At 33.0% G+C, this 70,094-nt stretch overlaps 11 protein-coding genes across 32 annotated transcripts; 6 read left to right on the forward strand and 5 right to left on the reverse strand.

Moving 5' to 3' along the window:
* Positions 1-2,987: 2,987 nt before the first annotated feature.
* Positions 2,988-16,046, reverse strand: LOC100808380 (pentatricopeptide repeat-containing protein At2g16880). Of its 4 annotated transcripts, none has more exons than XM_041005880.1 (3): positions 13,438-16,046; positions 11,556-12,061; positions 2,988-3,423 (listed from the first exon to the last, which is right to left on the reverse strand). In XM_041005880.1, the coding sequence occupies exon 1, from the start codon at positions 15,826-15,828 to the stop codon at positions 13,543-13,545; it is 2,286 nt and encodes a 761-aa protein (XP_040861814.1). In that variant the 5' UTR covers positions 15,829-16,046; the 3' UTR covers positions 2,988-3,423; positions 11,556-12,061; positions 13,438-13,542. The 4 variants fall into 4 exon arrangements, with proteins under 4 accessions (XP_040861814.1, XP_040861813.1, XP_040861812.1 ...); XM_041005879.1 differs by having other exon boundaries at positions 11,498-12,061; XM_041005878.1 differs by lacking the exon at positions 11,556-12,061.
* Positions 9,301-10,084, forward strand: LOC102663210 (uncharacterized). The gene is made up of 2 exons (XM_006590134.1): positions 9,301-9,647; positions 9,760-10,084. Exons 1-2 carry the CDS (start codon positions 9,301-9,303, stop codon positions 10,082-10,084), a joined length of 672 nt encoding a protein of 223 aa, XP_006590197.1.
* A 510-nt stretch (positions 16,047-16,556) lies between the features above and the next one.
* On the forward strand, positions 16,557-18,915 carry LOC100526980 (uncharacterized). The gene is given in 3 exon segments (NM_001249878.2): positions 16,557-16,768; positions 18,097-18,439; positions 18,746-18,915. Coding segments are annotated over 3 exon segments (558 nt in total). The 5' UTR covers positions 16,557-16,619; the 3' UTR covers positions 18,812-18,915.
* A 925-nt stretch (positions 18,916-19,840) lies between these two features.
* On the forward strand, positions 19,841-22,235 carry LOC100306085 (uncharacterized). Its single transcript, NM_001250366.2, has 3 exons — positions 19,841-20,164; positions 21,277-21,619; positions 21,937-22,235. Exons 1-3 carry the CDS (start codon positions 20,010-20,012, stop codon positions 22,000-22,002), a joined length of 564 nt encoding a protein of 187 aa, NP_001237295.2. The 5' UTR covers positions 19,841-20,009; the 3' UTR covers positions 22,003-22,235.
* A 1,264-nt stretch (positions 22,236-23,499) lies between these two features.
* LOC100780059 (Golgi to ER traffic protein 4 homolog) lies at positions 23,500-29,612 on the reverse strand. Its single transcript, NM_001252843.3, has 12 exons — positions 29,515-29,612; positions 29,132-29,211; positions 28,115-28,193; positions 27,778-27,859; positions 27,405-27,555; positions 26,914-27,004; positions 25,741-25,824; positions 25,451-25,497; positions 24,741-24,869; positions 24,193-24,277; positions 23,897-23,974; positions 23,500-23,762 (listed from the first exon to the last, which is right to left on the reverse strand). The coding sequence occupies exons 1-12, from the start codon at positions 29,560-29,562 to the stop codon at positions 23,745-23,747; spliced, it is 972 nt and encodes a 323-aa protein (NP_001239772.1). The 5' UTR covers positions 29,563-29,612; the 3' UTR covers positions 23,500-23,744.
* Positions 29,613-29,645: 33 nt separating this feature from the next.
* Positions 29,646-34,590, forward strand: LOC100781674 (glutamyl-tRNA(Gln) amidotransferase subunit C, chloroplastic/mitochondrial). The gene is made up of 6 exons (XM_003536325.5): positions 29,646-29,954; positions 30,055-30,095; positions 30,398-30,453; positions 31,664-31,712; positions 31,796-33,856; positions 34,228-34,590. The coding sequence occupies exons 1-5, from the start codon at positions 29,745-29,747 to the stop codon at positions 31,869-31,871; spliced, it is 432 nt and encodes a 143-aa protein (XP_003536373.1). The 5' UTR covers positions 29,646-29,744; the 3' UTR covers positions 31,872-33,856; positions 34,228-34,590.
* Positions 33,831-34,590, forward strand: ADR12 (auxin down regulated). Its single transcript, NM_001249296.1, is given in 2 exon segments — positions 33,831-33,856; positions 34,228-34,590. A coding segment is annotated over 1 exon segment (126 nt). The 5' UTR covers positions 33,831-33,856; positions 34,228-34,256; the 3' UTR covers positions 34,383-34,590.
* A 669-nt stretch (positions 34,591-35,259) lies between these two features.
* On the reverse strand, positions 35,260-43,803 carry LOC100782210 (uncharacterized). Of its 13 annotated transcripts, none has more exons than XR_005886706.1 (10): positions 43,642-43,803; positions 43,296-43,459; positions 42,570-42,679; positions 41,943-42,075; positions 41,385-41,558; positions 40,349-40,510; positions 40,149-40,197; positions 39,842-40,067; positions 38,672-38,772; positions 35,260-35,460 (listed from the first exon to the last, which is right to left on the reverse strand). XR_005886706.1 is itself a non-coding variant. In XM_041005882.1 (5 exons), exons 2-5 carry the CDS (start codon positions 43,404-43,406, stop codon positions 40,483-40,485), a joined length of 423 nt encoding a protein of 140 aa, XP_040861816.1. In that variant the 5' UTR covers positions 43,407-43,459; positions 43,642-43,803; the 3' UTR covers positions 40,348-40,482. The 13 variants fall into 13 exon arrangements, 1 of the variants encoding a protein (XP_040861816.1); XR_005886705.1 differs by lacking the exon at positions 35,260-35,460 and adding an exon at positions 37,867-37,885 and having other exon boundaries at positions 38,672-38,769; XR_005886707.1 differs by lacking the exon at positions 35,260-35,460 and adding an exon at positions 37,871-37,885.
* A 2,466-nt stretch (positions 43,804-46,269) lies between these two features.
* On the forward strand, positions 46,270-47,155 carry LOC100101848 (auxin down-regulated protein). The gene is made up of 2 exons (NM_001251196.2): positions 46,270-46,323; positions 46,696-47,155. Exon 2 carries the CDS (start codon positions 46,725-46,727, stop codon positions 46,848-46,850), a length of 126 nt encoding a protein of 41 aa, NP_001238125.2. The 5' UTR covers positions 46,270-46,323; positions 46,696-46,724; the 3' UTR covers positions 46,851-47,155.
* Positions 47,156-55,404: 8,249 nt separating this feature from the next.
* On the reverse strand, positions 55,405-56,402 carry LOC102663467 (glycine-rich cell wall structural protein 2). The gene has a single exon (XM_006589380.4). The coding sequence runs from the start codon at positions 56,209-56,211 to the stop codon at positions 55,606-55,608; it is 606 nt and encodes a 201-aa protein (XP_006589443.3). The 5' UTR covers positions 56,212-56,402; the 3' UTR covers positions 55,405-55,605.
* Positions 56,403-63,602: 7,200 nt separating this feature from the next.
* Positions 63,603-68,751, reverse strand: LOC100781129 (probable alkaline/neutral invertase D). 7 transcript variants are annotated; one of them, XM_006589381.4, is made up of 5 exons: positions 68,308-68,751; positions 67,337-67,764; positions 65,961-66,392; positions 65,013-65,574; positions 63,603-64,334 (listed from the first exon to the last, which is right to left on the reverse strand). In XM_006589381.4, the coding sequence occupies exons 2-5, from the start codon at positions 67,712-67,714 to the stop codon at positions 64,039-64,041; spliced, it is 1,668 nt and encodes a 555-aa protein (XP_006589444.1). In that variant the 5' UTR covers positions 67,715-67,764; positions 68,308-68,751; the 3' UTR covers positions 63,603-64,038. The 7 variants fall into 7 exon arrangements, with proteins under 7 accessions (XP_006589444.1, XP_006589445.1, XP_014618806.1 ...); XM_006589382.4 differs by having other exon boundaries at positions 68,612-68,750; XM_014763320.3 differs by having other exon boundaries at positions 67,337-67,727; positions 68,308-68,748.
* Positions 68,752-70,094: the final 1,343 nt, after the last annotated feature.

Consider the following 70,094-nt stretch of genomic DNA (forward strand, 5'->3'; position numbering starts at 1 on the left):
CACAGAGAGAGAAATGAGTAATTCCAACCACAAGTTTATAAATGATTACCGACATTAAGTACCTTTTTTTCCCTTTCTTACAAAGGAAGTGAACCTAAATCATTGAAGGTTATAAAAAGAGGTTAAAGTTTTATAAATTTGCAAGCCAGAAAGCCCAATATTCTGGGTTTGTGATTGCTTGCAAATGCTAAAATGATTCAAGATTTGTGTCTGATTACTGGGTCCAAAAATTATATTCCATGGGAATCTAATAATAGTAATTTAAGCCCCAAATAAAGCATCTTACATAAAATTTCCCCACTTTTTTCCTATTAAAGGTTACCATACCTCATCAAAGGCCCAAACTAGTCCAACTTTTCTATGTAATGAAAATCATTAAGACAAACAATTAAATAAGTAGAAAAATTATAACAAAGTCTAGCTTTCGGATGGCAATGGACTATCATGCAGGAAGCGTAAAAAAAAGTACCTCATGGATGATGCTCTCTTATAACTAATTTTGTCACATCAAATAAAAACACTTGACTACATAAAGGGAAAGCTAGGGAGTTAAGATTCCAAATGAAGTGTTCTTGGCATAAATGAGGGAAAACTTTATATGTAAAGAGCAGAAAAAAGAATAAAGATTCTTTTGATCCGTTGTTTCAATATCTATTTTTTCTTGTCCATTCTATGATAAGCATGAATGAAATATATATATATATATATATACATATCAGATTGATTTAATGTGTAAATATATGTAAAAGATTTTCCTTTTTATCTACCTCTTTAAAATATATATTTATCGTCTGCATCTTTTTCCTTTATATCATATAACAATGGTACATGGCTATGTAAATTTGGGTTCAACTTATTCTTGGCCCAATTATAATCAGGCCTGATATGATATCATGCTACACAGACACAAATTAGGGCTATTGGTGAGGCGGGAAACCGATCATTAGGAGTAACAATTGTATAGTGGATTCAAATTCAATAGTCAATTTGCGTATTTGATTTGGCCTATTCTCGAGACGTAACAACTTTTCTGTGCTGGCTTCTAGAAAGAACTTAACAAAATTAATCCTAACCTAACATGCTAGTTACCTCTTTTATCGTCTACAGTTCCATTTCACAATAACATGCAACTTTACTAGAAGAGAAGAATGATTATCCATAATTCATTCCTCCATAAAGCACTAAACTGGTAGCTCCTACCTTTTCTCTTTCAACCTCGACAATTCCCAAGGAATCCAAATTTTTACCAACCACCTAAACAATGTTTTAGGATCCAAACCCTACCGACAACTGAGTTAAGCAGTTAAAAAGCAAAGTTAGAGGAAAAATAATAACGTCCACAAAAATAATATGCATATACTTTTACATTTAATTTTAACTGAGTTTAAGATATGGCTCCACTCACATTTTTAAACCTTCTCAGGTTCTACGTATCATAGTACATTCACATTAGAATAAATTTGCAGGGTTTATGACTCACTTGGTTTTACCTGGGAATCTAATAATCATTTTTGTGGTTTTGAGACGATTTACCGTTGATGAAATTCTTTAGTCAATATGTAAGAGCCTGTGCTGCTAGTCCATATGCATATGCCTACTAAGAAGGAATGGAGACAGCAAAAAAATAGTTTTAAAAAAATCACTTGGGCATTTCCAAGACATTACCCAATATAAAAAAGAAATTGTCCCATTCAAATTGCTCTTGGCTCCTAGGAACTGAATTTTTTATATTTCAAAATTACCCTTATGATAGAATCATGCTTTCATTGAATAAAATACATAATAAAATTATGATTTTATTGTTATACGATTTTCACATCCCCTTATTATAATTAAATTGTGATTTCATTGTATATTTTTTTCCGTCCAAGATATAATTGTGTAAAAAGGGGTGCAAATAAATTACAAACAAAAATATGTTTTTGTGTAATTTTTTTCACCCCTTTTTATGCAATGGAAAAGTGTTTCCGTTAGGTATTTTTTCATAAAAAATTAATTACAAAATTAAGTTACTTTTTTACTTGAATTAATTTTGATAAAAATCACATTAATGACAACATAAATTGCTTTTTTAACCCTGGTCAAATTATTTGTTACATAAATTAATTTTTTATTTAAATTTAAATTAATAATAACATAAATTACTCTTTTTAATTATAATTAAAATAATATCATGAATTGATTTATTTATGATTAATAAAGATAATTCTTATAATATCTAAAAAAAGGTAATTTTTATAATAATTAATTTGATTACCTTTATAAATGATAACTTGTATCCAATTAATTTAATTTTAGTTTAAAAAGCTATTGAGTACTATTAAAAATGATAAGTTATATCATAATTAATTTGATTATTTTATAAAAGCTAACTTATATTTATAATTAATAAAAAAATCATTAAAAAACACAACAAAAATACAATTTTGTTAGATTTATTTTTCTGCCGTCCAAGATGCATTACAGAATCATGTTTCCTTTCCCAATGAAATTATGATTTTGTTACATGAGTATACAATGGAATCATGAGGAGAAGGCATGAGGAGAAGGCATTGGGACCAATAGCAACTCCCAAAAAGAAATGATCCATTAGGTTATGGTTATACTGTAATCGACTTTACTGCAAAATTGTTGAATGAACAAACCGAATATAAACTTTGCATCGAAATCAATCAAATCTTCTTTCCACCACAGCACTTAACAGAACCCGAGTTATATTATGTAGAATAGAGCAATCTCATGTCATAGTACAATTATGATTTAAGCATAATAATTTAATTAAACAATTCAGTGTAAAAAAAAAAACTGTTATCTAATAATCAATTGTGGTATGATTAAAAAATATCAACTTTAACAGCAATTATTTTAAAAATTGTTAGGACAAGTTTTTTCTATTACTAATGCATCAAAATTAAACTCCAAAATCCAAGTTAATTTAATTGTGGTACAAGACCAGTCGACGTAATGAATTTTTGGAGCTCAACTCATAACAAGAACTTGGGAATCCAAATCATAACAAAACTAGGTACATTTTAGTTTCACAAAAAGGTAAAAACCCCAAAGATCTAAACCGAACAGGTTGTCCCATTCCGTTCTATTCATATGCCAACACCATCTTAAATCTTACATTGATAACAAATGAATCACACCATCGAAAGCTTAAAGTACCCCTTTCTCCTCTCGGAATCTTGTAGCATTACACTTATTATCCTGGTCATAGTAAAAGCTGATTTCATGTTATAAAATCATCATTATCACCCAGATAGTCAGATCATGAATCAGCCACAGATGTAGCCTTCAAGTGATTGCTTGTTACGTCAGTAAGGATGGTTGCATGAACTGCCCTTTTATCAATCACCAGTCAAGTTTTCCCCCGAGCAAAAACTCACTCGAGCTTCTTTCACCTCACTTTGCAGGAGAGACCTGTAATGTTTTTATGTCAAAATGACCAGGCTAACTTATCAATAGGATATATTTCAACATAAAAATAATGTTTAACCAAAATGTTCAAAACATCTACAGCAGAAAATATCAAATCAAGAATCCTCCAAGCCTTGTCTATTAGTTGCTGCAAATATTTACCAACCATTTTTATAAAGTTTACATGGACAGTTAATTGTTAAAAGAACAATCAGGGTGACAAATAAAATAAGAAACTTCAGATTTATAATCACAACAAACAAACACAGTGACCTTCCGGTATGCATAATAGAATGCTGGAACAATGAATACTGTAAGTACATTATGATGTATACTCTCATAATAATTAAACAACCATCTTTTGAATTACCAAAATGGTTTTTTACAATTATATCTTTTGAATCAATAATATTTTGAATTGGCACCAACATATTAAGAGTTCACTGATGATCCAATGCAGCTAGAGAATCGTTCTATTAAAGCAATTCCGTGCTGCCGCATATTATAAAGCATAATCATATCTCAGACATGTACAAGTTCATTTAAACTTGAACTACAGCATCCCCATCTAAAATTCCCAAAAAGACATGAACAAGGCAGGCAAATACACATATAAAGTATGTTGGCTAAACAGTGAAAAAAGCTGAAAATTTCTCTTAAATATTTCTTCCAAAACCCCACCTCCTGTTAATTGCAATTTAAGAAGGTGAGCATAGATGGAGACCCTGACATACCTTAGCAATTCGACAAAACATAAGAATCAAAATCCTAGAAGGGGGGATATATATAGAGATAGACAAACAAACACTGAAGATAAAAAGGCATTCCGTTCTGTGCAAACTTAGAAAACCATAAATAGTTCATTTTAATTAGGTAAAAACCATATAATGATTAAACACTAATATTTCACCTAATGACAGTAGATTACAATTGGTATTATGATTAAAAAGTGGGTAGATAAGTACATGTTTCAAAGAAAGAAGTTTAGGCTACAAAGAAAGTAAGACAAAAGACAGACCATTTTAGTCACTGAGGAAATCAAATTTAGAAACATTGGATCAGGCAGTCTGTGACATAAATCAGTGGAAGGGTAAAAGCATGTGAATTTAAAACGGGCAAAATTATTAACTTATAACCCAACAAAATTGTCAATGACCACAAATGGAAAAAAAATAAAAGAAATGCTTGATATATCAAGCAGCAGTTCAAAGAAAACCATATGTTGAACCATTTCAAATAACTGCAATCAGACAAAAAAAAGTGTTCAACATGCACCTTGTGGTTTAGAGATGAAGTACTAAAGTGAAAACAAAAAAAACTGAGTCTAACAGGAAATCATGTCAATTTTTACGTAATTACATAAATTGGATCCGAGTATGGGAGTGTTTGGAAGAACTTATATGGAGTTTATTTGGGCTTATAAAAGTAGGCTATGACCATATAAAATCTTTTTTTAGCTCATGTCAGTAAGCTTCACGGTTAAACTATGATATAAGTTCTCGTGTAATATGCTTATTGAAAAAGTACCAAGTTGTATACCTAAATGCACCCTTTGTCTTATTAACTTCTTGCAGGAGTATGAGTAGTACAGTGAAACCAATAAACTTAATCCATATCCAAAATGCTGCACAAAATCAGATGCATAAACTACTAAAACAATGCCCTGTTCAGCATTTTATTCACATGTGAATATCATAATTAGTAAACAAATTCATTTTATGCGAGAAAAAGAGATAGATAGATAGATGAGAGAGAGAGAGATAGTGAGTGGGTCACTGTTACGACCAGAGGGAGAGGTAGAGAGAGAGAAGGGGCGAGAGAGAGAGAGGATCCCCGACGGAGCTATGTAGGAACAAGGCGTGGACAACATCTCAGGTACTCTCATGCAAACTGGAGGGAGAGATCCGCTATTTCATCTTTCTACTTCACAAGGTTCCCCGAAGATGCAACGGAGAAAGATCTTTGGGCCCAGTTCAAAAAATGGGGGGATGTGAGAGAAATTTTCATCTCCAAACAAAGGAACAAAGCCGGTAGGAAATACAGTTTTGTGAGGTTCAGAGGGGTGTCCGACGTGCGTAGATTGGAAAGACAGCTAGACAACATCATTGAAGTTGTACGTGAACATTTCAAAATATGGGAGAGAAAAGGCGAGGTATGAAGAACTCAGATTAAAACCCAGGCCACAAGTGGATGGTGACAACAATGAAGTGGCAGCAGCTCGACAAACAGCACCGCAGTGCAGGGTACCTTCAGTGTCATACGCGAAGGTGGTGGCCACAAACACAACGAATGCAGGGCAATGGAGGAACCCACAGATTACGACATTCAAACCTGATGGATCATATTCATCGGTCCAGCTTGAGATCCCGACAGGGGAGAAGAAATGGAACAGTGACGAATGGGTGGGCCGGCTGAAGAAACTGAGGATATTCAACAGAGTTGAGGACGAAATCCCTTGGGATGTAGGAACAAACGTGGTGCCAAAATACCTAGGAGATGACATGATACTCCTTCTTGGCCTCACCGATACCAAAGCAGAAGAGCTGGTCAACGAAGAAACTAGGCATGGCTTGTCTCCGTTTCACTCGTTAGAGAAATGGAATCCGACATTGAGACCAGGACACGGACTGGTCTGGGTTCAATGCTGGGGCATTCCATTAGTAGCATGGGATATTGCGCAACTTCGCAAAATCGTGGCAGCAATAAGGGACCTGGTGGAGGTGGATGACGACGGAGAAGAGTTGCGGAGGTTAGACAGGGCAAGGGTTCTCATCAGAACCCCATGGAGGCCTATACTCCAACACACATTTGACATTCACATGGCGGGGAGGTCCACAAAGTTCACATCGTCAAAGAAAACGGGAACAACACCGGAAAGTGTTTTTGCCATTTTCAGAGCGCCCTTTGGTCGTCGGATGAAATCGATTCAGACGACAGCGACACCGGCACCCTGCTGTCGAAGATGATCAGAGCATTTGGAACTGAGTACATGCCCAGAAGTTTCACCGGCGACTGCATCGGCAGATTCACGAACCAGGACAACGCGACGATACCCAATGGACCACGAGACGAGGAAGATCCAATGAGTAAGGATCGTGGTAGGTGGGCACACTGCCCCAACCACAAAACACGCGTCGCAAAACTGGAAGCTGGAAAAGGGTTAGAACCTACAGCGTGGTCCATGCCAAACGCAGAGGTATGTTTTGGCGAAGAGGAAACTCGTAGAGCACAAAAACAGCAACATCACGGGAGCAGAGGCACAACAGTCATGGTACATTGGTGCACTGAAATAGAAAAGGCTAACTCTGCCTAGGGCCAAAAGGTGGATGACAAGGATTGCCCCAACAGGTCACAACTGCAAACTAACAAAGAGAAACATGACATGAGAGTGGATGATAAGGGGCCCACAAATACTATGGGCCTTACTATTCACACCACCGCTGAAAAGCCACACCAGGATAGCAACAGCCCACAATACCACAAAATGGAAAACACAAGCGCTTTGAAAGTGTATTCGAGGAATGGGGGGTGCAGAAAGCAGGAGGCCCATCTTAGTGGAAACGAGAAATTAACAGAAGCAAATATAAATTTAAATAAACAGCAGCAGCCCATCGTGCTCATCGAGACAACAAATATATGCTACGAAGGACACAAACCACCCACGGACATAGCACCACTGCAACCTGGAATGTAAACTGAAAATGGGGAGACACCACCAATCATCACTGGAGTCAGCACATACCAGCTAGAGGAGGCAACATCTCAATGGGAGTTGGCAAAAGAATTGGGGGTGACATGTGAAACAGAGCATGTTAAAATCGTTGACAGAATCAGAGCAATGGAGAACAGAGACAGGAAAGTGGCAGAGATACTGGGAAATAGGAATATTCTCTCAAAAATATCATATCCTACAATATCAGAGGGCCAGGGAGGGGGGTGAAGTGGACAGCAATTAGGAGATTGGTCAAGAAACACTAAGTAGACATGCTATGCATTCAGGAGACTAAGAAGGAGCAAATTGACAAGACCATGTGCCAGGCTTTGTGGGGAGACCCTGAAGTTAGCTAGTAATTACAACCTGCATCAAACACAATAGGAGGACTATTGTGCCAATGGAACGAGCAAGCTTTCAAAGTGGAAAGAAAGGTCACTGGAAGGGGGTTCATCTTACTGGAAGGAGTGTGGACTCAAGAGGCTCAAAAAGTTTTTATAGTTAACATATATGCTCCATGTGATGTTCATAGCAAGGGTGCTTTGTGGGACTCTGTCAGGCAGCTGAAAAACCTAAATCCTGCTGGCCTTTGGTGTTTACTAGGAGATTTCAATAGCATCAGACATCCATCAGAAAGAGTGGCGTGTCTCAGAGGGGGGTGGATGACAACACCGTCAGTGAGTTCAATGACTGGATAGCAAAGCTAGAAGTAGAAGAGATACCATGTGTAAGGAGAAAATTTACGTGGTTCAGCCCAAATAGGGCTGCTAAGAACAAATTAGATAGAATATTTGTTTCTGATGCTTGGCTCACTAAATGGCCTAGAAGCACCCAATTCATCTTGGACAGAAACTTTTCGGATCATTGTCCTGTCCTGCTTAGATCTAAAAATGTGGACTAGGGGCTCAAACCTTTCAGGGTTCTTGATTGCTGGCTAAAAGATAAGTCATTTGGGAATATAGTCAAGGAGTGCTGGACAAACACACAACCAAGGGGTTGGAGGGGGTTTCGCACTCAAAGAAAAAATCAAAAGACTTAAGGAGAGGATGAAATTATGGAACAAGGAGCAGTTTGGTGACACACTTAAGAAGGTCCAAGAGATTGAGGCTGACCTAAACAAGCTGGAAGATGCTAGCACTGATAGACAATTGTCCTCCCAAGAACTGGCGATCCGTAAAAAGCTACAGGAAGATCCATGGATAGCTGCTCAATCACATGAGTCCTTATTGAGACAGAAGGCGAGATCAAGATAGATCAGAGAAGGGGATTGTAATTCACACTATTTCCAGCTGCTGATGAATTCTAACAGCAGAAAAAATGCAATCAAAGAAGCGTTTATTGATGGTTCATGGGTAGAGGAACCGATAAGATTGAAGGAGGAAGTTCGTAATTTCTTCTTGCATAGATTCCGTGAACCCGAGCAGGACAGACCAGAATTTAATGGAATCAGATTTCCTAGTATTGGGCAGCAACAAAACGATATGCTGGTTGGGCGTTACCATGAGGATGAAATAAAGATGGCTGTATGGGATTGTGGAAGTGAGAAAAGCCCAGGACCTGATGGATTAAACTTCAAGTTCATTAAGCAATTTTGGAAGTTACTAAAACCTGATATCATTCGGTTCCTTGATGAATTTCATGTCAACGGGATTTTTCCAAAGGACTGCAATGAATCTTTTATCGCCCTAATCTCTAAGGTGAACGATCCACAAAATCTTAATGAATACAGACCTATTTCACTAATAGGCTGTGCGTATAAGATTGTGGCCAAGCTTCTAGCAAACAAAATGAAAAAGGTAATGCCAGACATAATAGATAAAAGACAGTCTGCATTCATAGGTGGAAGACACTTGTTGCATAGTGTATTGATAGCCAATGAAGCGGAGGAGGAAGTAAAGAGATGCCAAAAGCCAAGCATGGTGTTTAAAGTAGACTATGAAAGGGCATACGACTTCGTCTCGTGGGATTTCTTATCATACATGATGCGGAGATTGGGCTTTTGTCCCAAGTGGATACATTGGATCGAGGGATGCCTTAATTCTGCCTCGGTTTCAATATTGGTAAATGGTAGCCCCACCACTTAAATCATTCCACAAAGAGGCCTTAGACAAGGTAATCCCCTAGCGCCTCTACTGTTCAATATTGTTGCGGAAGCTCTAACCGAACTGATGAGAGAAGCAGTGGATAAGAAGTTGTTTAGCGGGTTCCTAATGGGGAAAAACAATGAGGCAGTCAGCATCCTACAATATGCTGATGACACCATATTTTTTGGTGAAGCTACAATGCAGAATATGAAGGCAATCAAAATCATTCTGAGGAGTTTTGAACTTGCATCAAGCCTCAAAATCAATTTTGCAAAAAACTGTTTTGGGGCAATTGGGAAATCAGATCAGTGGAGGAAGGAGGATGTTGAGTATCTAAATTGTAGCATGCTGTCCATGTCATTCATGTATTTGGGTATCCCCATTGGTGCAAACCCAAGACGTAACGAGTTGTGGGATCCTATCATTAGAAAGTGTGAGAGAAAATTAGTCAGATGGAAACAAAGACACATATCTTTTGGGGGGAGAGTGACCCTTATACATGTAGTCGTTAATCTATTCTCATTTATTTTTTCTCATTTTTAGGGTACCCACCAAAGTAGTGAACAAGTTGGTCAGTATTCAACGTAGATTTCTATGGGGCGGTGGAATGGAGCAAAGGAAGATTGCGTGGGTCAAATGGGAAACGGTGTGTCTCCCAAAAGACAAAGGGGGTCTAGGCATAAAGGATCTCAAGACATTCAACACAACATTGCTTGGGAAGTGGAGATGGGATCTATTTCAGCAGCATGGGGAACTGTGGGCCAAAATTATGGATTCTAAATATGGTGGATGGAGATCCCTGGATGAAGGAATAAGAGGCAGCAATGAATCTCCATGGTGGAAGGATCTAATGATGGTGATTCACTAACAGCAACGGAGTACTGTACTTAAAAATGAAACAACATGGAGGGTGGGATGTGGAGACAAGATTAGGTTCTGGGAAGATTGCTGGATTGGCACTGATGTACCATTAATGGTAAAATATCCTAGATTGTACCAAATTTCATGCCAGCAACAACAATTCATCAAGCAAATGGGGAGCCACACAGATGCAGGTTGGGAATGGAATTACATTTGGAGGAGACCCTTATTTGATAATGAAGTTGACATGGCTGATGGATTTTTAGGGGAGACAGCACAGACAGCAATCCAACCACATAAAGCAGATACTTGGGTTTGGAAACCTGATCCAAGTGGACAATATACAACAAAAAGCGTGTATGATCTGCTCTTGGGAGAATCATTGGGGGAGAACCGGGATGGAGGTTTTTTGGAACTATGGAAACTTAAGATCCCAGCCAAATCAGCAGTGTTTGCATGGACGCTAATCAGAGACCGATTACCAACGAAGTCTAATTTGAGAAGGAGACAAGTTGAGGTAAATGACATGTTGTGCCCATTTTGCAGAAATAAGGAGGAGGATGCAGCCCATTTATTCTTCAATTGCAGCAAAATCCTACCTTTATGGTGGGAGTCATTGTCTTGGGTGAACATAGCAGATACCACAAAATCCGAGGGATCATTTTTGCAACATGACAGTGGGAATGTTGATGGGATAAAATCCAAAAGATGGAAGTGTTGGTGGGTAGCTTTAACATGGATCATCTGGCAGCAAAGAAATATGATAGTTTTTTAAAATGAAACCTTCAATGGAAGCAAGTTGTTGGATGATGCAATACTCCTAGTTTGGACATGGCTCAGATCCATGGAGAAAGATTTTGCATTGCACTTCAACCAATGGTCCACTAACCTAAGAGAAGGTTTTTGTACTTAGGAAAGGATAGTAGTTGCTGGACATGTGTAATATTTTATAGAGTGGCTAGCTCGGTTCCTTATCAGCATAGTTGTCAATACCCGCGGAGCAGCAGACCCCAAAAGTGGGATAGCGGGATAGCGGATAGCGGGATGACTGCTATTATAATGTTTTTTATATATGTTAAATAATTAATAATATGTATATATATAAGTTCAAAAACAGAAAAATAACCGAAAACATAATTACTTAAACAAAAGTTACAAAACATAAAGTAAAAAGTCAAGCTAATAAACATTGATTATTATGAACTACTGATTGACTGTGGAAATTAAAACAAGTGGATAGCATCAAAACAATACTAAATAAAAATAATAATAAAACATGAGAGGGCAATATTAATTAATATCTAAATATAATGAATTGAAAACTGATTATATGCACACATATCCCAGCTCATGGCACCCACACTGAAAAAAAAAAGGCAATTAAATAATTAGGAAAAAAAAGAAACAATAAATAGAAAACCTCAAGCAAGGAAACGATGTCGCAGACTCATAGCGTATTGGGAAAGAAAGGTACGAACAATGTCGCAGACTCGCAGCGTGCTCCTGGGTGTGGAGGAGGTAGCGGCGCTCGCCGGTGTCGCAGGGGTCACATCCTTGCCGGGGTGTTGCAGCCTCGCAGGTGTGAAGAGCAGCAACATGCTAGGGTTTTCGACTTCCAGCTATGGAGCCCTGAGTAGGTAATACAAAAACGAAAATACCAAAAATACCCTCACTTTCCCGCATTAAGTGAGGGCATTTTCGGAATTTCCACAGCTTCAGTGTAGCGGCACGAAAATCCGGTCCAGATCCCGCGCCACTCTGCCACGCTCCGCCGTGATAGCAGCCGCGCCAACCGTGATGTTGAACCACGCCGCTACGTCCATCCCCGTCGCAGATGGGAGCCGCGACGCCCGCAATTGACAACATAGCTTATCAGATTTTCTAGTCTGACCAAAGGAACCAGCTGTCTGCATACTCTCATCATGTATCTTTAGTACCACTGGTACTCTTAATATATATATATATATATATATACCTATTTTTGCTGAGCAAAAAATAAAATAATTAGTAAACATTTTCCAATAACATTGTATATAAGCTCTCTCATTTAACTTCCCAAAACACTTAGTTGCATAAGTTGATTTCAGCTTATGGAAGAAACTAATTTCACCTTATTTTCTTCTCTTATACGTATAAATGAAGAACTTCATCCAAATAGGGCCTATGACCTTCTCATAAGCTCTTTTTAGCTTATGTCAGCAACCTTTTAAACTTAAAATACAAGCTCTTATGTGATAATCTCATAAAAAAAGTACTAATTAAATTGTTTACCTAACCACACCATATGTTATGTCTTATTAACCTCTTCTTGTCACAGATTTGACAGGAAAGCAGGAGACAGTTGAATAGTACAGTGAAACTGATAAACCTAATTCGTATCCAAAATACTGGACAAAATGAGATGCACAAACTACAACAGGAATGCCCTGTTCAGCATTTTATTCACATGTAAACATAATTAGAACTCAGTTTTCAAACTCCCACAACAACAGCAATACCCAAAACTTATCCCACTAGGTTGGGTTGACTACATGGATCAATCACGGCGTTGACAGATTTGATGAAAAGTAATAATCATATGCCTATGATTTGGGAAGTTAGAAACTTTTATTTCATTCTCATATGTCCTGCATCAATTTATAAATATAATAAAAATTTATTAATTGTATGCATCAATTCTGCTCACAGATCAAGAACAAAAACCAAGAAGTCCGCATCACTACAGCATATAAAAAAAGAAATGGAATGTCACCACTATAAACACTAGATTGATACCAAAATAGAGTTGAAGGATATTTACACGTGTCTGAAATTACATAATAACATAATCCAGCAATATTTTATCAGCAAGTTATCTAAGTTTCAGCACAGTGTATTATAGTTTGGCATGAATACTGAATTCTTACTGGTACTAGTACAAATAAAACCAGGAACTAAATCAACAAGAAGAACAAAGTCGAAGGGAGGACCTTGATATAAAATATAGTATGAGCCTACGACAATTACAATCTCCACTAATGTATGGATAATTCTACACTCTTAACTCACACAAGAAACTCCTTGTACTGATTAGCTAATTCTAGGAACAAACAAAATAAAGCAAATGCATGTGTTGGCAGAACAAATTGGATGCCTTCTCTCACACCCCCTCTCGTATGACTCAACTCTGATTGTTCTCTCATATTTACACCCTGGGCCCACAATTTAACTCCCTCTTCCTTCTACATACTAACCCTATTATGTTCAAATAAAACCCTACTACGAGTGCTCTGAAAAAAAAAAATCAGAAATACATGAACTGGTAGCAAATAAGACATATGGCATGTTGGCTAAATAAGCAAATTGGAAGATGGAACTTACATGAAATCATTGAATGTCATCATAACTGCACCTCTACAACATGTTTCAGCATCATGGGCATCCCAAATCCATATGCCAAGATAAATACCTAGCCAATTTATTGTTTCAATTTGCATGGTCAACTTTCGATATGCTTTTGCGCCTCTTCAAAAACCCATCCATTAGCTTGATATATGTATATTTATTTAAACTAACTCCCTTCTGTTCTGACTCTTGAAATAGTTTCATTGCCTCCTTGTACTTCCCCTGGGTACACAAATCACTTATTTGCTGAGAGTACATAATATCACTTGAAGCATCAAGCTCTTGGGAAGTGTCATGAGTTTTCACAGCTTGCCCTGTCTCTGAAAGTTTTGACATGAATTTCTCTGCTTCCTCGGTCCTACCAGCATGAGTAAGTGCCCTAACAATGGCATTGTAAGTATACTGGTCAGGCTCAAATTTTTTAACCTCCATATCAGTCATAAGATCAAACGCTTCGTCCAATCTCCCTTCTTTGCAAAGGTATGAAATCATTGTGTTGTATGTAACTACATCAACAGAATTCTGTTTAGAGATCCATGAGTTAAAGAGTTTAAAAGCTTTCTCCAGCATGTCCACTCTGCAAAGTCCTCGAAGGAGAATGTTACGTGTAAAGATATCTGGTTTGAATGAGTTCCCTACCATTTTGTTATGGAACTGAAATGCTTTATCCACCATTCCCTCCCAGCAGTAACCATGAATAATTATGTTACATGAAACCTCATCAGGGACCAAACCCTTCTCCAAAAGCTCATTCAATTTATCCACTGCTTGGTCAGTTTTCCCAGACAGGCATAACCCTCTGATTAGAGGGTTATAACTGACAACACTAGGAACAATCCCTCTCTTCTTCATCTCTTCCCAAAGCTTCAAAGCTTTGTCTTCTTGCTTACCCTTAAAGTATCCCATGATCAGAGTTCCATAGGTCACCTCATCAAGAATATAACCTCGCTTCCTGGCCTTCACAGTCAACTCATATGCCTCTTCAGGCTTCTTCTCCATACACAAAGTGTGTAACATGGTGTTAAGAGTACAAATATCTGGTTTCAACCCCTTCCTTGCCATCTCATCCATCATCCTAAATGCCTCTCCCAGCTTCCCAGCTTTACAAAAACCATTAATCATAGTATTATAAGTAAAACAATCGGGAGAAACCCCACTCTCGACCATCTTCACCACAGCATCACTCGCTTCATTGATCTTACCTTCCTTACCGAACCACTTAACCATTATATTGTGAGTCACCGCATTCGGCTCAACACCCCCCCTCGACTTCATTTCCTCCAACAACCTAAACCCCTCCGTGCTGCCACGCCACTTAAAACACCCATCAATCAAAGTATTATAAGTAACAACATCCGGAATCAACTTCAAACTCTCCATCTCGTCTCTAACCCTAATCGCCTCATCAATCTTCCCCTCATCACACAGCCCTTTCACCAAGGTATTATAAGTCCAAACATCGGGCAGCATACCATCTTTGGTCATCAAGTCAATAACCACAGAAGCCTCCTTCAACCACTTCAACCTGCAATACCCATGAACAAGGATATTATAAGTATTCTTATTAGGAACCAACCCGGCATTCTTCATTTCCTGAAGCACATCCCTTACTTTAGTCAACTGACCCTTCTTACACAAGGCATCCAAGATAGTGTTGTAAGTGATGTTATCTGGAAAACAGCCGAATTCGGCCATTCGGTTGACGAGGGCGAATGCGTGGTTGAACTTGTTTTGGATGCAGTGGCCATAGATTAAGATGTTGAAAGTGTTGGTGTTGGGCTCAACGCCGAGAGCGAGGGAGTCTTCGAAGACGTGATCGGCGAGGAGAGCGGAGTGGGAGGAAGGGGAGCGGACGAGGGCGTTAAGGAGGGTGTTGCAGGTGAGGAGGTTGGGAGGGAAACGGATACGTTTCATTTTCTGGAAGAGCTGGAAAGCGAGGTGGGGTTGGTTGGCGTGGACGTAGGCGGCGAGGGAGGTGTCGAGGAGGGGTTTGGAGAGGGCGGGGTTGGGGCGGAGGAGGAGGGAGTGGAGGGCGTGGCGGTGGTCGGAGGAGATGAAGGAGAGGAGGAGGGACTTGGCGTCGGAGAACTTGCGGCGGGCGAGGAGGGGAGGGAGGAGGGAGAGGAGGAGGTCAGGGGAGGAGCAGAGGGACGGCGGCGCGTGGGTTTGGAGCCACCGGAAGAAGGAGAGGAGCGCGGCGGGGTCGGAGTTGAGGGGCTTGCGTGAGAGGATGGAGAGGATGAGAGGGAGAGTGAGGTGTGGGATGAAGGATTCTAGTTTCTCTGATTCCACTCCTCCACCGTTCTTTTTCTTCTTCTGAAGAACAAGAATTGAGGTTATGCTTTCCGCCACTTCTTCCTCCCTCATCTTCTTCTCTTCTCTTCTCTTCTCTTCTCTTTAGGGTTTAGGGTTTTGCAGAACAAAATAAGAAAATAGAAAATCTCGTTTATTTTAAAAGAAAAAGGGCTGATTTGAAATAGGAAGCACTTGAGCGTCACGAATCTGATTCTAATTGAAGCAAGTTCAAATTCGATTCTTGTGAAATTCAGATTTACGTATTCTTGGATCAATTTGTGTTGGATGAATTAGTTGTCATTTTTAAATAAGTCTTTTGACTAAATTTTTTTAATTCGATCCCAAAATTTGTATTTGTTTTTTTAATTAAATTTATGTTAGACCTGATTAAAAAACAAATAAAACTTAAGGACTCAATTAAAAGAAAAAAAAATTCAGAAACCTAACTAAAATTTTGGTAAAAGTTTAACAACTCATAGTAATTAAACAAAAAATTATACGTGTTTAAACTTTTCAGATCCAATTAAAAATTGAAATTTTTTTTTATTTTAGAAAAACCAGTTATTTTTTAAGAATATCATTTTTTAATTACTTTATAATTGAAAACAAATATAAATTAATTTGCATATTCTTTAAAAAATATATATAATTACAAGATTATCCTCTATCTATATTATAAACTAAAATATACTTAATTTAAATTAATTTTATATCATAATTTGAATTTTTATTTATAAATCTAATATAGAATTTATCATAAAATATAATTAAAGATAACTAGTGAATAGTGATTCTTTGTCATACACAGCATCATCTTCTACCTTGTGTTGTGTCTGTTTGTGTGAGTGGCATAGGCATAACCAATGGACGCCACGAAGGTAGTGACGCTGAAAGCAATCGAAGCAACTCCGTCAACCTTCAAAGACTACGGTCAGGTCATCGAGGCTTCGCCGGACGGCCAGGAATTTGGTTCCCACGATGCTCAACTCGACCTTTCTCAAGGAACTCCAAGGTTCCATTTTAATAAACATGTCAATTTTTTAGGGTTTTTCTCACTCACCCTTTTGTCTCTTCTCTTGTCAAGTCATTTTTAGCTATTTCATGTTCTGCATGTGCCTGCTCTATTAGTAATTACTATTTAATAGCCCATTTTAGAAACAATGAAATTTAAAGTAAACTCCTTTTGTTTCATTACTCCATGCATAATAATTAGCCTCCCAATCAGTAATCTCATTTTTTGCACCTTGTTCTTCCTCTGACTCACCTTATCATTTTACACCCAATATATTTGCATTTTGCAGCCTTAAGTTTATGTTGTAGTCCTTTCCTTTGTAGCACTTCTAAGGTATAAACACCACTAAACTGTTGAACTCCATCCTCAATTAGATAACAACATCCCCATAGAACACTGACATCAAGAAGAAACAATTTAGAAACTATATGGAACCAACTGCTGTGCTTGGTTCCCATCATAGGGATTTTCTTTTCTTAGATAGCTACTATATATGAGGTAGATAATTTGCCTGATCAATGCAGTTTTGTCATACAATAGTTGCAACTTGCAGGTAAATCAATGTCTTCACTTATATAATGACAATTAGTAAATCATATATAGAAATTGGGAAAAAAATTGTTATCAATTGTTATCACTTATATAATTTGTTTGCTGACATAGCATTTAACAGTACACTTAAGGCACATAGCATGCTATGTCAGGAGTTTCAGTTAACTTTGGTGATGGAGATTTAGCAGAAGGATTAACTTATCATAGGTTAAAAAACATTAAAGACTAATTTGTATTCACAAATAAATTCAGGTACAAAAAGTGCAGAATATTTTTAGGGACTAAATTACCGGTTTAGTATTTTTTTGAATTGTGAAATCTGAACTGTGGTTAAAATTTCAATATCACTAGGAGTAGTAATTGACTTTGGTTGGTTACATTTTATTTGATTAATCTATGTTTTTGCCAAATATAGATTTATAGAGATGAGTTGATTGTTTTACTTCATGTTGCTGTATTATCTTTGCTGTTTGGATTGTATTATCATGGCATAAAGTACACCAAGTTATCCTTTTCTTTTTATTCTTTTTTTTCGTTTTTAAAGATACATTTGAGGTATCATGTGGACAAAATATGCTTATCCCATCAAATTGCCAATAAATCAAAAAATTGCAAGGCATGGGAACTATGAACTTCACTGTGGAAACTCAGCAAAATCTGTTATTCTATACCTAGTTCATCATCCTTAGAGCTTGTAATCTTATAAAATGATTAGATTCCTTAATTTAGATTGGCATCGAGCTCCTATTATTGGAATTAGTTTGTATTTTTTATAGGTTCTACATTATGCATATTGAAAATCGCCCGCTTAAGTTTTCTAGTATTACACATCATGCAAGCGTGACTCAGTGCCTCGGGTCTATTGGTGGCCATGTTTGGTATCTTGGAGTGGCCAAGTCATCCATTGTTGATTCAAATGAAATCAAGGATGGCACAAGCAAGAAGATTGTGCAGTCACCTTCCGGTCATTCATATGTGCCTCCAGCCATTGAGGATGTCCAAGTTTTCAAGGTTGCAGGTTCCAAATTTCTTAAGCTTAACCGGGGAACATGGCATGCTGGCCCTCTATTTAAGGCAGCTGCAATCGACTTTTACAATCTAGAACTGAGCAACACAAATGTAAGTTTTTCACATTCCCCTTTCCTTGGTCATTAGCGAGTTACATGCATCTTAGTTCATTTGCAATGCTCTCCATAGAACCTGGGAGTTATAATTCATTTTGGTTTTTGCTTTCCTCTTTATTTTCTAGACTCTGCAATAACTTTTTGAGATCCTAACACAGTATAAATTTGGCTCCAAATATACAAGAACTAGTTTAGTTTTTTTGCTTTTCTCATTTTTGCAGAAGGTAAATTTTATTTATTTTTCTTTATGTTTTAGTGGATGTTGCTCTGGCTTATATGGCCTTTTTTATTCTATGCTCAGGTAATTGATCATACCACACACAGCTTTGAAAATGACAATGGAGTGGTCTTTTTAATTGATGAGTAACTTCATAGTTTACCACCGAGCATATGGATCAATGATTGTTCAAGCTTAATCAGAGGTCTCAGCATTCGAATTTGGGTATATACCTGCTTTAAATACTCGGAGGAAGAGTTTTGCAGTTTATAGTTGTCCTATCTGACTCGAAGAGAATTGCTTCCGGTAGAAGATATTTGTAATCTAAACCAAAAAAAAAAATCGTAGTTTTATCTAGTTTCCATCATTTCAACTGCTTCTGCATATTGTATATCATTAAATGACGACGTCATATATATGTTGTTTCTGGGAACTTCAGGTGTTGCTTCATATGGTGTCATTAGTAGAAGATTCCATTTTACCTGTATACTGTTCTGCAACAAGGTAGTCACTAGTTGACGTATAAAGGGCCAAATATGCATCATTTCTTATTTGCATTTTTCTACGTGTGAAAAACAAAATCTCTAATGGCTTATTAATTACTGAAATCTCTCTCTGTATATATAGTAGAGAGACTTGAATAATGTTAGCAGTTGATCATATGATTTTTTTAATAATTATCTTTAATGAAAATTAAATTGGTCACATCAATATTATTTAATGGGGATTGTTAACTTCCTCTTACTTCTTTTTAAGAAGTAAGCTTGCATTTACCACCTTTTTTCTTGAAAAAATAACATACTACAGTACTTCTTTTTTTGTTAAGTAATTTTAAATAAAAAGACATTTTTGTAATTTTATTCCCTAACAACTTTCTAAAATCACATTTGCTATCCAATATTTCTCTTTATCATAATTCCTGATTTCTTTCGTTCTTCCCGTGAATATACAGTATATTTAAAAAAATTTAATGTACACCACGTGAACCGATTCGAATACTAACCCATGAACTCAATGTCTGAAGTGTATTGATGGTGATCGATGAGTTTTTACAACACTGCCCGATACTTTCTTTAGAAAACCGAACTAAATTAGTAATTAAAGAAGTTAAGTAAAAAATTTGTGCTAAAAAAGAAAACAAAATTATGAATATAGTAGTTGATAACACAAGTTAAACTTGTAAGGATATCTTGTATTATTGGAAAATCTAGGGTCGTAATTACTGTGATACCAAATAAAAAAGAAAGGAAAAGCAACAACCGTGAATATTTCTTTCTTACAGCTACACACATAAACAATAGAATTGACCCTTGTGTGTTGTCTCTCTGAGATTGTGGTGAGTAGCATAATGGAGGCACCGAAGCTGAAGGTAGTGACACTGAAAGCCATCGAAGCAACTCCGTCAACCTTCAAAGAGTTCGGTCAGGTCGTGGAGGCTTCGCGAGACGGCCAGGAATTCGGTCCCCACGATGCTCAACTCGACCTTTCCCAAGGAACTCCAAGGTTTCTATTTCTATTTTTTTAGGGTTTTTCCTCACCCACCCTCTTGCCTCTTCTGGTCAATTCCACTTGTATTTATTGTAGTTTTTTTTTTTTAATGCAGTTATGCCATATAATAGTTGCAACTTGTTAATATCTTCACTTGTAATAAAGCATATGTAGAAATTGGGATAATTTTGTTATTATCAATTGCTATCAATATCTGAGTAACTCCAAAGAATCATGAAGTAGTAGTAGCTCAGATTCAATTGAGGTGCAATCTCCCCACAAATGCTCAACTTGAACTCAACTATGCCACCAATGAAAAGAATGGTTCAGACTTCAGAGACAAATAAAACCAACCTGGACTGGCAAAACAACCAATTCAACTTCAGGCTTGATTCCAAAACTCTTTTCTTCAAACAAACAAAGGGGGTTGTTTCAGAGAAAAAGTGAGACTTATATGATCTGCCGGGTTACCAAAGCAAAACATTTGGTAGGAATCATGAAAGCAAACTATCTGACATTTTATCTCAATGAACAAGGACTAATTAGCATGTCAGCATGGCATTTATGATTTAACAGTACACTTAAGGCACCTAACTTGCTATGTCTGTCAACTTTGGTGATGGAGATTTAGCAGAAGGATTAACTTATTATAGGTTAAAAAACTTCAAAGACTAACTTGTATTCACAAATAAATTCAGGTACCAAAAGTGCAGGACATTTTTAGGGACTAAATTGCCAATTTAGTCTTTTTCAAATCATTAAATCTGAACTGTGGTTAAAATTTCAATATGCCTAGGAGTAGTAATTGACTTTGGCTGGTTACATTTTATTTGATTAATCTATGCTTTTGCCAAATATCGATTTTTAGAGATGAGTTGATTGTTTTGTTTCATGTTGCAGTATTATCTTTGTTGTTTGGGTTGTATTATCATGCATAAAGTACACCAAGTTATCCTTTTCTTTTTCTTCTTGTCCCTTTTTGTTTTCATAAATAAATTAGTTAAATTTGAGGTATCTTGTGCTCTAATGAGCGGACTAAATCTGCTTACTCCGTATAATGATTATATTCCTTAATTAAGGCTGGCATCGAGCTCCTATTATTGGAATTAGTGTGTATTCTTTTACAGGTTCTACATTATCAAGCTTGAAAAATGCCCGCTTAAGTTTTCTAGTATTACACATCATGCAATCGTGACTCAGTGCCTCGGGTCTATCGGTGGTCATGTTTGGTATCTTGGAGTGGCCAAGTCATCTGTTGTTGATTCAAATGAGATCAAGGATGACACAGGCAAGAAGATTGTGCAGTCACGTTCTGGTCATTCATATGTGCCTCCAGCCATTGAGGATGTCCAAGTTTTCAAGATTTCAGGTTCCAAATTTCTTAAGCTTAACCGGGGAACATGGCACGCCGGCCCTCTATTTAAGGCTGCTGCAATGGACTTTTACAATCTAGAACTGAGCAACACAAATGTAAGTTTTTCACATTCCCCTTTCCTTGGCCATTGGCGAGTTGCATGCATCTTAGTTCATTTGCAATGCTCTCTATAGAACCTGGGAATTATAGTTCATTTTGGTTTTTGCTTTCCTCTTTATTTTCTAGACTCTTGTGTACTAACTTTTCAAGATCCTAACACAATATAAATGTGGCTCTAAAAATATAAGAACTAGTTTATTTTTTTTGGTTTGCTCATTCATGCAGAAAGTAAATTTTATTTATTTATTTATCTTTATGTTTCAGTGGATGTTGCTCTGGCTTATATGGCCTTTTTTATTCTTTCTATGTACAGGAGACTGATCATACCACACACTACTTTAAGAAGGACGATGGAGTGATGTTTGTAATTGACGATTAACTTCATAATTTTATCTAGTTTCCAGCATTTCAACTGATTCTGCATGTTATATTATACCATTAACACTTTGTTTGGTTTGAGTGACTTAGCAGGGAGTGATTTAAGTTGGAAGGATTTAGGAGAGATATAAATCATTTCCCTTGTTGTTTGTGTGAAATTACGAAGGATAAATTACAAAAATCCGTTATTTGGGACGGAAATTGAAGAGTGCGATATGCATTATTTTGTTTTCATCTTTGAGTTTTCTCGAGGTTTCATTATTAATTTGGTTTTTAAATTATTTAAAATGACTTAATTTGGATTCATTACCAAAAAAATATATTATTACCAAAAAAAATTGGTCCCTGAATTTCTAAACACTCAAATTAGGTCATCTAATTTTTTAAAAAATGTTTCAATCAAGTTCATTTCATTAAATTCCAGCAATTTTCACTTACAAATAGCGACAATTTTCCGGTTTCAATTTAATGAAAAAGGTATGATGGAAGCAATTTTAAAAATTAGAGAAACTAATTAAAGCATTTGAAAATTTAAGAATCAAATTGAATTGTTTTAAATAAGATTGGGACTAAATTAATAATCACGTCTTAATTTAACTACATATCCAAGCACATGTGATTCACAAGACACACTTTATAACTTTTCAATAGTGTTATACTTTGTCACCGGAGATTAAAAAAAAAACTCTTATCTAGCCACAATCTTAAATTAAAAATATTGTGCTTAAATTTATCTTAAATAAGATAAGTTATAGCATACACAAAATAATTTATTTCTTTATTTAAAATTAAGTTTACTTATATGGGTGAAATTATTTTTTAATAATTCTCATTTCTTTCCCTTCACTTTCCCATATAATCAAACAAATGATAATAAGTCACTTCATTTCATTCTTTCCTAATTTCAACAATCCAAATAATACAATTTAATCCAAAAATTACTTTATTTAATATTCTCTCGATTTTTTTTTTCCTCTCAAGTTGACTTCATATCAAAATAAAATGTAAATGTCAAATGTCATATAATTTCTGGAAACTTCAGCGTTGTTCTTCATATGGTGCAATTAGTAAAAGATTCCTATGTCTGGGAACTTCCCATCCACATTTCCAATTTGCATTTTTCTAGGTGTGCAAAACAAACTATCTAATGGGTTATTAATTAATAGAGTAAACAAAATTTAATAGGGTAAAAGAGAAACGCAAAGAAGTCGGTGGCTGTGAGCATCTAACAAAAGATTTGAATTTAAATGTACTTTTAGTTTAATTTATGTGTAATTTTTTTAAGTTATCAAGTCTTATGTTAAAAATTAAGTAAATTTAGATTTATTATTTATTTTTCATTTTAAACCTTCAATTATTTTATGTAAATATTTTTTTCTTATGAATTTAGTATATGAAATAATTTTAGGAGTTTAAAATACAACTTTTAACAATATTTGATAAGATTTATATGACATGAGATAGTTTGAATTAAAAGTTATTTAATATTTTTCATTTTAGATAAAATATAATAATTTAATTGATAAAATTTTGAAGCGGAATATTAAAATATTTTAATATGCAAGAAATCGAAACGGGTACCTAGCAAAATTGTTAAATTAGCATTTACAAATCACGAGATAGCATAGATTTTCTTCAATGAGGAGAATTTGCTCTATCATTAACAAAAAAGAAAAGAAAAATTATTTGAACGTTCTGTTGAAGTTGCTGTTCTATCTGGTAGTGTCTCCATAATGATTGTCATTACTCAGCTCCCATCAACTGCAGAAGAAATTAACACAGAACTTAATACATTAAGAGATTTTTATATTAAAAAATCAAAAGTATATGATTTTGCAAGTGCCAAGGTGGTCAATAACTTAATATTCAACCATTGAAAACCTATCAGTAGTCACCTTGAATATATCTCCAAACATTCCCATGGGGTTCCTTCGCTGTACTCCAAAGAACCTCTCCGCAATATCATCTAGCATCTGAATCACAGTTTTGTCACATCAAATGCAGCAGATGGCTTGAATTTTTAGTTTCATGCAAAGAGAAAAATAATCACAAAATAACAACACAAGACTGGTAAGATTTTTCAAAGAATAATAAGGACACGCCACATCTTTGTTGATTCATTTGCTAATTGTTATCTACCAACAACAGAGAGGAAAACAGAGCATATGACTTGGTATGTAAGTTATCTGACCTCATTGAACGCAGGCTCCCTCTCAATACTTGGCTTAAAATTTGCTCTCAACATACTAAAAAGAGGCAAAGCATCTCTCTCCAACCTGGCATGACAAAAAAATAAGGCATTGGCATGCAACATACTGGGAGCTCCAAACATTTGCAGCTATTACAATAGGAAACTCTTCTTCCCATTAAACACGTCTGACATTAATCAAGTACTCTCACTTGTAATTTCATCTATTACATGCTGCCACAGTACGACGAGCATTTTGCTTCACTTTTATTGAGTGGTAACTAATTGGTTATGTCTCTGTTCCTTTCCTTACAACAGAATAAGGTGCTTAATTTTACTTTGCCTTATTTTCTTCCTTTCAAAGGAATCGAGCCATAATTGTATAACACAATTAACGCTCTTTATATAAGTGAAGTTTTCATATAGATGAAATTCAGAAACAAATAAAATATTAATTATTCATCAAATTATAGTGCTTCCAGTCCCCTTTAAATTGAAGCATTTAGAACAGAAATGAATCAATTTATTGGTTGAGCAACATACAAACTTACGTTTGCAAAAGATATGCGATAAATTGCATCAACTCTGTCTTAGGAAATGCAACCTCAGCCGATTCAGTTTGCTTCTTTATCTCTTCCATTAGTATGTTCGCATCTTTCAAATTACCTGAAGACAAGTACCTATCATGCAAGAAATGGGCAATTCCTCAGTTTGAAAACTTGTTGAAATTTGCATGGAATTACAGGTGAAAGACATTACCAAACAAAACAAGGATTTTATAACAAGTATCTCAACATCATTGAAAAGTGAAAATAGTGGATGCATGTCTCTACTCATCAATGATGATTAGTACAAGACAACTAAAGTAAAAAATTTCCTTAATTATCACTTACGAGATAGCAAAACAGGGAGTGGAGGACACCTTAAGATTGATTGTATTATCTTGTTTCTTTTAAGTTTGTTTTATTTACAAGAATAGGAAGTGTTTGTTTTCACTTTTGACAATGAAGTGGATGAACACTTAGTGCTAATACGTACTGCAATATACAAAAGATATTTGAGCAAGTTAAAATTGTTAAATGCACTCAAAAACAACTAAAAATTATACTGAGAAATATCTATGCTATACACTACAATAAGCAAAAACATAAATTCCATCCTAGTATAATAGCTTATTTTGGCATCATAAGCATCCTGGGTATTCAATAGTCAGAAAATTTGATAATATTGCCAGGGAATCTCAAGAGAAAATTACATTTACCTTAAAACTGCCCGAGCAATGGCCAAATCATCTTCACCAGGATAACACTACATTTGAAAAAACATATCAGTTGATCCTTCCCAAAACTATGCCAAAAATATAAAATGAAGGCATCAGTTACCTTCTCCAATTAAGTTTGAGAATCACCAATAATATAACATAAATAAAATCATCCCAAATGTCAAACCAAATTTTAGCAGAAAAGTAAGATCAAAATATTTTGGTATGCCTCCACATAATTTTGGAAAGTTGAACCAAATAACAATGAATAAAAAAGTTAGGAAGCTGACCTTGCCCAAAAAACTCACTAGAGTAGAAGCAAACTTCTTTGGATTATTTCCTCTCACAAAATGATGTGTCACTTTAGCCATATCCTGCATATAAAAAGCATATTGATAATTATTCACTACAAATAAAGGTCATAATAGTTTTAAGTTTTTTAAGGCAAGCGAAGCTTTTCACAGCATAAAGCCATTTCCATATTGGCCAAAAAATTCAGAGACGTGACTTGCTCCAAACAATCAATGCAACAGTTTACTATATTTCTTCATGTTCTATTTAACTTAAGACTTAAGAGTATACTAAATTTTATGTTTGCATTGCCTCAGTCTCGTATAAACTGCTATATTCAAGGAAATTAAGAGTAGAAATAAGATTAAAAAGACAGTCGCTATACACTGTAATACCCTATATGAGGTCCCTATACACTGCCCTTGAAAGTATCAGCTTAAAATATCAACCACTAAAATAAACAAGAAAGGAGAAGAGTCTCCAAGCCTGACTCCCAGTTTACCTTACAAAAATTTGTCACTCACAATCACACAGAAAGTAACAGTCGGGAAACATCCAATAATTTCATCATCTCTAGCTCGTACCAAAACCCTTTCTATCAATAACATGGTTTCAGAAGCCATAGCTCACTCACTCATAAGCTTTTTCAAACCCAATTTGAAAATAAACCTAATGTTGAGAGATAACCTGCTAGTCTACTACACTTTGCAAATAAACCAATTCTGAACCCAGAGAACCTTGGCAATTTCTTCTTCTCATCTCATACCCAGTTTTCTTGAATTTTAAGTTTTTAACAGCTACCTAATTTACTTGGCCAACATCATTAAAAACTCTCCCCATTAAAACCACAATGGTCCCGACCTGATTTTTCCTTAATCCCTTCAAATTCAAAATCTTATGTAACAACTAAACAATTTGACTCTCCAAACATCCAAGCCATGGCTTCCAAATTCCCCTTATCTTCATGTAACCAGCCCACCCAAAAAACCTGAAGTTAGCCAACTAAATCAATGTTTATTAAATGTTGAAACATAACAGCCATTACATATCACCAATCATGTTTTTCTTCTACAAAAAACTAAAAGATAAGAAAAGTTTCATACAGATGTTGATTTTAAAAAAAAAAAGCTTCGAAAGTAAATAAATTCAAGAAAAACCATTGCGAAACTCACCACCTCAGGACTTTCAGAAAATATGTACTCAGCTAGCATGATGTGCAGCTCTGGAGATCCATTCTTATTTACTCCATTTCCGGCAGACCACCTGAATACAATAGCAGCAAAGATAGAAATGTTATTTAGAGGAACAAATTATCATAATAATAAAAAGGGGTGACCTAGTGCACAAGGCCCCTACCAAGTGGATTTGAGGATGGTGGATATATGCCCCTCATGTGGAGAGGGTAATTATAATATTATAGTATCCAATTTGAAGGGTGCTAACCCCCACCACCACCCCACATTATATATAAGATATAAGATATTTTAATTGTAGATGCTACCTATTATTCTAAAGACACTAGTTAAGGAAACTAAAAAAATGAAGAAAAAATATCAATATTGAGAAGAAAACAGTATTTGGCATTCACTTGCAAAGAAAAGAGAGGGAGCATGGTAAATGTAAAATATAATCTAGACTATTTTTAATTTGTGTTAAGTCTCACTTGATAGCAGCTTTTAAGAATGAGGAGCAGCCCTCAACACGTGTCTTTGCACTTCCAATGTTTTCAGAAAGCTGCTGCATGTCATCGACATCCCATAGGTTTTGTGGCAATGAAACCCGAGGAAATGATTTGTAAATTTTGTCGAGACGTTCTACCATTAAAATTTACAAGGAATTAGTAATAGGAAGAACTGTTTCATCGTTAAATACTATAAAAATCCAAATAAGAATGAATGTTTTTATGCAAGTCCATGATAGTTACCGAACTGAAAAGTCCCCATGCAATTAAATAAGAACTAAGAATAATTTACATTGCATCACAAAAAAAAATGGCTGATAAAAATAAAACTGTAAAAGACGGGATAAGAACGCACCAAGAATTTCCTCATTGTAAGGAATTTTCCCTTTCCCTAATGTCTCCACAAACAATAGAGCTAGCTCTGCTCCACAGGTAACCTTAGAGAGAAAATAAGTGTTAAACTTTGCTGTTTGTCAAGTGTACTGTATCTTTTTATCATAAATATAAACATTTTAACATCAGAAATACATTTTTAAAATTAATTTAAATTTATATAGAAATGTGGAAAGTATTCTTTTTCTCTCTTAATGGTAACAATGAACAATCTACTAATCACACTTATATGCCAGACTAAAGATTATAAAATTGACAAAAGTATATCTTGAAAGACATTGAAATAGAAGATGTAGAACCTGCCCATGAGACAATTGAATGCACGCTCCTGAATGTAGGATATCTAATGCTTCACAGTACCTCTGAGCAGAAACATATCTGCAGCAAAGCATGTATGCTACATTTATGTCTACAACTTATCTGATGAGTATGCATTAGTTAATGCAGTTGTAGACCAAAATAATGAAGCTTGACAAAAAGAAATTCTGAGGTTCATAGATCTACAACAAGCATGGATTTATGGATGATAAAAGGAAAGTACATTTTACAGATAAATAAATTTAAATAGAGAAGCAAAAAAAAAAGATGTTCCAACTTCAAGAGCAAAGGGTAGCATGTATGATAAAAGAAACCAGAAAAAAAAAAACTAGAATAAAATATTTAACAAAGAATCCCCATATGTCATATACTGACAAATAACCAAGGTTATCAATGGGCAATGGCAAATGACAGAAGGTCAAAATTACACCATATAAAAATGCCACTGCAGCCTATGGCACCCCCATAGCAGGGCTCCCTTCACAAATCACATAGAGTGGAGGGGTCCAAAAACGCCACATGTTACAGCAGCGATATAACAGTTATTTAACAACATTGCAAACAACCTTGCCTTCTTTACTCCTAAGACCCTAAATCCAGACAAACTCAGTATTCACCAAAAATACCAAAATGCAACACTGCATTAGACTACATTATCCAGCTGCCCCTAAAAAATAGATATGACATGAAAACTTGTGGTATCGTTATCCTCTATGCTAAATCCTCTCGCGTCAATGCTAAAATTGTCCTTCTCGGGAGCCCAAAATGATAAGCTATGCCTCACTATTTCACTAATCTGATATCCCTGGTTTGTAACTTTTACTATACGAGCTAATAAAATAAAGCATGTAGTTGTAGAGGAAAGAAATAGCTATGCAAAAACTAATTACTTGTGATTTAAAGTAGCATTTCACATCGAAGTTCCAATGAAGAATAATACATCGTAGACAGTGTACATTTCTCTTAAAGAATAACCAACAGGAAGAAACTGTATGAACCTGGCACTAACGGATTTGTACATTTGCTGAGCTCCATAATAATTTCCATCGTTTACAACCTTCTCCAATTTTTCAATATTCTGCACTTCCAAACACAACAACACAACAATCATGATATATATATATTTATATAAGGAAGCAGACACCTCTACTGAGAGTTCATATCACAAAATTTTGCATATTTTTTAAATAAAAACCTCAGAAGAAACGAAGGAGGACCATCACTGATAAGTCAAAACATTAGTTTTCAGCCAATGCAATACAGAAAATTAGAATATCGTTCGGGCGATTTTTAAAAAATAAAATAAAATAAGAAATTCGTTTTGTTTAGTCGAATCTGGAAAACGAAGATGCAAAGTTGATGGATCGCAGATTTTGCGTACCTCCTGAGCGGGAGGTAGTTCGACTCTTCTGGATCTCTGTCGCGACATAACGAAGATGACGCTCTCTTAGTGCTCTTGCGAATGGAAAAATTAAAAATGTGAAAAAGAAAAAAAAATGTTGTATTTATAGAAGGACTATTTTGAGGATTTAGACTTTCTTTAGGGACTGAATTGAAAATAAAAAAAGTTTTCTTAAACAACCTCAGAGGTTAGGGATAAGGTATACGAAGATGAGTAGCAAAGGGTTGCTGAGAGGAGCTTCGTTAACTGCAAACGCAGTGTGGCATAGAAGCAGTTTCTTCCCAAAGGTAACGGTTAGCGTCCACCGCAAGTTGGTGAAATTTCGAAGCTTCTCATTAACCACCACTTGCTCCTCTCTTCTACCTCCGGATTTGCCGCGTTTGGCAAAAACGGCTCAAATTTCACTTACCCCAAACGAGGTATTTCTTTGCTTTCTGTTCTTTCCCTTTCTTTCTAATTATGAATGTGTTTTTGTTTAATATATATGAATTTCAAAGATTAATAAAAATGTTGTTGCAGGTTGAAGAAATTGCTCCCAAAATTCAACAAGTTATAGAATGGTAAGTCAAAACCCCTCTCTTTCAAAGATTATTAATACTTAATAGTACAGAGCAATTGAGAGGTAGCATGAAATTTTGATTACTACTGAGCGTGTGGATCAGTTGGTGTGAGATTATTCCAGTTTATCGTTTCAATCCGGGGCATGCAGTATTTGAGAAAAATGAACATGAAATTTTGATCCTGGGAGCTTGTTAGTGGATTTTTGAGGCATTTTGTTTCTGACCGGAGATTTTTTTTTGTGGAGATTGTGTTTGCAGTGAGCAAAACTTTTGAATTTGGATTGAATTGTCTTGTGTGGCAGGTTTGGACAGCTTCAGGGTGTTGATCTTGAAAGTGTTGAACCCTCGATCAGAGCAGGTTCTCTACGAACATATATTATCACTTTCATCATCTATCAATGATTTCATATCCTTACTTTGGATTTTATGTACTGTTTGACTACATTATACCTTAATGCCAGAACATGTGAACCTTTTTGCTTTTAAAATGCAAAAACCAGAAAACAAGTTCTTTCATCTTCTTCTTTTGTCTTAGTTTCTGACATGGGGACTTGGGAGGGTTGTAAACTGTGATTGTGTTAGGAATCTTCTTTACTTTACTAACTGCAACTAGAGGTAGAACAGACACACACAAAAACCCACACAATATAGTACTGACAGATATAAAGAATTCACTATTACTGCTGGTTCTTTCACTCTTTACACAAGGAAGAACACTCTCTCCCCTTACAACACTGAGCCACTTCTCAGGTTCTCTCAATACAATCCATTCCTTTCTTTTGTTTTTCCCTCCCTCCTTCTCCAGAAAGCTGTTATATATTCCAAACTATTAACTAACCTGCCAGCTGTTGACAGCTGGCAGAATCTAACTAACTCCCAACAACCTAACTGTTACTCTTTTTTATCTTATTTACAGTAGATTATTCCTCTTGCCTAACAGATTGCATTACATTCTTTCAGCTGAGAATGCGTGGTTAGTGTGTTTGTTTTATGCCAATCCGTTTCCAGAGGCACATTAAATGTCAATCCCATGCTCGCTCATGGATTATTAGCATTCAATGTGAGCAAACAAAAGTTCTAACACAGGCTCGGTATCTTCAATTTGGGGTGAGAACCTGGATCTCTCTCGGTCAAAAGTCAAGAACTAATGCTTGAACCATTTAAGTGGTTGGCATGTTTCCATATACTTAGGTTTGGGTATCGAACTCCTCACCCCATGCTTAAGTGACATGGTTATTTGTCAACTGTACCACACCACGTTGGTACACCACCTTAGCATTTATTCACTGAGAATTGCCAGTGATATTGCTCCCTTACACTATAACATATCATTACCTTGCCACTTTGGCAAATGAGTGGTATTATCCATTTCTAGTCATTGATTTCTTATACTTCAACTTGGTCATGCCAGTTTGTTCAGATTGTTTGGGTTGGTTGTCTTTCCTCTATACTTTTTCAGTTAATGTGTCTCTGTGCAAAAATTTTATGCACATGAGTTGTTTTACATGACTGGCAGAAAGCATCATTTCTTCTCATTTTTGTTTGCTAATTCTCTGTGTTATCTGTAGAGACGGAAAACAATTTGCGTGATAATGATCCTGAAACATTTGACCATAGGTGAGCGGGTTCTTCATTATTTGTCAACAATTGGACATAATTGGAAAGCTTATGGTGCTAACAGAGTGGTGTATTCTTGGCAGGGACGCCTTGATCGCTTCTGTCCCGAGCTATGAGGAGCCTTATATTAAAGTTCCGAGGGTCTTAAGCATGGACTAAAGTTAAAATTGCTTAGATGAGTTATTTGGTATAAGGAAAAATATATTCAGACTATTATTTTGTACTTTGAAGTTTGAATCTCTTGGTTCTTTGTGACCCTGATCTTAATTTTGGATTTTTATGAGGGAATTCAGTTCGGCTCGTGAACTCTACTCTTGCACTAAGTTTTTGTTTTATGATGAGCTTTCGCAATATTTTTCTTCCGTAACGTGATATCATGGGAGAATATACACAATTCTCCTAAATTTTAAATGGAGAAGGGTACAACAGAAAACACACAATAGAAAATGAAGTGTGCATTCATAAATACAAATTATGAGTTGGACTATAAATAATCTCCATGACCCTCTTCTTCGTCACACATTTACTTTTCTTTTTAAGCTTGCTACTTGGCTTTCACGTAACATACCAGGTTCAGTATCCAACTAACATATCAATTCATTATTGTTGTTGTGATTCAAATTCATAAATAAACCTCCTTTCATTTAATATTCTAAATTTCACTTACCATGAAGATTTCATCTCACTGGAAACCCCCACTCAATTAATATCTAAATTTTCACTTGCCTATATTTTTGAAAGGTAATTTTCACTTACCTTAAACACCTCATCCTTTGTTTCTCTTTGCATTCAATTAACCCCACTTTGTGCCACTCTGGTTTTTAATTCTCGATAATTTTGTATCGATCAAATTTGCATGCATAGTATTTCATTCTTCTCTCATATTTCTTTTGGGCAGGTTTTCCCAATTCAACGTAAAGGTGCAATGGGTATCGAGAAGGCTCAAATCAACATTGTGGTGGTTGGTTATGTGGACTCTAAGAAGTTAAGGAACTCAATAAGCCTGTTGCTGAGAGACAAATTGCTGTCATTAACTTAACTGCCAAATATAAGGCATGACCATCACACCAACCTTAAAAACTAGTTTATCACAATTAACTTAATTACTTTTCATTAATTTAATTTCAATTAAAAAGGGAAAAATTTATTTTACTTGTTATTTATATTACATTTATTTTAAAAATTAAAAAATTATCATTATAATATATTTATTTTCCTTTCTATTTCATTTTTATTAATTTTTTATTTTTATTTTCATTCTTATTCTATTATTATTTATTATTTTTCATTTATCTCTGTTTTAATTTATTATTATTTTTACTATTATCTCTATTTTATTATCGCTGATACACGATACACCCAAGAATAGGATATGACTACCATAGTAATTTTCCTTTTATGAAGATGCAGGTACCCTGTACACCCAACAAAAATAAATTAGTATGCATTATTGTACCTTTAATCATATCAAAGATCTACACAAAATAAATTAATCCACCTTGTCGGTTGATGATAACATCAGTGTGCATTATCGCACTATGTCAGTCGGGGTAGGTGTAATAGGTTCTTCTAAAATTTGAAAGGGTTGATTATGTTTTTGTTATTTTTTTATTAAATAATTAAATTAGTCCTTAAGATTGTCATATTAATTAATTTTTATCCAAAAATTATGAGAAACTCAAATGAGTCTCATATTTTTTTTAAGATATTAGCTACATCTCGATTATAAAAAAAACATTATTTATATTTATTAAAGAAATTAGTTAATTTTATTAAATTGAGTTATTTTTAATTTTTTAATTAATTTTTATTTAAACTTGATATTAAATATAAAAAAATTGATCTTATTAAATGAAAATTATTTTTAAAATAATCTTATTAAATAAGATTTTAATAATTGAAATTTATTTATTTGTTTATATTTGAGATTTGGAAGGTGTAAGTCTCCAAAAAGTTCTTATTTTTTGTTTTGGATTCATGTGATATTATTATACTTAAATTCGTATAAATTACGAAGTAAAAATGAAGGTTATATTCATAAATACAAACTATGAGTTGGTCTATAAATAACGTTCAAGTCCCTCTTCTTCGTCACAGCTATTCCTCTTAAGCTTGCTACTGAGTTTCCACATTGCATACCTTAGGTTCATTCTCTGACTAGCTTTTAATTTTTCTCTTTACGAGTTTATTAATTATTGTTGTTGTGATTCAAATATCATAAACCTCCACTCAATTAATATTTTAATTTTCACTTACCCTAAACACTTCATCTCACTGTAAACCTTATATAATTTACTCAATTAATATTCAAGTTAATTTTCAGTTTTAACTTACCTTATACAAGCACTTGATCTCATTGTTTAGATTCTCTTTGCATCTAACTAACCCTATTTTGTGCCACTCTAGCTTGTTTCTAATATTCTTGGAGGTGTTGTATTGTACAAATTAATTTTGCATGCAGTATATGTATATATATTTCATATTTTTTCTGATTATATTAATTTATTTTGGACAGGTCTTCCGAATTCGAAGTTAATTTGCAAGATGGGTTATGAAAAGGCTCAGATCAACATTGTGGTGGTTGGTCATGTGGACCCTGAGGAGGCAACCACCATTAACGAGCTGAAGAAGCCTGTTGTGGAGAAAGAAGCTCCAGGGCATGCCATATGAGGGCATGCACGCACGGCCTCGGAGGGGAACCAGAAAATTATGTTAACAAAATAATCTGGAACCCTAATGTATCAGTGTCATCATCAGTGTGTAGTTTAAGCTAGCTTTGCTATGGTTACGTTCTCTGAGATGAGAGTCTTGATGAACAGTGCCATTCTGATGTATTGCTTTCCTTGAAAGTTAATGCATGCTTCTTATCTTCTGTCTATAGCTATATGCTTTCTTTTTCTTTTTCTTTTTTGTTAATCAGAACATTTGCAACTTCACTCCTTAGTATATAATAGTTATCCATACAAAAAGAAATATTATTTAAGGACATACTGAAACATAAATATTACACTTTTTAGCATCCATAAAAAAAAATTGAACGAGGAGGGTTAAAAATATATTTTTAACATTTTTTTAATATATTCTTTGTTATTGATTGAATTTAAAAAAAATATAAAATTAGCTAGAGAGAAAATTATTAAATAAAATATAACCTTAAAAATTTATAATATTTAATAAATTTTAATCAATTAAAAAGAACACTCCTCCAGACTTAAGATTTTGTATGGATTAATTCACTAGTAAGTACATCATTAAGATTCATTCGATTCAATGCAGCGGACAAGGGAAATAAAAGAAAATACTATATGTGGGTTTTTTTACTACAAGAAATATTATCTATGTCTACGGACAAAAACCATCACTAGATGTTAAAAATGTGTAGGTAAATATAATAAAAATTTTGTCCTACAGACATTGTGGTCGTCAACTTTGAGGGGACGCATGTGACACCCTCTATCCCTCACATATATACTAACAAAGGAATAAAAATTCAAATATTAATTAAAAGTATTTTTTTTGAACATTTTTAAATACGGGTCTTTCAAAGGGATAAAAGGTTCACAATCACTTTCTTCTACATCATATTCAAACTTGTCCAAATAAATAATAAAGTCATCGGCTCGAACAAGGTCGTTTGAGACTTCATACAATTAATATAAAACCCTATACCCCAATGTCACATCCTATCAGAGCGTTGTGTCTCGACGTCTTTCAGCACAATATTCCTTAAAGCAGTTTACCTAGTCATCTGCTCCCCCGAACACAGAGTTCAAGATCATCACAGGATCCAAACACAAACAACAAACCGGGAGTGAGTTATCACATTCCTAACTAATAGAGAAACAAGACAACTAGATATACATATCATATAAACCAAATAAAACTTACTTACACGTAATTCACGTAATTCCATCACTTTGTCATTCAAAATTCATTTTTCATCAATCAATCACATTTTTCAATCATCAATCACATTACACAGGAATCACACGCTCTGATCAAGACATAATAACACCTCAATTTCATAATAAACAATTAGCAAGCGCATGAGACAGTTATGCTAAGACTCAAGCCTATATGCAATGTGGTACCATGTCAGTGAAAAACCACCCTGGGGCGCTTAGGAGTACATAACAAGACACACCACACAATGGGTTTGTCAGGTCACTCTCACTAAGTAAGATCATAGGGAGACCAGTCAGGGTCATGATGTTTTGCGAGAATGCTTCAACCATACGGGATCAGCATAGGCTTAAAGGAGCACTCAAACTCGGTGACCCCTAAGGCCTACACTCCGAAGAGTCCGTCAGGGCCTCTCCCTCCTGATTCAGGTCTAACCCCTAAAATCATTTTAGCACACAGACACTGCTCGTGAATTATACAATACCAACGACCTCACACTCGTGTTTTAAACACGTACAACATATTGCGCTACAATTTAACACTAGTTCCTAAATAGGAAACCTACACTTTCTCTTTAACACTGCGCATTTACACTTTTATCAAAATAACACTGGTCGGGTTATTGTACAATTCACGGCTTACAACACAAATAATGTCACATCAAGAGTTAATCACACACTTATTTACAACCAAAACTCATTCACAATTTCACATCTCATAATGTCACAATCCACCATCACATGTTTTCACGTATCTCACAATTCAACATCTGCTCTACTTTACACTTTTACTCAATCTCAATAACAATATTATAATCTCAAGGCAACATATTATTCCACAATTTATCACATATTTCATTTATAAGCACTGCTCATGAATTATACAATACCTCCGACCTTACACTCGTGTTTCAAACACGTTTAACACATTGCACTACAATTTAACACTGGTTCATAAATAGGAAACCTACATTTTCTTTTAAACACTGCGCATTAACGTTTTTCTCAAGATAACACTGGTCGGGTTATTGTATAATTCATAGCTCATAATATAATTATTGTCACATCAAGCGTCAAACACACACTTATTCACAATCAAATATCATGCCCACAATTTAACATCTCATAATATCACATCAATCATCTCATTTTTACATGTATCTCGCAAATTGACACATTCAACTTTGTACTACTCAATCTTCACTATAATATTATAATACCATTATAATAACTTATTACACCTTATAACTCATGCACATCACACAATAATAATATTTGCATGATACAAAACATATATATGCATATGTATATAGTAAATTAAACTACATTGTTTTTTTATCAAAGGATTTCTATAACAATTAATTTAATATTACATCAAAAGAAATTACCATTAGACATTAACCTTACAATTTTCTTTAATTTATTATTCTAGTATTACAATAATTATATACATATAACATGTTGATCATCGTCGAAGAAAAATTAGAACAAGATAATAATTTATATAAAATAAGTCATTGAATAATATTATTTATAATATAATTTACGTTAATAAGAAGAGCTTAATTTTTCGAAGGGGTTCACATTCAACACAAAAATACATCAATTTCATAGCAATTTCTCATTGGGACATCAACTGATTCATCAAACATATATAATTCACTGTAATAATTAAAAGGATAAAATGAAAATTGCAAAAATACCCCAAAACTGATTCCAATTGATATCTCTAAGGATCCATACACATGTTTTCACTAATCCCCAATTGTGAATAACTCATCCCTTACCTCTGAGCGGACTCACGTGTCTCAGCCAACGATAGTAACATCTCTAGCGGTTCCCTGAGATTCTTTCAGTTATTCCTCCGACTGCTCCGATAGAATTCCCAAACGTCGGAGAGACGGAGAAGAGATTGAAACCTCCACTTGTACTGTCTTTATGCGATTCCTTTTTCTCCCTCCACAAATGTTATCTCAAAAATCCCAACGGTGCAAGTGTGCGCAATTAAATTTCGAACAACATGTCCAAATTTCATGAAAATCCAACGGTTAACGAAATCGGGATCGTAGTTTTACCGAGACAGTTTTGGGTTTCTGCAGGAAATTAAAATGCTACAATGCGAAGGGTTTTCCTCTAAGCTCATATATGATTTTGAAATTCCCAACGGTGAGAATGTTCGAAATTGGGTTGCGAACGTGGTACTCAAATTTCACGACGATCCAACGGTGAACGAGTCCGAGATCGTCGTTTTTCTGAGACAGGTTTGGTGGACTGCAGGAAAAAGAAGAGGTTTTGAGAGGAGAAGGGGAAAAACGAAAATGAGGCCAAAAAGAGGCACCTGACTTAACATAACTATTTATACCTAAGGTACTCAGCCTATTATTTGCTCTATATTTATTTATTTTATAAAAACAAACTCTATTTTATTTTCTATCAAACAAATAAATGAAATATCATTTTTAGTTTCTCTCAAATCATTATTTTAATTAATAATTATATCTCCTTATTTATTTATTTATAAAATCTCATCATTTTTCTAAAACTCTATTTATTTATAAATAAAAATCATTTTTAATCTAGATTACAAAAATTGGGATGTTACAGCGCACAGTGATAGATTATCGTCGGTCAGTGTAGGTTTTTACCTACTAATTTACTTTCACCTACAATTCACAATGTGCGTAGCTAAAAGTCATTAATTTATATCTACAACCGCTGACTGTAGATAAAAATATTAACTTGTACCTACAACTTCCAACTGTAGGTAAAAGTCATTAACTTATGCCTACCATACATTAAAAGACTATAGATATAAACCATTTAATTGTACTATGCCTACGGACAAAAATAAAACATATAAACCAAGGAACAAGAAAGGTAGAAAGAAAATAGTGGATTGCATACTTTCTGGAAGGTCTCTTCTTAGTTCATTCAACTCTGCCTTGGCACTCAATTGTTCATTCAACTCTTCTTAGTGGATTGTATATAAATCATAGAATACATATTATCAATGACATATGAATACAAAACTTGTAACCGGTCCAATTAAGTTGGTACCTGATAAATAATATATATTGAAGTGCGCCTTAACACAGATTCCTTTAAAGCATTTAGAAAAATATGAACTGGCATTGGAATTGCAGGTTGAATTGAGCCTGCTTAATGAAGACAAAGATGTGTCACAGCCTGGTATGACTTAAAAGCTAGAACAAAGTTTCCAAACTATGCTACAATAAGTAAGGAACTAGAATGTATGGGAACTAGAATGTATGAGAACAGAAATTAAAGTATTTGTTAAATAGCAGAAATCAGAGGCATATGAAAAAATGAAAAATAAAAGTTACATCCTCTAACAAAAGCTAATACAATGTTAAATTACATATTAAGAACATGTAGAATAAAATGGTAACACATAAATGACCAAAAAATTTCGACCTGTATCTATAAGGTTTTCTCAACTACAAAGTTTATCTTTAACGTAATCAATTATAAATTGTAGTTTTGCATATTAAAAATTATTTTAATAGTCTACTAAGTAGAAAAGGAGTAATACAGTATACATTTTCCTCGACAAAGCAATTTCATTATTATGTAGCAATTTTAATAAAAATATAAATATGCCTACAACTACTTCTTTAAATTTCACCCTCTTTTCCTAGCCATTGACCATATCCTTTAAACCAAGGACAATATGAAAACTAACTGAATTACTAATATCAGAGTAGATAATATTATTTCTAGTGAAAATCACATTACACAAGCATAAAGATTATACTGCAGGAGCATAAAGAAATTATCCTCTTGATCAAAATGTTGTAAAATGTAGCATTGAATATAGTCAAATAAAACCAGCTTTCCGGCCTCCAAATATCAAGCAATTAAAGAAGGGATTAAGGGGCATGAAGTAGAATTTCCATTTCTTCAAATATCAAGCAATTAAAATGTTTCCTTTTCTGTTTCTTTAGTTCACGATCGTCCTAAAAAGTAAAAAAATCATTGGGGAAGGGAAAAGGAAAGTAAAGCTCAGCAAGGGTAAAGGAACTAAAGGATGCAAAGTTGCTACATAATAATGAACGTCTGTCTATGGGAAATACTTACTATCAGCAAAACGAAAATGTTTTTCTTACCTATTAAAATAACCATGAAAATGATAAATGTTAACTATGAAAAAAAAATGTAATAAATGCTTTGAACAATCTTTAAGAAAAACTAATCAAGGAATCATACTTGTATCCATTGTTCACCAAGCGCGACTTCACGTCCCATTATGGTTGGAGGAGTAACAGCTTCTGAGGCAGAAGACTGATTATGTCTCATTTTTGCAGCTTCGGCACCAGCAGGTCCCACAAGTCCATTCCAATATTAAGACTAGTTGGAGACATTGAGACAGCGGGATTTCCAGGCACTGAAGAATGAGGAATGGTGCTCACAGAATTCTTCCGTGCATTGGCTCCTGAAAAGGTTCACACAAACACAAAATTGTATGACAAACCACGAAAAAAGAAAGATAATCATGAATGATGTTGCAGCATACCATCAACAAGCATTTGGTCAAAACTCCCTTTCTTGTTTGTAGCTGATTCCTACAACGAAATACAACTCATGAGATTGCAAGAAACAGATCAATCAGGATATGAAGGTGCCAGTGGTATCGACAGTTAATATTTAAAAAAAAATGATTAGGACTTAATAGGACTAGAAGAAAGAAAAAAAAATGTGAAGAGAAATAGTAACCTGAGTAGAAGAACTAGAAGATGGTTTAGAAACTTTAGCTGTGCTTTCTTCATCAGTTCCCATTCAGATCAGCTCAGAAAAACTGCCTTGAAATCAGATTAATTTCTGATAATTGTTTAGGCCATATATCACCTTCAACAAGTACGCATGCCAGACAACGTACTGAATAAAGAAACATAAAATTACATGTCACTAAAAGCATTCAGTACGTTTTAAGCTATTTATTCTCCGGAAATATGTATTGCTATAATTAAACATTTCTTTTACAACCAAACAAATTAATATAATCAATGAAGGTCAAAACTGACCCTTCTCTTGATGAGATTTGAATTAAGGATCTATAGCATCTCACTAGCCGGTCCTTTACTCTAGATAATACTAAAGCAATAACTCTTAATCGGAAAGATTGACACTCTTGGTCATAAGATGAATATCCTTACTTCAAACATGGAAAAACTGGCAGATTACCTAAACAACAAAACACATAAAGTTATCAAGTCTGATAATTCAACTTAGTTATTGCTTGGGATTGATGTTTGATGATCAAACACATTTCAACTTTTATCTACCAGAAACTTATTGCAATAAACAAATAGCAAAGAAAGGAATTTTTTAACAGAATGAATTTTCAAATATAAAGTGAGAAGATGAAGCATTATTTTCAATTCTGGAAACTAAGTTCACTAACTTTTATTAATGATTAAAGCATTAAAAATATAAAAAAAAAATTACAAAATCTCAATGACTTGTAATATTGAGCCTCACACGAAGTGGTTATCCTTTATATATAGTCGTTGATTAGCAAATAGACAAGAGATAGCTTACCCGTAGCTATATTTTATCATGCAACACATGGAATTTTTAGAGTCCGATTCACAAAAGGATAAAGTGAAAAGAGACAAGGAGGCAATGTATTTATGTTCAAGAAAATTTTCTTATTACAGATGTAAATAAATTAGCCATCAATGTGATGAATATAAGTTGTTTATAAGATCATACAGGGGATAGCGATGCTGTATAAGACTCATCACTGTACCTTACGCCTTTTAATGAACATGAACACAGTCGAGAAGTGACTACAGCTTCTGGAATGCCAAAAGTACTTCCGTGGTCTTGTAAGCTTTCACTACCAGCAGCTTTAGATTCTGGCTTTTCACAAGTTGATTTTAAGGCAACATTCAAGCCAATTGAGCTAGGTTCCGTCACAAAACTGTAAGCCATATGAAAAACAAAACACCATTTAGGTTTGTAAAAAACTACGTATGGTACAACTAGTTTTAACTGGATAATGTGCAGCAAAAATTCATAACATCTCAGCAAACGTTCATGAAATTCTACTTATTAGATTGGATAGAGATCACTGTGACTCAGAACAATTGACAAGTTACTATGAGAAATTCAGAATAGGAAAGAGGATTCAAATGTTTTCTCAAACCAACATGGCCTAATTGTTCCTAAAAAAATCCTAACATAGTTTCATTAGACAAGTTTTCTCATTCACATATTAGAAAGCTTCGTTACAGAGCTCAGCCATAAACAATTTGGCTCCAAAAACCCACTAGCCATAGGTCCACATTAGATCGCCACAACAAACCTCAATCATAGCAATCAGGGCTCTGCTTGATTTGTTTTCAAAACCATGGTTCATTACCAAGCAATGTTCCTCTAAAGTTAAATCCATGTTACTTGAATTTGAACGTATTACCCATATTCTCACTCAGTTAAATCTGCAAAGTGCAGACAAAAAAACATTAGTCAGCAGCACATGATTGAAAATATGAGTAAACATCAAATAAGTCTGATTTAATTTAGGCTAATGAAAGTGACCGATGACCTTCCTAAAAGCATTGTTTAGCTTATTTCATAGTCAAGCTTAAAAAAAAAACTTCGTACCCCATTGCCCAGAGGCTCTTCGCTATGCGAAGGTATGGGGGAGGGATATTGTACGCAGCCTTACCCTTGCATATGCAAAGAGGCTGTTTCCGGATTCGAACCCATGACCAACAAGTCACCAAGGCACAACTTTACCGCTGCACCAGGGCTCGCATTGTCAAAATAATATTTTTTTTTCAGTAAACTTCACACTCAAGTTTACAAATAAGCTCTCATTTTATAAGAACTTACAGAATAAATGCTTAGTTAACTTGTTTACCAAAACATGCCAAAGTCTCAATTAAAAAACCTGGAAAGGAAGCTATAAAGAATTTAGAAGGTCAGTCACCTGTAATTTAGTAAAAAGTCATATAAAGCATGTACATTGTTGTTGCCACTAAAAGCCAGCAAAGATTCTGGGCTATTATCAACATCATAGAATGACCTTAATCGCCGAGTCTGTGTTATTTCAAATAGCAAGCACCAATTAAATATAAATTATACATAGAGAAGAAAAAAATAACACTGGAATTAATTGATAGACAAACTCACAGAACACCATAATACGCACAAAAAGGACAGCCAACTATTAACATGAAGTGCAAGACAATAACTAATTTGATTCTAAATGGAAAGAAAGAAATTACTATTTGATTCTAAAATTGAAACTGTGCTATGACTACATGTGGATTGGGAGGCATCAGAATACAAACTCCATTTCAATTTAAATGAGAAATGAGCATATGCAATACTACATGACAAATAATAAAGAAGCAACTCATCACAAACAATAAGTCTGCATAGTTTACTCCCAAATCATAATCCTAGGGAATATTTTACTTCAAGGCAACCATTTATACATTATCTTCAAGGCAAAAACACCTTGAGAGCATGCACCTAGTCAAGCAAAAAGCACATATGGCAACCAATCCTCGGACCAGTAAAAATGAAATTAAATGTCACAACTCACAAATGTATAATAATAAAATCAATAATGAACTATGATAACCGAAACATCTTCAATATAATCACACAGATTGAATGCTAAATTGAGGTCAAGAGTTTGGTAACTTACCCTAAGTTCTGACGGTGTCTTCTTTCTAGCCATAGATCCAGTTTTCAAAGGTCCGGAGCCAAGTTGGTGAGAGCTCGAGGGCACAGAACTTGGTTTAGCCACTTTCGCCATGCCTCGTTTCGCCGCGCGTACTTTACCAATCAAAACACGTCATCGACAATAATCTGCAAGTGCAGATTCCGTAAGCGAGAAAGGATTTACAGTAGAATTCACAAATTGCACAATTAGAGAACACGATAAGTGTGCTACTAATTATGAGCGCAAGGGAATGTAGATTAACGGCTTATGTTTTGAAAATTAGAATAGAATAAATGCGAATCGGAAGCAGGAGGGAAAGAGAAGAGACCGAATCGTGTCGTGGAAGATTCAATGGCGAGCGGTGTCGTATCGGTTTTCGGCGCAGCAGAGGGAGAGGGAAGAGAGCGAAAATGGGAGCGGGCCCCCCTTCTCCGGCCTCCGCCGTGCCACCAACTCCTTCTACACGCGATAAAACTAATGTTTTGTTGATATTAATTCTTTAATTAATAAATTTTTAAGAATATTTTTATTAAAATAAGAAATAAATATATAATTATTTTAATAAAAAATCATCATTCTGATTACATATAAAATTATTCTTGAAAACTTATGTTAACGTTCTATTAAATTAGAGTGTATTCTTGATTAAATGGTCAAGCTGAGTTGGTGAAATATGTTAAGGAGATTGTTGTAAATTAATTGTTACTTGAGTTGGATTCTAATGAGTATAAAAAAAATCATTTTATGTATATTTACGATTCCATCGAAAAATTAATCGAAATTATTTTGTACCAATATCTTTTTCTTTTGCTGAATTTTCCCGTGTGAATTTTTTCCAATTTGCACCAATATCATCAGAAGAAGAAAAAAGTCATTTCTTTTAATTTTTATATAAAATAAAAATTAAAGATTAAAAAAACGTAATCTATATAATCTTTAATTTAAGTGCCTGCTTTTGCGCATAACTCCTACATGGAGAATGTTACTGTTAATGATTCTTCAATGAATAATTTGATTAATTTCTAATCTGTATCTAGGGCGCGTTGCCCAACCCTATCAGAAAAATAAACACTTTAATTTGAAACTTTACTTTTTTTAATGATATAAATCTTTAAGAAACAACTGGTTCCGATATATTTTCTTACATAACAAATATTATTTTAAAAATTGAAAAATTATCATTATAATATATTTATTTTCCTTTTTATTACATTTTTTATTTTTTCATTCTTATTCTATTAATATTTATTATTTTCATTTATATGTATTTTAATTTATTATTATTTTTTTACTGTTATCTCTATTTTATAATCATTCGTACACGGTACACCCAAAAATTACCATAGTAATTTTTCTTTTATCAAGATGCAGGTACTGTGTACACCCAAAAAAAATATGCATTATTGTACCTTTTATATCGATTTGCATTATTGTACCTTTTATCGATTTGCATTATTGTACTGGTTCCGATTCATTTTTTTACGCAATATAATTTTTCTTACATAACAAATATTATTTTAAAAATTGAAAAATTATCATTATAATATATTTATTTTCCTTTTTATTACATTTTTTATTTTTTCATTCTTATTCTATTAATATTTATTATTTTCATTTATATTTATTTTAATTTATTATTATTTTTACTGTTATCTCTATTTTATTATCGCTCGCACACGGTACACCCAAAAATAGGATAAGAGTACCATAATTGGTAATGGAGTGGAGCGGAGTGAAGTGGGTACTGTCTTCGCGAATCTTTCACCCCGACTTTTTAACATGTCTTCATAATCTGATATAATAAGATGGATTAAAATTTATTATTTCATTTATCCCCGACCCTGTCATGTATTCTATTTAAATTAGAAAATTATTTTTTTTAAAGAAAATATTAAAAATTTGATTTTAAAAAAAATAATTTGATTGTTAAACATTTATTTTTAATTATTTATATGTCAATAAATTTACTATAGCGCATGTGCCTACAAAAATCGTTAAAAAAAATATTAAATTATGTAAAAAATTTAAAATAAAATTAACTAGTAATAAAAATTCTAGATCTTTTGATTAAATTATGCAAAAATATTAAATAGTAGGACAGATCTAGATTCGGGATTGGGGCGAATATAATAAATTCATACCCAATTCATACCTAACTTTTGATTATAAAAAAACCTAAACTCAAATCCATATTCGATTAACTTAAATATTATCCATCAAAATCGGAATCAAACCAACAAGTACTAGTTTTTTTTGTCATGTCAATTAGTAGTTTTCCTTTTAATATTAGTATGCATTATTGTACCTTTTATCGAAATGTATTATTATATTGAACCTTTTATCATATCAAAGATCTAGACAAAATAAGTTACTCCAACTTGTCGGTTGATGATAACATCAATATGCATTATTGCACTATGATTGATTATGTTTTTGTTATTTTTTTTAGTAAATAATTAAATTAGTCCTTAAGATTGTCATATTAATCAGTTCCAAAAATAAAGTGAAACTCAAATGAGTCTCATATTTTTTAAGATATTAGCTACATCTCGATTATAAAAAAAAACATAATTTATATTTATTAAAGAAATTAGTTAATTTTATTAAATTGAGTTATTTTTAATTATTTTTTAAATTACTTTTTATTTAAACTTGATATTAACTATAAAAAATCTTTGATTTTATTAAATGAAAATTATTTTAAAAATAATTTTATTAAGTAAGATTTTAATAATTAAAATTTATTTATATTATAGAAAAAAATAAGAAAATTTTGTTGTTTATATTTGAGATTTTGAGGGTGTAAGTCTCCAAAAAGTTCTTATTTTTTGTTTTGGATTCATGTGATATTACTATACTTAAATTCGTATAAATTACGAAGTAAAAATGAAGGCTATATTCGTAAATACAAACTATGAGTTGGTCTATAAATAACGTTCAAGTCCCTCTTCTTCGTCACACAGCTATTCCTCTTAAGCTTGCTACTGAGTTTCCACACTGCATACCTTAGGTTCAGTCTCTGACTAGCTTTTAATTTTTCTCTTTACGAGTTTATTAATTATTGTTGTTGTGATTCAAATATCATAAACCTCCACTCAATTAATATTTTAATTTTCACTTACCCTAAACACTTCATCTCACTGTAAACCTTATATAATTTACCCAATTAATATTCAAGTTAATTTTCAGTTTTAACTTACCTTATACAAGCACTTGATCTCATTCTTTAGATTCTCTTTGCATCTGACTAGCCCTATTTTGTGCCACTCTAGCTTGTTTCTAATATTCTTGGAGGTGTTGTATTGTACAAATTAATTTTGCATGCAGTATATGTATATATATTTCATATTTTTTTCTGATTATATTAATTTATTTTGGACAGGTCTTCCGAATTCGAAGTTAATTTGCAAGATGGCTAAGGAAAAGGCTCAGATCAACATTGTGGTGGTTGGTCATGTGGACCCTGAGGAGGCAACCACCATTAACGAGCTGAAGAAGCCTGTTGTGGAGAAAGAAGCTCCAGGGCATGCCATATGAGGGCATGCACGTACGGCCTCGGAGGGGAACCAGAAAATTATGTTAACAAAATAATCTGGAACCCTAATGTATCAGTGTCATCATCAGTGTGTAGTTTAAGCTAGCTTTGCTATGGTTACGTTCTTTGAGATGAGAGTCTTGATGAACAGTACCATTCTGATGTATTGCTTTCCTTGAAAGTTAATGCATGCTTCTTATCTTCTGTCTAGCTATATGCTTTCTTTCTTTCTTCTTTTTTATTTTGTTAACTAGAACATTTGCAACTTCACTCCTTAGTATATAATAGTTATCCATACAAAAAGAAATATTATTTAAGGACATACTGAAACATAAATATTACACTTTTTATCATCCATTAAAAAAAATTGAACGAGGAGGGTTAAAAATATATTTTTTAACATATTTTTTTAATATATTCTTTGTTATTGATTGAATTTAAAAAAATATATAAAATTAGCTAGAGAGAAAATTATTAAATAAAATATAACATTAAAAAATATATAATATTTAATAAATTTTAATCAATTAAAAAGAATATTTCTCCAGACTTGGATGCATTATTAATATTCAAGTTAATTTTCACTCATTTGTGACGCATTACTGACTCTTTAATTAGGGTAGATTCATCTTACTGTCTAGGAACAAACTGATTTTTGAATATTATCAATTTTCTCTAGTAGAGGTTATTAGCAAGATTAAGTTTCTTTTATATAGACAAGTACACCTGTTACATTTGTTTTAATATTTTGATATAGATACATTTGTTTTAGTATTTTGATATAGATCTTCTTGTATTAGAAAGATTTTTTATTTTTTCTAGTTAAAAGGTATATCCCATTTATTATTGTATTATTTTAAATTTAATATAATTTACATTTAAAAAAAAAAATGGGCGTGTGGGTAAGATTTTGTATAGATTGGTTCACTACTACATGATTAATATTCCTTCCATTAACGGAAATAAAAGAAAGTACTATATGTATATGTGGGTCCTTTACAATTTATCGGTTTTGGGACCGAAAACAACATAAAGAGTGCCTTTAAATAAATCCAAAATTACTCGTCATTCAGTAAGTCTCAATAGTTTTATAACTTAGACATATGCACACACGTGAAGCCCAAAGTGTCACATTCTCCTTTGCCTTATTGTCATATCCTCCTACACGCAAACATAGACTATTCTTCACATTGTCGTCTTCTCTTCTCGTGGTGTCTTCCTTCAGATGGTGTTAGACGAACGAAGGGAATGGGAATAGCCTCGGAATTAAAATTTTAATAGAAGTCACATAAATACCACATCATCTATAAAAAAAAATTTCAAAATATATTCTAATTTAACTGTTGTTTCTGACTTATATATTATAATTTTAATTTATTGTTAACCGATGTAACACTTACATTTTTCCAACAATATATATATATATATATATATATATATATATATATATATATATATCATTAAAAAAATCAGTAACTTTTGGTTTCTAGAAAAGCTAGTAGAAGTGAATTTTTTAAAATAGAAAAATGGAATTTTTAGGAATTTAGAGTATACAATTTTAATTTATTGAAAAATTCAATTTTAGAAATTAAGATTTTTAAGGGTAATAAAACTTTAGTAAATTGAATAGTAGGAATCTAAAGTATGAAAAAAGTAGACGACTGAAGCAATTAGCCCTTAGATATGTTACCGCGTGATGGCAATTCAAGTCCATTTGCATGACATTAAACTTTCTCAATTGTTAAAATATTTCATTCCTATTACCCAAAAAAAAATTATTTCATTCCAATCAAATTATGGTGTTCTAGCGTAACACAATTTTAAACATATCTAAGCAATTTTTTTATATATATAATTATGTTCTCGATACAGAATTTTCATCAATTTCACTTTTAAAAGAATTTATTTTTTAAAACAATTTTTATATATAATTAATTTTCTTCAAAAAATTTGATTAGTAATTTTTAATAGAAATTTTCCTTTCAAATAAGTTTTTTTTTCTTCTTTCATTCAAGCAGTTGATTTTGAAATATACTATATCCTAATTATTACTTTAAGAATCTTGAGCAACTTAACTCAGCTAGATGGCCAACTAATTAACAATTGTAGATCATTTATGATTTATGATGCTGGCAGCTTCTTCATGTAACACGAATATAAGAATTGCATGTAGATGGAAGCACTTGGCAGCTAGTATTTTATAACATATATATGCTTACCTCTTCTCTGTTATTAGTGGTTGCACCACCGCTAGTCCTCCATAAGACACACACCATTCCGTGACCCCATTTTTTGGTCCCTGTCTTAGGCACAACCAGACACCTGCCCCCTTCTATTAAATGGGGCATTTCTTAATTGCAGTCTCACTTATATGACATATGTCTCTTGGTGAGCATCTTGATTAGACTCAATTAATTAATTGTCTCTCTTGTCATCTATTCCTTATTCTATAAGGATATTGCTTAGTCTTTTGGGTTATAGTGAAATCTTAAAAACCAATACTTGACGGTTAATGTTCTTAGAAGATTGAAGCTCACCCGTATGAACTTACTCATTTGATGTAACTTTTATGCTTTGTTTACATAAGAAGTGAAACAGAGAGGAATGAAATAATTAAGAAGAAAAAAAATTGGAGTGATAAAAATAAAAGAGAAATGAAGTGATAAAAATTGGAATGAAATAAAAGTGTTGTTTGAATAGATAAAAAATAAGAAAAAGTGAAGCATTGTTTTTCAGAATAATGTTTAAATGCTACCAAGTGGGACAAATAAAAAGTTTAGACATCAACTTCCTGCAAGCTAGAAGATTATTAACATAGTAGTTCAATTTCTTCATTATCAAAAGGTTTACAATAATTTACACATTATTTATAATAATAGTTCATCTAAGGAAAGGAATTGGAACTGGTAATTGAACCCTTAGGTTCCTCAACTCCAACAGAAAAAGACTCTGAGGACAGAGCAAGAAGAGGTGATTGGTTTTCCCAAGCAGAAGAGGTAAATTAGAAGTTAGAAGCATGACTGCATGAGGCGAAAAGAACGAGAGAAGATTCTGATGAAAAAGAGGATAAAATGTCCGAATTAAACAATTAGAGTGCATTGATTAAATCAACATGTACAGCTTCATTTTTCCATGACTAATCACTGATTATAGCTTATTCAGCTTCCAAACCGCTATCCAATTTCCACATTAATATAATCCATAATTCGGGACAGGAACAGTTCAAAGTCAACACTCAACAGAGTACAGGATCTGAAATTCCCGAGCAGCAACAAAATAATCAAGCACTCCTATATAAAATATTCATATATCTTCGTGCATCAATTTAAATTTTTTGGAATTATTATTTTGTGACTTGCTCACAAATCCTCTATTACTAAGTTATGTAGAGATCATCTTTCATTTACAGCTTGCATTATTCACTACTGCACTCTTTAGTCTTTAAGCCCAAAACAATCAGCAAAAAAAGTCTTTAATGCAACTATTTGGCATAGGGTCAGCACAAGGATAAGGCGACCCAAGCTCTTGTTTTAGTATATGTATTTAAGCATATGCCCGATCAAGGGTCACGGTCCAATGGTAACGTGCTATGTGTGAGATCCTTTGTTTAATCCTACATGTGCGCGGAATCCCTTCGTCTAATAAATGATTTTGAGTCCAAAAAATAATCTTAAATAAAATATGAATAATTTTATTAAATATTTTATTAGTTTAGAAATAACTCCATTCTGAAACTCGTTTTAGGCCTTCCAATATGTTGGATCAGCCTGATGTGCATCAGGCATTACATCAATATCAGCTAATTGCAACTCTGTTTCTGAGTAATACAACAGCATTTTCACATTAAAATAAAAAATAAAAAAACTGCAACTATTTTGGGTGTCTCAAAATTCATGAACTAGATATTTCTACAACATTTTGTTTCCATAATCTCTTAGGCAGAACATGTGTATTTCCTACTGCTATTTGAAGCATTTAGCTTCAAAAAAAACATTAGCGGATGTTCCATTACAATATGGATGCTTGAAAGAGACTTTAGTGACTGCAAATATTTCGAGCGTATCTGTGTGCTAGCTGCAAAATTTCGGAATTTGGATCATCACTATAGAAATGGTGCTATTGAACTGTCTCATTCAATTATAATGATGGCTGAATGGCTTATGCTTTTAAAATAAAAAATCTCATTTATTGTTTGGTTCATTAACAATCTCTTTTTTTTTGTACAGGAAGGAAAAATTAAGAGACAAGGTCAGCCCAGATTGCCTAAGTCAAACAGAAAAAAATCTAAAACAAAAAGCAGGAACAACTATAAACTCATAATTAATCGACTTATTGAATTATCAGCCAATCAAATTATGAGTAACATATGAATTTATTGTTTTTTTACCTACAAGGAAGCCCAAGAAGCCAAAAATAAAAATCTAATATCAACATGAGGTGACATGATTATTAACCTTATCTCTTAATATGTGATCAGAAATTTGATTGAGCATATTAAAAAATATATGTATAGAGAAGTTATCCCAGCCAAGCGTAACCTAAGACAGCAAACTGCCACACATGTCAGACAGTTATAAAGAGACATATGTATAAGAAACTAGCCCATGTGGGAGTTATCTAAAGAGTGTTGCAATGGTTTACTTGAATCTACTCCTACAAATAATATTGAGAAAGACGTGAAACTGAAATTCCAAAGTGCATTTAACTTTGTCCTTGCTCAAGATACACATCATTGATGAGATAGAAAAATATGTACAATATATAATCTCAGATTCAAACACAACCAATTAATGATGAACTTTTGGATTTTCAGGCTTGGTATATCTTCCAATGGTTGATTGGGAGACAATTAATTCCAATCTTCTCCAACTAGATTTACACCAGAAGTAGTAGTCAAGTTAACTCTGTTAAAAAGGCTAAATTGAAGCACAAGAAACATAGGTATTGGGAAATGCCCCATTGAAGCCGGCCACTAGCATTCCAGATTCGACTACATGCCTACATCTTTAACTTCTTTTGATAACTTGTTTGTGATTATTCATAAAATGTATCCTTTGGTGTCTTGCCACTATAGTTTCTCGTTGTCCTTAGGACCTTAATTCAGGAGGAACTCTCTCTTCACTTCGTATATGTCACGTCAATGGCGGTATCCAAATACTGGGCTTCAAGATAAATCATAACCCCTTATATATTTCTTTTAGTTCCTTCTGCACTCCTATCTTCTATGTGTATTTGATTCTGTTTCTCAGGGCTAAACAAAAGGTTGACTGAATATATAAGGATATATAGGAATTTGACAATATCTTTTTTAATGTAAACTTCAATGAATAGCCCCTATCAAAGGTACTATAGTATTATCATAATTATTATAATTTCTATATTTAGTAGTTATTATATTTTCATGTGTCCGCTACTTGGTCTAATATTACAGGGATATGATTCAATTCTAGCTGAAATTCCTGATTCACAAAAATTATGTTGTTCTTCCTTCTCATAAAGTATGTAGCTAGATGTGCCCAAAGGGACCGGTTTTTTCACTGATTACAACACAATTTTATCACAATTATACAAGTGTAACACTAATGTACAATCTGAAAGTTTATCAGATTGTATAGTAGTGGTAAACTTGAAAAGTGATTAGAATTTAGCTTCATTGATGAGTATTTGAAGTCTGAAAAAATTTTAATTTGAGTTTTCAGGTGAAGGCATTCATAGGATTGCTTGTAATATACAGAACTTGTGAGTACTTGACAGAGGAAGTGATTTACATACACCAATATACTTGTCCCTTGTCCTTCAAATGAATCATATAGGACGATCTAAGTTACATTACATACAATGATCTTTAATCTTTATCAAAATATGATTGTCTTATACTTTATCTGTTATCATTAGTACTAAAGGATGAATCGTTTTAGACTTGATATTATTTTTTAAAAATGCAACTAAATATAGTAACCGAGTTAGTAGCTATATTTATTGGTCTATAATGTAGTCTGTCCAAAAAGAAGTTACCAAGATGTTAACAATGACTTTTATCTCAAAAAAAATAAATGACTTATTGGATGCTATTAGAAACTGGTGTTTAAATTCAGTTGCTAAACATGTTACCGACTGAAATTATTGCAACTCTCGGAAGTTCAATCAGTAAGCCGATTATCTACCAAATTTAAATTCGTAGTAATAAAACATTTCAGTAGCTAAATGATTTTTTTTTCTTAAATGCAATTTTGTTCTTTCCATTTTTAAAAAACATGTAATTTTTATTTTTCTATTTTAGAATAGACATTTAATTATCTGGTTTTATAATCCATAATTTTGATTATTCTATCAAATTCAAAAAACATTGATGGGTAAAAAATATTAACTTGATATGATCTTAATGTGACATAAAATAATTTGTTTCTCTCCTAGTATTTAACATTTTTAGTTTGAAAGAAGGATAAATATCATAGATTTTATAAAAGTATGGGATTAAATATCTTTATTTTAAAATAGAAAATTAAAAATGTGAATTTTAAATATTAGAGAGATTAAATGTGTTTATTTTAAAATAGGAAATTAAAATTATAAATTTTAAAAAAGAGAGGAAACAAAATTGTATTTAAACTTTTTTTAAATGGGTGTTGCTCAAAAGAGTCCCCGTAATATATTTTCTCCACAAATAGACATGCAAACAGTGATAATGAATCCTGCAAATGGGAATTAATTAAAAGAAAAAGTGATTGTTGCCATAAAGCGAATGAAATTCATTTGACGAAGCCTATGGACCCAGATGTAAAGTACTAAGAGCGAAGCTAGTATAATGTAAAGAGGAAAAAGACATGCCAGAATTGTGTGAAACTAGGAATGGTATATTATCTATTTTATAGTAACCAGGTAAGTTGAAAAGGAAATGATTTCATTTACACCTAGAAACTACTCTCTAGTCTATATATAATGGCTTTAACAACATTAAAAAACATTATTAAAAAAAAAAAGAAAAAGACGAAGGCGGTTTTGCAAATGCACGTGTATATGTTGAGAACCATAAAACCAAGATCAGAACATAGATTTGGTTGGCAATAACATATAGTGGGGGAGTAAGTGGGAAGTTATATGGCTAAAAATTATCCATGGTCTTTATAACATTGAAAACTGGCTTTTCCTGACTTAGTAGTTATATATGATGAAAGTGATTGCCATGATCGCTAAGATTTTGGAATAACAATGATGCTTTGTTTTTGCGCCAAATCAATTTGTCTTTTACATTATAGTATAGGGAAATGTCAAACATGCTTTACATATGCATCATCGTCCCAGATAGTGTGGTTTCTAAAAGGCACTTTGATGAACGAAAATGACAACATATGAACAATTTTTTGTCGTGAGGGACAATAACCAATACAGCAGATGACAATTATTTCGTAAATTTAAATTATTTAATGCAGAGTATAAGGGAATTTATCTAAATGTAAATTCTTTTCATAAAATTACAATGAAACTATGGTGTAATTCAATAGTATATTCGGAAATCTCTGTACCAAAAAATTAAAGTTTATATGACTGTGACCTTGGATTTATAAAATTACATGTTTTAGATATTGAATGGGTTTGTTTAAATTTTTTTTAAAATAATTAAAATAAGTGTTTTTTAAAAAATGTTTTTCTAATAAGCAAATCAAACAGAAATTTTTTTATTTTAAATAAAAGCAATTTAGACAAACACTGAAAATAAATAATTACTTATTTTATTAAAATAAAAAAATTCTTAACAAATAAATTTAAACAAATCAATCCACTATTACTTCAAATTAATTGCATAAGTACAGATAAAAAATAATTAACCAAGTTAATGGGCGAACTTTTTGGGTAAGAAGATATAAATTAACAAAGATGAAGATATGATAAATTTATATTATTGATCAAACCTTATAATATTAGTATTACAACATATTTTCAATATTTCAAATCAAACTTTCAAGCCAAACTTATGTGTTAGTTTCTGCAAGTTTTGATAAGAACAATTTGAAACATAAATTTAAGTTGAAAACTCGTTTGTAACCTTGTAAACGAGATCGATCTCACTTTCCAAAGCAGCAAAAGTAAAAGGAAGGGAGAGGATGAATTGGCATTAAGTTGAAATCATCTGATGAATTCCGATCCAAACACGTATTCCTAAAATATCTTTGTCAAACAAAGTTTCAACTGTAGCATCATGATCAATTCGACGCAGGTTTGATTCACTTTAATTAAGGGTTTCTATCTACCACACTCTAAGATTATAAGCAACATTAATACACTGTGACAAAATATTAAAATTTATATGAAATTATTTAACACTAAATCATTTGACACTCCTGAAAGAGTGACTTAACGAACTTAATTATAGCTTGAATGATATTTATATATTTATCAAAAATTTGTGAGTCTAAACATTTTACACTACTCATAATAACTTTCTTATATATATATTCTTTTATTTACCTAAACTTGTTTTCCAATATTACAAAATAAGTACAAAATTTACAAATGCAAGAGACAGGGAGAGAGTACTAAACATTGCAAAATTATACGTAGTCTATGTTAAGATTTTCCATTTAATTAGGCATAGAGCAACTTTAAAGCTTTATGGCTAGCTAGCTCTAGCAACATCTATCATACATACACACCATTCATTTTTTTTTTCATATAATATAATTATAGATAGTAATACTTAATATCACAATACCAAGACGAGGCACACATAGCTAGCTATATAGGTCCGTGTTAATACATTTACCCATGGTTGGATTTTCCCCTAGATGATGATGGTAACTTATTATTATTGTCATCACCACCATTTCTGTCACCAGAGTTTCCCGAACCACTTCCAGACCCATAACCACCAGCCCGAGTACCACCACCACCGGATCCATAGCCGTACCCGGATCCTGACCCGGATCCAGATCCAAAACCATAGCCATAGCCTCTAGCAAAACCCGTCGGAGACCTACCCGAACCATACCCATACCCATACCCAGTGCCGGGTCCGGAGCCCCATCCCCAGCTGTAGTTCCAGTTTGCACCATGGCCGGTGCCAGTGGCCCCCGTGGGGGTTCCGGTCGATGGTGCACCGCCGTTTGACATGTCAAAACGAAGCTGCCTTCTGGCGCCTCCGGCTGCCGCTGTGGTGGAAGTGATCAAGAAGAAAAGAAAGAGAGCCAAGTGTTTGAAAGTGTAATTGTATGATAGCATTTTTGTGTTTGTCGTGTGAGATATGATGATATTATTACGATAGTGTTTTTTTTTTTTTTTTTGGGAAATGCTGTAGTTGGAGTAGAGAATAAGTAGGATTGTGTGATTCTTGTGAGGTTTGACGCGGGAGTGCAATGCATAGTGCATGAAAGTGGCTTATATAATGGGGTTGGAAGATGATGAATGATGATAAATGAGCTATGAGTCATAACAACCGGTGATCTTGAGTTAGTGCAGAGTTCACTTTTTATTTTAATTTGCATTCTACTTTATATTCCAGACAAAGGAATTTTTTTCCTTTTTATTTATAAAAGTTAGTTAATCTCTTTGATTATGTTTAAAATATTTATAATTTTTAGTATATTCATTATCTTTTTTGTTATTATTTTTTATATATTTTATGTAATTTTTAACTGTTTAAATGTAAAATAATCAAACACAACAAAAATAATAATAAATATTTTAATGTATCTTACATTTTTAATTAGCTGATGGTGTGAAAATATTGTGCTGATCTATACTAAAAAAAATTCATAAGTCATAGTAACTAATTTGTGCTTGAGAGGTGAGTTATTGAATCTGCTTGGAAGCACTATAGATAGTTCAACGTGACCAGATTTCCACCACTGACTTTCTGGTAATTGATGAGCCCTAAATACAAGTTGTCACGTTGGCCTTTTATAGTTTCTGGGAAAAACTACGAGATCTTTTCCAGGATTTTCAATGGTTAATGTACTTGTAATTTGATTTTTCAGTGAAAATTCGATTGAAAATTGCTCAATTCCAATAACTTTAGGGCCAAGCTTGATTCGACACTTGTAAATTTACTAATATAACTTTTATTAAATACAGCTCTACGGCTTGGTTATGGCCTAATATTTGGTGGTTTTTTGTCAAGTTGTAATAAGTTTCTCTCTTACGTGTGTGATTTCCATAAAGTTTATTAAACTCGTTAATATTAGGCTATTATTATTATTATTATTTAGTTCATACATAATATGATTTTTTGACCAAAAATAATACCATTCTATATAAGGTTGCCGGTGTTTGGTGGTCTATAGTCTATACTCTATAGCCTATAGAGATGTTTATAGTTGGGCCGATCGAATTCTTCAAATTTATTGAGCTTCTATTGGGTCGGATATAATTAGTCCAGCCAGAAGAATGATAGTAATGTGATAAAATATTCAAGTCTATTTTTCTATAATAAAAAAATAGTGCTTAACAAACGAATTGGAATAAAATGATTCAATAAAGTATGAATTAATTTTTATATCATATGAAACTTCACAAAGTTGACCTACTTTTTGAGAATTTTAACGGCTAAATTAATAAAATATACTTTATATGTAAGTTTTACTTTTATTTTCAAGATGCATTTGATATTTTTCATTTGGTAGACTATTTTTCCTACAATCGTTCGAGAGTCAAACATATTAATGTATGTTTTTTGTAAAATTAATCAAAGAAAACAAAGTAAAAATAATTAAAAATATATATTATGACTCTTTGTACAGCAACATTTATGAATCAAAAGTATCATGATTGTCCTTATGAAGTTATGATATTAGTTAATGAAATAATAAAAAAAGAAGATATTTAATTAAAATACCGTTTATCGATGCTATTAAACTCACCCCAAAAAATTATACATATCAAACATCTTAAAACACTAGTTAACTAACAGCTTTATTCCACAATAATAAAATAGGCATCCTTATCTTTAAAATATACAAACTCACTTTCAGGGCCACTTTTGGTGCATTTTGAATTTCTGCTGACCCTTCTCTTGACTTTTGATACCTAAAAAGAGAGGGTTGCTTTCTTCCTTTATTTCATTGTGCATTCTTCTGATTTTCTCAGGTTGGGTTGGAGGGACCTTATCTGTTGCATATGGGGCATGATGGTTACATGTATCTTGGAGCTTGTGATATTTATTTAGAGAGTGCAAATGCTGAATATTTCGTTAGAGACAGTTTAGATTTTGTTTGTGGGTGGAGTTGTGGGGATCACCCATATACGTGTTGAAGCCACTAGTATATGCTGCTGCTACTTTTTGTTCCTCTTTTATTTTCTTTCTTTGATATGATAAATATCTGCCTATGCTTATGCCACCATGTCCGAACCTATACGGCTAAATTAAATGGGCTAATTCTCAAGAATCAAGATGTGTTCCTACATTTGGAGTAAATATTGTTTCAGTTGGTGAAAACAATTAATAACAACAACATTATTAGCCAATGTGATCTTTTTTATTAGGTATTGACAACATACGTATAACAATTAACAATTGGTGGGTGTTGTTAGATGTTAAATTTCAATCTTAATAATGTTTTTACATTAAACCTCAATAAAAAAAATTGTCACCTTTAATAATCTTATCTTGTTCAAATTTGAATAAAGGATCAAATACAAAAAGATTAAGTAGGACAATCATATAGGATATATTTTCATCCATCAAATAACTTTATTTATTTATTTAGGGTTTATATCTCTAATTTATTATATATATGTGTGTGGTTGAATTGATTAAAAATATATTTTATATAAAAAATTATCAGTATATTTTGTATAAAAGTAATGAACTGTTCAGGAATGATAAGTCTTAATTAAATTGAGAAATATGTTCTGATAAAAAATTAAAAAAGGTGTAACCAACAACTTATTGATCCAAATAAAATTAAATTTAAATCTCTTAAAGTAAAGTGTTAAGTTTGAATTTCATAAATAAATAAATAAAAAATACAATTGAATCTCACGTTATAAAAGAAAAAACAACACATTAAAATATGTCGTCATGCTTAATTATGAGGATTTGTATTTACAATACAAAGTGTTTAATGATGATTTTTTTTGTAGTATTAATGATTAATTTTAAATGTATTAGAATTATTTTGAATATATATATGATAAGTGGTTAGTATCTATTTAAGACCGTGGAGGAATGTTGGTGGAAATAAATAGCTACTAACCTCACACTTTTGGTGCTGCATGTTTTGTATATGGGTTTGGTACCCCTCGTACCTAATTCAATATAACTTTGCTTTTTTTAAAAAAAAAACATTACTAATATAAGTTTTCAATGTAAAATGCATTAATATTTTCATCAAAGTAGCCAATTCTATTTGATTTTAAAAAATAATAATTCTCATTGGATTAGTGTGTCCACTGTGATAATCTCATACTCATTAATCATCATCGATTACTTTTAATTCAATTTTATTTATTTTTTATTTCTAAAACCTCTTGTATTTGAATATTATATAAGTGTCCAAATCATCTTAATTAAGTAAGTAAGGTATACAATTGTAATAATGAGGATCGAATTCAAATCCTCATATATCTACCCCAATTCCTCTACCATTAGGCTAGTCTAGTGGCTTAGCCTGTCATCTTAATCGAATTGGTGCAATAACAAAATTCTTTCTTCTAATTTTTTTAAGCAACAAAGTCAAATCTCAATTTAAGAAAAAAAAAACTAAGGAATGCGCAAAAATTTCACATATGCAAATAAACGGGCTACTCAAAAACGTTTTACAGGTAGATTAAAAGTAAATTAAAAAAAATTGTAACTAATTAACAAAGTGTTCTGGTTATATCATCTATTACTACTTCATTAGTTACTGGCTTTGTGCTACAGTCATGCCCATGCTCTTATGCCTTGGTCGGGAGGAAGGAAAATGGATGATTGAAATCTCAAGCATGCACTAGAGCAAGAACCTCTCAATTAATTTGCCTCCATGAAACCACATCATTTAGAATTAATTCTCCTCATCTTAAACAAGCCCATGTTTTTGGTAGATGTAGTGTCAAGAACACTCTTGTCCGTGATAATTGACACATTTCGGACACTCAAGTTAAACACTTCATAAGTGTTTTAGAACATGTTTAGTTGTGTTGTATGTGTGTTGGTTTGACATGCTAGAAGTACAAAGATGGAATAAAAAATCGAAAGGTAGAATTACTGAATTAGTGTGTATTGGTTTTACTTTAAAAAATTAATTATAAGTTTAGAATTAATTTTAAATGTATTTTTACATGTTTGATCTTAAGTTAGAAAAAAATTTAGAATTGATTTTGATTTAAAGTAATTTAAGTAGCTTTTGTGTTGAAATCGAAAATTTACATTGAATTCTACTTCTAATTTAATTTTATAATGAAAATATCTAAATATAAATTATATAATTTCAAAATTAATTTGTAAAATTAACTATATTCAAAATTAATTTTGTCAACACTCATTCAAACATATAATTAATGGTAATAGGGTTATTCGAGCGTAACAGTATGGCGTGGCTTTCTCAAAAAAAAAAAATCATTCATGAACCCCAGTTCGAGTTACTTAAACACTAGACCAATGCAGCACTACAAATAACATTAGTATTATATAAATGCATTTTATAAATAATGGTTTGGCGTTTGTTGTAAGGGTATCATAATCATTATTCCTAGGATAATTAGCTAATAGAGGAATAAATCGAAAGGTTTATCGGTAGATAATATCAAGTACTATGTTTTACAATGAAAGTTTTTCACGTTTTTTGAGAATGATCTTAAGGGTAATATAGTTAACAAAATTATTTTTATAATTATTCATAGATGTATTATGATGATTATTAATTATCTTACATTTGAACTAATCAAACATGTGTTATCTGTTTTTTTGGTTTCATATAGGAAAGCCAAAGACTTGGAAAATGAAAAGAAAAAAAGGATGTTTGGGTAAATCATCAAACTCATGAGTCATGACATTAAGCTCACGAGTCACGACTCGAAAGACTACGATCAACATCACAAGAACTATAAGCAAATAGCATAAAGTTAGACATTTTAATCACGTGAAAATAGAATTAGACCTTCTTTTTGCAATTGGAGGAGAAACATGTATCTTCTTAGGTTTGCCTTTAGTGAATCTATGGCATCGCTCCAATCTAACTCTTCGTAGCTCAAAATATCAAATACTTGTTAGATGCAAAGCTTACATAGCTAAAAATATCATTTATGATTTGTACAGGATTTTTTGGGTCACCATGGTTCATGAAATTGATATGAAATATTCATCTTTTAATAATTAATTTTTGTCAAAGAATATGACTCACCACCTTTAAAGTATGTTTGGTTTAGATGATGGAAATGAAAAAGATAGAAATATAAGAGATTTTTTTTTTAATTAAAGTTGAGTGTAGGAAAAGTGAGACCCATACAATTTCTTCTCTATTTCTATACCAGATAAATTATCAATTTGAACACCTAACGCATAATCTAACCTTTAATGTTGTATATCCCTTCGACCATATACATGCATGTACTGAATAACAACACCCTTCGACTATCATAAGGTATAAGTGTCGAGTATCCCTCGTCACTAATTATAGTTAATGAACTCATTTAATGATAATTACCCAATTAGAAATACCTAAATAAGGTTACGAAATGTATTACCTAATTGGTAATCAGTACATGTAGGCTTGAAGGTCCAAAGCTCAATAAGGTGAAAAGGTCAGTATAAAAAGGAAAGAATCATCAGGTAAAAAGCACTGTTCATTTGAATATACTCCTGACATCATTTATGACTTTGAGTCAAACACTCACTTGGGTATCGAAGTGTCTTTTGTAAGTAATCTCCCTCTTCTTTGACTTATACACTGAAGCAAAGGACAAGTCACCAAAAGAATGATCACTCGACACAGCAGAAGACCATTCAGCTGAAGGGATAGTATCCGGTCTATCTGAGACAGGAACAATTTCTCTTCTTTCTCCGTCAACCAAACACGTCTATAATGAGATCTTCTGTTCAACCATTTTTTTTATTCCGAAAGCTCGAATCCAAAACATTGTTTAAGAAAATCTTTACCACTCGAACCAACAACATATTGATTCAATTGGATTTAAATAGTGATTACTTACAAAAATATCATAATTTTAGAACCCAACTTCCCCATTGGCGTTAGGAATTTAAATATGTAGCATTAAAGTATTTTTTATTATTTAGTCTTTTAAGTTATATAGCCTGTGCTTTTAGTGCTAATAAAGAATTCAAAAAGTCATATTTTTGTTAAGTAAAGATATTAAAAATGAATAAGAACTCATTGGAAAAGGGTCTTTAGTAATTCACAAGAGATTTCTCTTTCCTTTAAGAGATTTTATCAATTAAAAAATCATGTTGGAAAAATGGGTTAAATTTTGCAAGTATTGATTATCAAGTGTATGAATCAATTGACATAAAATTATTCTAATTTGATATAATTAACTTGAGTGAAAGACATTTGTAGTCTATATAAAAAAAAATGACTTGTAAATATTTCAATAGATTTTAAGGAGAAAAGTCAGTTGTTTCAATCCTATTGGCTTAATTTTATTATCCAACCATATTCGTATTCAAGTCAAAGTCAATTCAATATTACTTTTCTTGCTATATGAGAGAAAGAAAAGTAGGAAAACTAAAATCGACTACTTAAGTACTTGGAAGTTGAAAAGGAGTTTTTCATAGCATCAACCAACAGACCATAAGAGAGACCCACAAACAGGGAGGATGGCAAGTTTGTCCTTTTCAAAATACCAAACCTAGCTTAGAAGTTAGCACATGTAGTCCTTTTTTACGCTGTCTTTGGTTTAGTGAATTGAATAAGGAAGAAACGAAGATAGACGAACAATCAGCCTTTTAAAATATTTTCGAATGGAAGACAAATGGTTTGTTTAGATAAATTTTTCCTTAAGAACTTACAAGAGAATAAAACAAAAAAGAAAAAATCAATAAGCTATAATTAGCTTAAGCATTTTTTTAAATCAGCAATTAATTTAAGCATTAATTAATTTGTAAAAATTCTTATTAGCTTTCTCTAAAAAAATAATTTTATATATAAACTGATTTTAGCTTATAAAACTTATAGAGAGAAGTTTACCAAAACATGTCCAAAGTGTTAAGACCCACATTAAGGAAGGAACAAATATTTAAGAAAAATCTGGCTTACAAAATATTTATTTTCATATGGAAGACAAAGTGGTAAGACCCATGTTAATATAAAATCCATCTATTTTTGCACGGAATACAAATAGTAAAAAAGATAAATTATCCTTATTCTTTCTTAGAGATTTTCATGTCATTTTATATATTATTTTTTTTCTTTCACTAAGAAATAAATAAATAATTTGAAGTAAGACACCGAAAAAGTTCATCAGAGTATGTATAAAACCCTAAAGAAACAAATTAGCATGCAAAAATAATAATTTAAAAAATAATATTCTGTATAATTGAATAAGTTTACAACATTAGATCTAAAAACTATTTTAGTTCAATGATAATTTTCAGTTTAATATTTCAGATTAATTAAACTGATTAATGAACAGTAACTACGATCAAGTCAATAAATTACAAGGAAATTTCTATTTGTGCAAAACATTAAACTTGCTCCTTCTAAAATGATACCTCGCAAGAAAACTAATTGGCACCATAAAGAGCAAAACAATAATAATAAAGCAACACAAAGGTTCCTGACTAAAAATGAAAGCCAAAAAAACTCAATGAAAAGTACACTGTATTCACGAAAATTAGTAAAAATAATCATAATTTACCATATTTTTTTAGCAATGTGGACAGTAGACCTAAAGTTCCATATGAAAAAGCTAATACTTTCTGTTCTAGGCCCTTTTTCAAAGAAGCCTTATTGACAACTAGGAAACACAATAAAAATGAAGAATGTTTCATAATTTCTCTTCTTACTAATTAAATCCCACGCAACAAGTGGGACGGGTAGCATTGAACTTAGCAAACATGAACTGAAGTGTCTTTTTACTTATTTGGGAAAAGCACGATGCCAGTCTCAGCAGCAGCTATTTTACACAAGCCAAACTTTCAATCAAGCCTACGAGGAAGGGAATCACCAAGAATAGTGCCGTGTATTGAAAACAACAATATCTCTCACCTTCTAAGTTTTTCGCTATTTGTTTTTTATACTATTTATCTATCACCTGAATTTAGCAAGTCCAAGAAGATGATCTTTTAATAACCGGTTTCATCTGTTTGTCCTCTTCAAGGGAAATCATCCCCAAGTGTGAGGGGTCCTCCAGCATCATCTTTGCAACCAGATAACCTGCAATAGACCATGTTTGGTATTTTCTTGCCTGTTTGCCAATATATCTCCCAAGTTTACCATCATAATATTCGGGCCACCCATCCTTCAGTAAACGACTCTCAGCAAGTTCGATCGCACGTCTTGCGATCTGTGGTCTACCCGTTTTGATACAAGCAGCTGTTACTAGCCACAGGAGCACTGCACACAAGCCAAAAACAAAGCAAAATGAAGAGTTATTAAACAAAAAAAGGCCACCAAAACAATGTTGATAATTTCATTCCATAACATGCGGAAAGAATGGTGAACAATGCTTCTGGTAGACATAGACCTACAACTCATTGAGAACAATAAATAAAAATATGGCTAACAAGTAATAAGAACAGTTTTACCCACTTTCAATGTGGTTTTACAGAAAAGATTAAGAGCCCGTTTGTTACATCTATTTTTTTCCATGAAAAACACTTACATTTAAAAAAATATCACTTTTAAAATTTACTAGTGTTTTTTGTTTAGGCTTTCTTAAAAAAAGTGTTTTTAAGCAAACATAAAAAGGTGATTTATTTTTTTAGAGATTTCATGAGAAGCAAAGTAATTTTTCAGTTAGATTTAGGGAAAAATAAAATCTAAAAATATAATGTTTCTGGTTATTTTAAGAAGTTTTCAATAGTTCCACACATCCTGCCTTTCTGTACTTAGTTAATGGCAGGCATTATCTGTGAAACTGAGATATGGCAACACACATGTGGCTCAGTTAGCACACCTAAACACACCTACCAGTCAATACCCAAATAACCAAATCAAGTGAAAAAGCTAGCAAGACCAAACCCCACGTTAAATGCATTTTAAAGTTTGAATATGTGAGCAGAAAGGAAGAACCTGGCCAAGATCCTCCATTATGGTAACTCCATCTGGTATTTTTGGGATCACAACCAGTCACAATTTGCCACTCATGGCTCTCTATTGCCGGATAGGATATTTTTAGGGGCATTTCTCCAACTAATTCATCCCAGCGAGATTCAATAAGATCCATGATAGCCATTGATTGCTCGGGAGTTGCCAGAGAAGATAGAATTGCAACACAATTTCCTAAAGCAAACCATCGAAAATCCATCCGGGCTGGACTAACATTTCCAATGAAGTAGCCCCCGCGCATTGGCATAAAGTCAAATACCCAATCTGGGATTGAATCAGGAATAACATTAAACTTATTTACAGCAGTATGTGAGTACTCCTCAGTCTTATATCGATAAATGTCATTTAGTTGTTGGAAGTCGAGCCAAAAGTAACTCCGCATATGATAACTTAGTGCATGCAAACGCTTCACAATACGCTCAACACATTCCTTCCCTTCGGCGTCATCCTGTTTCAGCATTGACAAAGCACATCTCAATGCCATGAAGAAAAGTGCTTGAATCTCTATTGGATAACCATAAATACCCTGCAAGAAAAAAGGAAGAGGACGAAACAATTAATAAAATATGCAAGTTCTTCAAAATCAGTCAAATAAGAATGAAAGCTTAACTCCAGGGAGCTTGAAAATACATATAATTTATAAACAGTTTAGATGTGATACCCCTGTTAGTGTAAAAAAGGTTTTACACCATCATGCAATAATCTTTTGCCAAATCATTTAAAGAATTTAACATAGCAGAAGAGCAAGACTTGTAAAAAACAATTCTAATTGCATTTGAATCATCTGGCATCATCAAATGGCTAACTTTGTTTATAAATCATAACCAATGGAATGCAACAAAAATCATTTTTATAGCCAGATAACAAGCAATATTAATTATCTTAGACAAACAGCCGCAAATTATGTCTTACCATTCTTCGATCAACCATGCAACATCCATCAGCACAAAGCAAAGTTGGAAATGTATCAAAACCCTCTGACAAGCATAGAGTCAGTATAAGTTTCATTCCCTTTTGACAATCTGGTGATTCAGCTAAAGATAAATCCCCTGTGGACTTCGTGTACGCACGAAGTAAAATGATCCACCAGAATCCAGAATCAACTGGAGCAACTCTTCCAATTGCACTTTCACCAAAATCTGCAATAAGAGTGTCTGTTTTCCTAATGGGATCATGAAGGACTTTGAAACTAGCTGGCATCACACCTTCACCAAGCTTAAACCGATCTACTCTTTTTTCCCACCCCTGAAGATGCAGTGTCTTCAACAAGAAGTTCCTGACTATCTCTGGTTCACCATTCATCAAAAAGGCTAGAGCACTGGGCACAAAATCACGAACAAAAACCTAGAAAAAGATTATTTAAATAATAAATATCATACTCTTTCTTAGAAGACCCCCACGACGGTTTGCCGGGGGCTCCATTAACACAAAACCTGAGTTTCTCCTCTTAATCAACAACTATAAAAGCGCAGAAACAATTGATTATGCATGTTTAGACAAAGGGATATGAAAAGTAACTATAAGTTCAAGTGCTAAAAATAGCTGAGACCGCCAGGAGATTATGGCTATTGAGAACCAATGCCTAATGGTGCCAAAAGCTGTTGGCAGTTAATACTTAATACTATCTTTTAATACTTCAGATAGATTTTTCACTAGCATTCATCTAAACATTGTCATTTCCAAAATGTGAAGGGGAGCTAGGTTGTATGTTAAAAAAATGAATTGCCATACTTAATGAAACATTCAACAACTACAACATTCATTTCTGTTAATCTTCAGGAATAAAGGGGCTTTCAGAATATTTCCATCTTAAACGTTCAGTCAAATATATGATAGAGCATCTGTTTATATTTGTTGTAGTACTATTAGATTCATTACATTCAAGCATTTGGGTAATTATGAAGCCTAAACATAGGCTATCATGTTAAGTTATCACATATCATACGTCCTGTAAAATTTGCAGCAATCTGTAAATTGTACGATGTTTCAGGTTCAAAATGCCTCTGAAAACTTGTCAATAATCAAAGAGCTTTTAGTGGTTTTAAATTAAACGAATACCACGCAATTAAATGTAAACTTGTCACACATGCGCAAATGTACTAGAATTCAATTTCAAGTACTCTAGAGTGTCATTATTTTCAAATTACAGTAATAAAGAAGCATGTTAAGGGCAACTTAGTTCATCATAGCTCTAGACCATTCAGTTTCCATACATTGCATTTTTCAAAAAAATTGTACACACCCCTAAAATTGGAATATGACATTTCAGTATAGTTTGAGGAATTCACCTGATCATAGTTTAGAACTTCCTCTGATTGATGATCAACAGCTGCAATTGTGCCAACCGGTTGGCCTCTAAAATAGACTAGAGATTTTCTGAGGGATTCCCAGGCATCGGCGACCATGGGGTGAGGCTCAAACGAGTTCCGTGTAGACGAAGCAGGTGTGTTAAAACCAGATCTTCCCCCTGGCGAATAAGTGTCATAGTTATCCAAGCCCGCTCTCGCAAGACCAATGGAGAGTTCACTGAGTGACCTCTCATCAAACGATCTCTGTCTCTCAATGTTCAACTTTGGTTTCTCAAGCAAACGTAAGAGATCGGAATCATCCAAATCAGGGATAGAGCAGTGAGAACTGATTTTCCTCATTCCCATATGGCCGTCCATTTTCTCAACTTCTCTAATAACGGAACGATTATATCAAAAATAGATACTATCTACAGACAAAACAACAATATGAGCCAAGGTCAAATGCAAAACAGAAACAAACATGTATTAAAAAAAATCAGAAAAAATAACTAATAAAAGAGCATAAAACCAATGACTGAATCAGAAACGCAAAGCACAATCACGAGTCACAGTCAAAATGATTATAAACTATTATATACGTAACCTTTCGAAAATATTACGCTCCAGGAGAAGAGTGGAAAATAAAATAAAATAAATACATCTCAGCACATTTTCGGCAACACGAAACATCACCTTCGACTCCGACAATCCAATCGAACACAATAACCAAATGATAAATGGCGCATTAAAGGAAAACAAGCAACAGATCAAGATCCAAGGGGGAAAATCACCATTATCACGCAAATCAAACAAGACAAAAAAGGCGAGAGAAAAAAACAAATCACGCATGAAAGTTAAATTCAGCTGCGACGCAGGAATGAGCGCAATTGATCGTTGCACAGAAAAAGAGACAGATCTGAGAAGACGAAAGGGAAATAAACGGTAGCTGAGATGTAAAACGGGGAGAGAACCTGAAGGAGGACGGCGACGGGGGAAGAGAGTGTCCGGCGGAAACGACGGTGACTCGCCGGCGATTTCGCCGGAAAACGGGGCGCGGAGAGAATGGCAAAACGGAGAGAAAGAGAAAGAAAAAAATGAGCTATTTCTCAGAAGCTGCTATTTATAGAAGGAGAAGAACGGTAGAAAGGCTGTCCTGGAGAGAGTGCAACCAACGGACCGTACCGTCCTACCCCGCTTTTCTATTTTCTTTAATTTATTTTTATTTTTATTTTTATTTCTATTTCTGACAGTTCGATACCGTGTAAGAGGTTTTACCGGTAGCAGCCGGTAGTAGGACGAGGGGGTAGCAACACCGTCCACGTGGGCGAAACACGCCGTTTCTCCGAATGAGATCTCTCCCACACTTTCCCCTCTTCTTTCCTCCGATATTGTGAATTCAAAAGTTGGGAATGGGAGATTGTATCGTGGCATGTGTGTATTTATATTTTCTTATGGGATATTATTTGGGAATTAATTAATTGGGTAGGTGGGTGGATTTCGGAATTATTTTTTATGTGCCAAGATAGTTACATTTCAACTTGCATTTCTCCTCGTGTTATAAAAAATAAGCTTAATTAATATTCTAGTCTTTAAATTTGGGGTATATCTTTTTAGTTTCTGAAATTTTAAAATATTTTTTTAGTTCTTGAATCTTGATAATTTGTTTTTTAGTTTTTGACACTTTATGATAATTTTTAGTATTTTGTAACAATTTTTTAAGTATTATAAAAGTTTTAAAATGTAAATTCAAGCAGTTAAAAAATAAAAACTAATTTACGAAATCTAAAGATGACCATAAAGTATCAATTTATTATACTAGAAACTAAAAAGAATATTTTATTAAAATTCAAGAAAAAAAATTAAAATTTTAGAAACTAAAAAAAACACATATCACAAATTTAAAGAATAAAAAAATAATTAAACTGTTTAAAATTAGTTTTGATATCAAAGATCAATTTTTATACTTATTTTAAAAAAAATTAAACTAGTTTGACAAGAAAATAGATTGATTTTTCAAATTAAGTAATAATACTAGTTCATTTTAAATTAGTATTTTAAAAATGTCACAAAAAATACTAAAAAAATCATCACAAAATACTAAAAATCGATATAAAATATCTATTTATTATGTTATGGACTAAAAAAATAATTTGTCAAAATTCAAAGACTAAAAAATATTTTAAAATTTTAGAGACTAAAAAAATACACCCCTAAATTCAGGAACTAAAACCAAAAAAAAATAAAACAAATTGACTTTTGAGAAGCCACTTCGGATGTTAAGGTGTGCATCATGATGGTGTAAAATGTCTTTCCCTTTTTCATTTTTAATTTATCAGGTATGTTTTAATTAATAGGTACATATTTAGTGAAAAAAATAATTGAAAGGACATTTATAGAATGTTATATCAAATTAATTATGACATTAATCGTAATAACAAAGGTTGATTTTTATGATTTTCCTAATGACCCTAAAAAATATTTTTCCTAATAAGATAGTATAATATTGTTAACAAATAATCCTATCACTTAAATATGTGGATAAGAATTCAATTTTTCAGTTCTTACATGTAATAATATGCATTTACAAAAAGTTAATTCGTTAAATGAAACTTCATATCTTGAATAATTAATCTTAAATGAAAAGAGTTAATGGGATACTTTGGATATCCTAAAAAATTGTCTACATCATATGGTAGAATCACTGTGGAGGCAAAGCTCTCCTCTCTCAGTAAAAAAAAAAAAAAAATTACTTTATAAA

This window comes from Glycine max, chromosome 10, assembly GCF_000004515.6.
Source record: "Glycine max cultivar Williams 82 chromosome 10, Glycine_max_v4.0, whole genome shotgun sequence".
NCBI lineage: Eukaryota > Viridiplantae > Streptophyta > Magnoliopsida > Fabales > Fabaceae > Glycine > Glycine max.

Excerpts from the sequence above, each read along its gene's own strand:
- LOC100782210 (XM_041005882.1), bottom strand. The coding sequence starts at position 43,406 with ATGGCGAAAGTGGCTAAACCAAGTTCTGTGCCCTCGAGCTCTCACCAA. Across the intron at positions 42,680-43,295 it reads AGACACCGTCAGAACTTAGG|ACTCGGCGATTAAGGTCATT; the intron begins GTAAGTTACCAA and ends GAAATAACACAG. Across the intron at positions 40,511-41,384 it reads TGTTCATTAAAAGGCGTAAG|TACGTTGTCTGGCATGCGTA; the intron begins GTACAGTGATGA and ends TTCTTTATTCAG.
- LOC100101848 (NM_001251196.2), top strand. The coding sequence starts at position 46,725 with ATGGCTAAGGAAAAGGCTCAGATCAACATTGTGGTGGTTGGTCATGTG.
- LOC102663467 (XM_006589380.4), bottom strand. The coding sequence starts at position 56,211 with ATGCACTATGCATTGCACTCCCGCGTCAAACCTCACAAGAATCACACA.
- LOC100808380 (XM_041005878.1), bottom strand. The coding sequence starts at position 15,828 with ATGAGGGAGGAAGAAGTGGCGGAAAGCATAACCTCAATTCTTGTTCTT.
- LOC100781129 (XM_006589381.4), bottom strand. The coding sequence starts at position 67,714 with ATGGACGGCCATATGGGAATGAGGAAAATCAGTTCTCACTGCTCTATC. Across the intron at positions 66,393-67,336 it reads AAGTTCTAAACTATGATCAG|GTTTTTGTTCGTGATTTTGT; the intron begins GTGAATTCCTCA and ends ATCTTTTTCTAG. Across the intron at positions 65,575-65,960 it reads GCATGGTTGATCGAAGAATG|GGTATTTATGGTTATCCAAT; the intron begins GTAAGACATAAT and ends TTTTTCTTGCAG.
- LOC100781674 (XM_003536325.5), top strand. The coding sequence starts at position 29,745 with ATGAGTAGCAAAGGGTTGCTGAGAGGAGCTTCGTTAACTGCAAACGCA. Across the intron at positions 30,096-30,397 it reads ATTCAACAAGTTATAGAATG|GTTTGGACAGCTTCAGGGTG; the intron begins GTAAGTCAAAAC and ends CTTGTGTGGCAG. Across the intron at positions 31,713-31,795 it reads CCTGAAACATTTGACCATAG|GGACGCCTTGATCGCTTCTG; the intron begins GTGAGCGGGTTC and ends TATTCTTGGCAG.
- LOC100780059 (NM_001252843.3), bottom strand. The coding sequence starts at position 29,562 with ATGTCGCGACAGAGATCCAGAAGAGTCGAACTACCTCCCGCTCAGGAG. Across the intron at positions 25,498-25,740 it reads TAGTGAGTTTTTTGGGCAAG|TGTTATCCTGGTGAAGATGA; the intron begins GTCAGCTTCCTA and ends TTTCAAATGTAG. Across the intron at positions 23,975-24,192 it reads GGGAGCCTGCGTTCAATGAG|ATGCTAGATGATATTGCGGA; the intron begins GTCAGATAACTT and ends ACTGTGATTCAG.
- LOC102663210 (XM_006590134.1), top strand. The coding sequence starts at position 9,301 with ATGAGAGAAGCAGTGGATAAGAAGTTGTTTAGCGGGTTCCTAATGGGG. Across the intron at positions 9,648-9,759 it reads TGGGATCCTATCATTAGAAA|GGTACCCACCAAAGTAGTGA; the intron begins GTGTGAGAGAAA and ends TCTCATTTTTAG.
- LOC100306085 (NM_001250366.2), top strand. The coding sequence starts at position 20,010 with ATGGAGGCACCGAAGCTGAAGGTAGTGACACTGAAAGCCATCGAAGCA. Across the intron at positions 20,165-21,276 it reads CTTTCCCAAGGAACTCCAAG|GTTCTACATTATCAAGCTTG; the intron begins GTTTCTATTTCT and ends ATTCTTTTACAG. Across the intron at positions 21,620-21,936 it reads TAGAACTGAGCAACACAAAT|GAGACTGATCATACCACACA; the intron begins GTAAGTTTTTCA and ends TTCTATGTACAG.